Source organism: Tenrec ecaudatus, chromosome 1 (genome assembly GCF_050624435.1).
Source record: "Tenrec ecaudatus isolate mTenEca1 chromosome 1, mTenEca1.hap1, whole genome shotgun sequence".
Lineage (NCBI taxonomy): Eukaryota > Metazoa > Chordata > Mammalia > Afrosoricida > Tenrecidae > Tenrec > Tenrec ecaudatus.
This window is the reverse complement of record NC_134530.1, coordinates 315,798,252-315,870,340: the sequence shown is the minus strand read 5'-3', so window position 1 is coordinate 315,870,340 and position 72,089 is coordinate 315,798,252.

The following is a 72,089-nucleotide window of genomic DNA, read 5'->3' as shown; positions in this document are numbered from 1 at the left end:
TTTAAGTAAGTCCCTAGGTATAATCCAATCCAAGGAGTGGATGGCTAGCTTATTTTAAAAGTAGTGTTCTCAGAAACAGAGTTGAATGTCAAGGCCCCTCATGGAAATCAGGGGAAAACATAAAACAATAATGAAATTGATGGGAAAATGATGTGTCCTGCTTTGTGTGTAAGCTACAAGTACTTAGCATTACAAACATGTGTCTAGCAAACACAAACAATATACCCCCAAACAACTGTGATTCTTTTTAAATTGTAAAAGCAATTTCATCATGGTACAATATGAATTACATGAACTTTGCTGCCTTAACTATTTTTTAAGGTAACAACATTTACCATATGATGCAACCATCGCTATGATTTTTTAAGTTTCTCACAATTTCAAAAGGAAGCTCAAAGCTCCTTACCCAAAAAAACACTTCAGTCTATCCTTCTCATTAGCTCCTGTTAGCTACAAACTTTCTCTCCATATATTTGCTTATTCTAAATATTTTGTCAAATGAGATCATTCATTAGTTGTCTTTTTGTGCATGAATAATTCCACTTAGTAGATTGGCTTCAACTACAACAGGGTTCATCCATGTTATACATGAGAAATGTAATTCTTTTCATGGCTGAATAATATTTCATCATATGCATGAGGGGACTTTAAACCTTAATGGAAAAACAGAATTGAAGGACAATGCAGTCTATGAACTGTCTGATGTCCCTCGTATATGAAGCATACTCCCCAAACAGAAAAATGCTCCTCTAGGTGAAGCTTTCATAGTACACATTTTCCATCACTAGGTGAGCATCAAAAAACTTGCTCTCAGTTAGTGCACCCAGTGGCATTGCCTTGGAAGGTTCTCTCTGGCCACAGTGAATGTTTTAGTAAAAGCAGTTTGGCTCAAATCTCATTGTTTTGTGATGGCTGATTTAAGAGAACAGAATAAAGCTGTGAATTTTTTTTCCTCCTTAGGAAAAATGTTGTACAAACTGTTGTGATGTTGAACACAGCTTACAATGACAATATTATGGGAAACACTCAAGTGTATGAGTGGTTTTCTCATTTCAAAAACTGAAATGTTGATAATAAATCTCATTCTTGACATCTGTCAACTTCCCAAATGGACAAAAATGTGGACAAAATATGTGCACTTGTGCTCAAAGACCTGCAGTGCCATTTAAGAGATGGGGAAGTTATCTGGACTATTTTGAAACTTGGTACAGTGAATTTTGATTGAATATTTGGTAATGAGAAGGGTCACTGGGACATTTGTGCCTGGGACTCTGACTGACCAGGAAAAACAGTGTCAATTGGAAACATGCTGTGCTTTGAAAGAACAGCTCTGAAGTGACCCACAATTTTTTTCCCAAGGCCATTACTGGCAAGGAGACCTGGTGCTATTCTTATAACCTTATGTTAGACAAAATCCAGATAAGCAAAATCAGAACATGAATTATATTTATTTATTTATATATACATATAAATATGTATATATTCATATATATCTATATATAACATAAGAAATAAAAAGTTAATTAATCTATAAAACAGTAGAAATGACTCCGTGCAACTCACTTCCGTGAGACAGCTAATACACTGGCCGTCCTTCAAGTCTTGAGGGCTGCTGGGTAGTCCTCTGTAGAACAATCCAGGCTATCCTGGCACAGGCAACAAACAGCAAGGCAGGTCATCAACAGTCAGCCAGATGACAGTGTCCAACAGTGTCTAACTCAATCAATGTATACTCTAGTAGCGTGGCAAGGCAGATCTTGAAGGAACCTTAAACTACAGCCGTGTAGTCCACGGGTTAGGTGTCCCACAGGTAGTGTAGCTTGAAAATTGAGGCAGCAAACAAGCAAAGGCAGGAGCACACTGGTCTGATCATCAAAGAGCAAGAGACAAGAAAGGTGAGGCTCTCAGAGCCATTCTACTCTCTGCCCTTCCATTAATCCCACACGTGTTCATTGGCCAGATTGGCACAATAAACCTACCTATCACAGATCCAGAAAACAAACATCAATCAAGCCAGTGGAAGACACTATTATCACCTAGCCCCCCAAAAAGTTTGTCAAGGGAGATAAAAGATCAGACAATACTATTTTTTCTAATTTTATGTGAGAGGGATACTGCATTTGGAATTCATTCCACCAAGTCAGACTGTTGTTCAAGCTTTTTTTTTTAGAGGTTGTGAAAAGATTGCATAACAGTGTGTGGCAAAAAGGGCCAGATATGTGGCATATCGGGGACTGGTTTTGCCACCGACAATGCACCTGCTCATGCAGCCATCTCAGTGCACCAGTTTTTGGCAAAAAAACAGCATGCCCTCTCTTGCCCCACACACCTGAGTCACCTGACCTCAGTCCAGGCAACTTCTTTTTGTTTCCACCAGTGAAGAAGGACATAAAAAGACAACAATTTGATGGTGTAGAAAAGGTGAAGAAAAAAAGGAGGGAGGTGTTGTCAGCCATACAAACAGATCAGTTTGCAATTAAAAAGTGTTTCCAAGAATGGAATCACAGATTTGACAAATATATTACGTGTAATGAAGAGTAATTTGAATGTGATAAGATTGTTTTGTAAAAAATAATAATATTTTTTTAAATTACATACATAGCTTTGAAAAAAATCTTCTGGTTTCCTTGGGGCAGCCCCTTGCATACCATGTATACTTAATCCTTTTTGCTAAAAATGTATGTTCATGATTTGAAAGTTTTAGTTGGAAAGATGTGTGAATGAGAGAGAAATAGAGAGCAGGAGAGTGTATTTCTGTTTTATTAATATATATTAATCACTTTGCATTAGTAAAACATTCTACTTTTGAGTCACAGAGAAACAACTTGGCTACTCATCCTCTTCTGGAAGAAAGCTTCTTTGTGTTTAAGAACAAAGGATATGTGTCTTCCAGGAAAGAAATAACTTATTCATCAGCTTTCTTACATTGCATCTTGTTTTATTAAATCCATACACACATACACATACAAGTATACATATATGCGTCTGCTGTAATTGTTGTATGCCTAGAGTCAATTCCAACTCATAGAGACCATGCAGTATAGAGTGAAACTGCCACAAAAATTCTGTGTTAGTCCAGGTTGACTAGAGAAATTAATTCAGAGAGATTCATGTGTATAAGTAAGAACTATATATAAAGAGTAATTGTATAGTAAGAGCAGCATCTCAGCACTGGCGTGGGTCTCTATATGGCTCCTCCAGCTCCAGGGCTCTGGCTGCATCAGCATAGCTCCAGCAGGCTTTTCAACAGGAAGAAAGCAGAGTGTCTCCTACCACCTGGGAGGAAGATAGGAATTCCCAGAATCCTCAAGAGTAGGCCATGCCCAGAAGCCCCATTGGCTCTGACTTGATTGACAGACTACACTCCACCCCCTCACTAGTTGACTGGAGATTATGTAACCACCACAGACTACCCCTTATCAACTTGCCACTCTTAAACAAGTCTTTAGCCATATGTAACTTTTAAACAAATAGGATAAAATTATAATGCATGCAATTAAAAAATGTGCCACCATCTTTAAGCATAACCTTCTATATGTGAACAAGACAAAAATATTCTATATTTATGTGAACAACCACACCACAATCTTGTGGATATGTTCCCACGCCTATGGAAGTTTGTAAGCCACCCACTTGATGCCTTTATCCCTCCATTTTTGGTTATCCAATTTCTATATTTCTCTCCTAAGTCCAGTCCTTTGTGGAAGCAATACTAATCTTTTAGATAAAGAACCGTCATTCCAGTTGGAACCATATGAAGTCTGCACCCATAAGCCAAGTCAAATTAGGACAGGCCTTCCAGAAAGTCAGCAGCAACCTGCACTAGTTTACAGGCTCAAATATCTTCTCTTCATCTGATCAGGTTCTGTTGGTCGACTCAACATGGGTCAGCTTGTTTAGCTTCACCAGGGTGCCCATTGGTTGCCCCATCTTTAATCTATGGGCCCCATCACAAATTCTCAAAACCCTAGACCCCTTGTGTTAGGTCATGAACTTCAGACCAGTCAACCTGCTCTCATCTTCTCCACTAGTCACTGAGGACCAGGTCCAAGGGGGTTAGTGGCCAGACTCAACCCATCTATTTATTGCTGCATTTTTCTCACTTCCACTCAACAAGTGGATCCAGGTGGTCCCCTAGCAAGCATTTCATTCTGCCCACAGGCTCCCTTTAATATTCAGTGTTAGAGAGCAGTTTCTTCAGGGCTCCAGATTTCTCCCAGCTACTGCCACAAACCACTAGTTCAAAATTCACAAAGCAGAATTCCTTTTTCCTTCAGTCTCTCAACAGCCCTGTACGAAAAACTCTTCACCTTCTAATGCCCTGCAGTGTTCAGTAGGGATTACAAACAAACGGAAAGAAAACTAAAACCTTCATTACTGTATCAATAGACATCATGATAAACTCTAAAAAGATTGAAGTCATCAAGGGTTTCAATTTCCTTGGATCCGCAACCAATTCTCATGGAAGCAGCAGCCAGAAAGCCAAACAATATGGTGTTATTGATCAAGCCTGTGGCTAAAAACCTCTTTTAAAGTGTTGACGAACAATGATGTCACTTTGTGGACTAAGGTGTGCATCCCCCAACCGGGCATTTTTAATTGTCTCATATGCATACGAAAACCGGACAATGTACAAGGAAGGTCAACGTAAGATCGATGCGTTCGAATTATGGTATTAGTGGAAAATATTGACTACATCATGTAATAATAATAAAACAAGAATCAGTCAGTCTTGATGGATGTACCGCCAGGATGCTCCTTACAGGACAGGATGGTGAGACTTTGTTTCACACACGTTGAACATTTTTATCAAGAGGAAAACCGCAAAAGATGGGGACACTCAAGAGGAGTTGATTCAGTGGTTGTTACCAAAGGGCTGAAGTGAAATAGTGATCCTGAGGTTGTACAGAACCTGGCAATGTTTCATTCTTCTATAGGGTGGGTCTCTATGACTTAGAAAGGCCTCAAGGGAACCCAACAACAACATTAAAACAACTTAATTGAAGTCATGATAACAGATCACAACGTACACTGAGTGATCACATAGACCCACAGTCACAAGTGAATGGACAAGTCCCGCTTCAATCCTTGTACCTATCTCTTCCTTGCAAGCACTGAACATCTCAAAGTGCAGTTTCCAATTTTTACACCGTGTTTTCATTTGCTTATCTGTCGATCATTTTATTTGAAAACTAAAATGAAAAGTTTGGCTCCCTGAAGCATCAGAATTTCATGAGGTATTGAAAACTCACTGTAATCCTAAATTATTTGGAAACCTCATTGACCAACTGAGCCTTCCCATATGGGTACCGCCTGTATATGTTAACATTGTCTCTATCTGCTGGAGATTAACTGTTGCTGCTATAGAATCTGGGCATCCTTTAAAATTCCACATGGTCTGTCACGAGTGACATTTATAGTGGTATACTATAATTGGAAATCCAGAATTTGTGGATAGTAGAGGCTGATTAAGCAGTCCTTAGTAACATCTTTTTCTGAGATATCATGGCTGTTCTAACTTAAAGCAAAACTCAAATATAGCTACAGGTCAATGACCCTCAAAGTAGGTCGCCATTTGCATGGCCACTGGGAATGGGATTCTCCACACAGAGTGAAAATGAAAGCTGCGGCTAAATGCCCTTCCAGGGATTATTCCGATTTCTTTACCTTTCCTCATGATGAGGGCTCTCTCGCTGTCATGGGCACATATTATTATAATGTAGTTTGGCGGGATTGGGGGCGTGTATACCACTTGGGAGCTAAATGTACATGTTCAGGACATTTGGATTTGAGACCTGACTTTGTGATACCGTTTCTGTGTGACATTTGGAGAGTTGTTTTACCTGCCTCTGCTTCATTTCTTCAGCCTGTAAAAAAAAATGATGAAAGCATTTACTGTGGCTGTTACCTCGAACTGGGCTGGTGCGAGTTGATGCTGAACAGTGGCTGCAACAAAGGGCTCACACATAAGGAACAATGTGACGGTGACCCGGACCAGGCAGTAGATTATCTGTGGCTTAGACGATGGCTATGAGTCAGAGCTGACTTGACAGCACCTAATAACAGCAGGCAAAAAGAGTCATTAACATTTTGTAAGGACAATTATGATTCGAAGAAAATATAACAGTTTCACGACCAAAAGCGACCCGGGCCAAAATCCTCAGCGTTGAGGTGGGTGCAGGTCTGTACTTACAAACCAAACCCTAAGTCCCTCTCAACAGAAGGAAACTATCAAGAGAGATAGTTTTGGCTCTGTATCAAATACCATGACTACACCTGCTTCATTATCTAGGCAGAGTCATAGGGATGTGATTGATTTACTAGAATTTCCTAACAAAATATGCATTAATTACATGTATAAATCAGCACACTATACTGTGTACGCAGTTGACACACGAAAAAAAATCATATGCGGGGTTCTTATTCTTAATGTTTACATTGGTCTTGACATAAACTAAATGAAAATAAGGGATTCTGAAGGTCAGATTTGTGTTGTTTTAAATGTCAAGGTAAAGCCATCTACACTAGTCTGAAGTAAAATAGTAGTTCCTCCCATAGTGCTTTTTTGGCACAAGGACACAGTCAATGTCCACTATGCTGCATTAATTACACATACGATATTCGCTTGTAATTTGGTTCATGAGACATTTCCATATTATATTTTGTGGTTCTTAGTTGACTATTTTGAGGAAAATGTTATTTCAGGTGTAGTTTATTTTAACCATTCTTGTCACACGAGACACAGTTTGTGCCTAGAAAAATGTATTAGTTTTGTAACAATAGCAAGCAAAAGTCAAAATCACCAGGAACACTAAGAACGTCCCTCTCCATAGTTGAAATGTGTCGAGAACAAGTGCCTTGCCTTCTTTTTGATCCCTCTGTAAGTGAGTCCATACAGTAGGCTCATCACCCGGTAAACCCAGCTGGCTGCTAAAGGAAATGTAGAGGAAAGAATGCAGTTTTATTCCTAGTAAGGTGACCTTTGCCCTTAGCTCAGGGGGGCGGGTAGGGGGCCAACAAATCCATGACTTCTGAGTTATGCACTCTCCTTTCCTTCTGAGAAAATCTGGAGGATATTTTGATAGGAGTGGGCTACCTTCCTGCCTTCTATCCTGATGGCTCATACGGGCCAGTATAGACAGAACCCCAGCCTCTGACTCACTGTGCTGGGACGCAAGAGAGAGAATGCCGGCACGGCAGGGAGGATACCAGGGTCAAGAAGGTCACTTTACAAACAGAATGTGATCAAACCAGGTACTAACACAGGGAATCCAGGACAGAGGAACCCCACAGGACCAGTGGTAAGAGTGAAGCTATCAGGAGGGTGGAGGGAAGGTGAGGGACAAAGGGGGAACAGATTACAAGGATCTACATATAACCTTCTCCCAGAGAAGTGGGTGAGGGGAGATATTGGATGGTGTAAGATATGACAAAATAATAATAATTTATAAATTATTAATGGTTCATGGAGGAGGGGAGAGTGGGAAGGGGGGGGAAACAATGAGAAGCTGATACCAAGAGCTCAAGTAGAAAGCAAATGTTTTAAGAATGATGATGGCAACATATGCACAAATATGCCTGACACAATGGATGGATATATGGATTGTGATAAGAGTTGTACAAGCCCCCAATAAAATGATATTTTTCAAAAAGAGAGAGACCTTGGGAAATGGGGTCAGTTGATGTTCTGCTAAAGAAAGTGACACCCCCAACTTCTTGACTCCCAAGTGGACTTTTGCTCAATACCTGGAGAAAGATTCAATCACCTGCTGCTAAATCTAAGATTATATTGGAATCCTTCTCCTGCTTCTTTTCATTTTTTCCCACCCAAACCAAACCTTTTACTGACTTTAACACAGGACACTCGGAAGTTTGATCCGTACTCACCCTAGAAACCCTGTTATTTTAACCACTTCTGAAATAGCCAGTCTGTGATTTGAGTACATAACCCACAATCCAACAAGGTTTCACTGGATTTGCTGGCTTCTGAATTCTCTCCATGTGCGCCAATTGGCTTTGTAGATACACGGACTAACGTGAACCCCAAGCTAATCTGAGATAAGTCAGCACAATCTGACTGACGTGAAGGAAGATTCTGAGAGGGACCCCAAACTAAAGGGTGTCTACGGTAAATGCCATAATTATATGGAAAATCTTGTAACAACAACTATAACAAGCAATAGACTGAGTAGATACATAGGTGGAAGCATACACTAAATATAGGAGGGAGGTCTCACGGGAGAATATCTAGCTATGTAGATAGATATTGTTGTGGATATTTCTACACAGGCATTTGTAAATGCTGTGTGTATGCTAATATATATGTAATAGAGCTGTTTTTAGATCCCATCGAGCCAGTTCCAACCCACAGTAACATTAGGTTTGACAGCCCAGTCTTGTGCCATCCTTACAAATTATTGTGATGCATACTTCAGCTTATTGTGGTGACCACTATGTTAGTCCATCGCCTCTTTTGTGAGGACCTTCCATTTACTAAGCACGGCCTCTTCTTTCAGGGAATGGTCTTTCCTGACGGCATGTACCACGGAGTCTTGCTATCCTCTCTCTGGCTCCCGGTGTGGCAGTACATCTTCTGAGGCAGGGTTGTTTGTTCGTCAGTATTCTTCTCCGAGAGCACCATAATTCAGACGCTTGAATTATTCTTTAGTCTTCCTTAATCAGTGTTCAACTTTCACATCCACGTGAGACAGTTGGTTGTCCCAAAAGAGAGATGAGCTAAGAAGAGGCTTTTAAAGGGAGGTGGAAAAAAAGCTGCATCTATTTGATTATGGTGGGAGTGTGTGTGTCAAGATTCACAAGGCTGTAGTGACGTTCCTGCGTCTAACTATACCTCATGCAAAGATTAGGAGTAACAACAATAAAAAATCTATGGAAATTTCATGATTAAAAAAATACCTGATTATCACTCTAAAATACTCCACTGGTTAGTTCTGTCTTCTCCTTACCTAATTTTTCAGCAGCATTTGACAATCAACACCTTCCTTTAGTTTAAGAACTCCTTAAAAAAAGAAAAACCTTCTGGCATCACAAAAGGAGCTCTGAGATATATCAGCCTGCTAACTGAAAGATCAGAAGTTTGGACCCCCTAATCATTCCAAGAGAGAAAAGTCAGGCTATCACTTCCAATAAAAATTTAGAGCCTTGGAAAACCGAGGGATACGTTCTACCCTGATTTAGAAGATCACAAGAGTCAGGATTGACTCTTCATTTGGTTTGTCTTCATGAATAAGATATTCTTGTCTTCCTTCTCTTTTGCCGACTGCTTCTCCTCAGTCCCACTTGGGCCTATTCTGCCTCCTCTTAACCAGTTGGATGCTTTGGGCCTATCTTTTTTTTTTTTTTTTTAACATTTTATTAGGGGCTCATACAGCTCTTATCACCATCCATACATACATCAATTGTGTAAAGCACATCTGTACATTCATTGCCCTCATCATTCTCAAAACATTTGCTCTCCACTTAAACCCCTGGCATCAGGTCCTCTTTTTCCCCCTCCCTCCCTGCTTCTCTCTCTCCCTCATGAGCCCTTCCTTGATAATTTATAAATTATTACTTTGCCTATCTTTCCTTGTCCTACATCTCTCTATACCCACTTTTCTGTTGTCTGTCCCCCAGGGAGGAGGTCACATTTAGATCCTTGGAATCGGTTCCCTCTTTCCAGCCCACTCTCCCTCCACCCTCCCAGTATCGCCACTCACACCGCTGGTCCTGAAGGTGTCATCCCCCCTGGATTCCCTGTGTTTCCAGATCCTATCTGTACCAGTGTACATCTTCTGGTCTAGCCAGACTTGCAAGGTAGAATTCGGAACATAATAATGGGGTGTGTGTGTGGAACATTTAGAAACTAGAGGAAAGTTGTATTTTTCATCGGTGCTACACTGCACCCTGACTGGCTCATCTCCTCCCCTAGAGATTTGGGCCTATCGTTGCTGTCTTCTTTGGTCCTGTTACATTGATCACAAGACCCAGTGAAAATTAAAAAAAAAAAGAATTGCACTTGTTGTTCACAAAGTTACTAAGAATTCCAAAATGGCTCCTGCAGAGCTTTGGCAGGAGTGTGGGGCCCTCTGATCAGAGAACCCAGTAGGACTGACGGTCGGACTCACAACTCGTCCTTAGCAAATCCGTCTTTCTCTTCCACTGCTTCCTAACACGTGCCCTCCTGATGGCCACTAGACCCACTGTTAGGCCTCTTTGGACAACTCCACAGCCTTTGTAACTGATCGCCATGTTCCTGCTCTAGTTTCCTTGGGGAGCAGTCATTCAGGGGTCAGAGAAATCATTTTAATATATATCAAGTCATCACCCTTCACCATTTTGTACTTTCAGTGGCTTTCCATCTTTATCAATATAAAACCCCATGTCCTTACCATGGCCACAAGACCCACCTCATCCACCCAGTGATATTCTGACCATTTTGGCCACTTCTTTACAAGATGTATTTTCTCTTTCCTGCCCCCCACCCAGGTTTGTGTTTAATCCTCATCTCCTAGAGGAGACCTTTCTGGGCTACCCTGTCTAAAACATCTGTTCCTCCCACACTCCAGGTCATTGTCTATTCCCTTTCACTGAAAACTCTTTTCCCACAGCACTTACCTGGAGTTACTCATCAGTCCATTCATTGTCTGTCTCCCTTAGAGTCAAGCAACCTCCATGAGCAGCAGTTACTGTGGAGCTGAACCTGACTCACGGTGACTTCCTGGGGCCACAATAGAACTACACTCCGGGGCGTTCAAAGGTTGGTTTTTCAGTTGTATATTTCGTGAGGGACCTTTGTTCAGACTCAAGTCTGCTGCCTTTGAAGTAGCCACTAAGTGTGTTAACAATCGACACCACCCAGGGATCCTATGTTCACCACAGTGGAGACTAAATCTTGTTCCTTTAGTGCAAAGAACAGTGTCCAGATCCTACTAGACTCCCAATAAACACACACACACACACACACACACCACACACACACACACACACACAATCTTCTTGTTCTAATGCTTACTGTAACAGTTTCTCTTGCCTTCTTCCCAAAACCAAAAACCAAGCTCACTGCCATCAAGTCGATGCTGACTCATAGTGACCTTATACCAGGGTAGACTGCTCCTGTGAGTTTCTGAGACAGTATAGCTCTCTTTTTTTTTAAACAGTGTTATGTATTCATAATTCATATATAATACAATTCAATAGTCAAATCACATCAAGAAGAGTGCAAGCATCACCATAATTAGTTTTATAACGTTTTCTTTTTTCTTATACTCATAGATACTAGATCCCTATTTCCTCCCTAGCTCCCCATTGATATAACCCCAAGGGACCATTAATCCAATTACTGTCTCCATAGATTTGCCTATCATGGATTTCATACACAGAAAAAACTTTTTTTAAGTGAACAGTAATGACAAAGTATAACAGACTAAAAATTTAAATAAAAAAAGCAGAAAACATTAAAACTAGAAACTATTTAAAATGGATAAAAAGGGAGAGCAAATGATAAGATGTGGGGCTAGCAAGCTCCCTCTTTCTCCCTCTGAGTGGCGGGTAGTTTTCGACTGCTGACCATTAGGCCATCAGGACTCCTTTCTCTCAATAGATTAAGAGTGTGGTGAACAGCAGGAGATTTCCAATATGTGACCATTGGGGATATAGAATGGCAACCTCGTATGGTTAGATTGGACAATTTTGTATTATAAACAAAATGAAAATACAGACACATCTATGACACCTTGATTCAAGCAACCACAGTGCATGAGGGGAGAGAGACACCATCATGAACAGCACATGATTACACAAAAAGAACACCTGGCACCTATTGTCTCTGTCTCTTTGAGGGGGGTTGTGAGCCACCCCAGAGTGGAAGGCATGCCTGTCTTCTGTGTGATAAGACGAAATGAATGGATTTCACATCGGCAGATTTTTAACCCATTCCTTGGCAATCACAGTTCTGGAGATCAATCCCTCATTGCCCAACTCTGTCCTTTCTTAAAGTCTGACTGAAGAAATATCTCTGCAATCCATGGATGAAGCCAAAGCAGAGTCACGCATAATAATAATTATAATGACATTTTCTGACAGACTTTAGCTGTTTCTCGGCTAATCTGGGAAAAGCATTTTTTAAAATTTTTCTCTATAGCACATCAACTATTATTATACTTCCATCAACTATTATTACACTTCATAGGTGCCAAAAACTAAGACTTGTTTTTCAATTTCTCGTAACTGTAACATATAATCCCATAGCATTGCAAACTACACTCAAGTGCAAATGATTATTGACAGCAGAGCTCGTGCAGTAGTACGCTAGCTTCAGTGAAATCTATTTGTAATTCCAATCTTTACCACTACAGAGGGTCTAATGCTGAATAATTTTCATTTTTTAATCTTCCCAGTTTCTTTTAACAGTATAGGTTTTTTGTCCTTAAAAGAACAGTTTCCTCAGGAACTTTGAAAATATAATAAATCTATCAAGGTCTCGATACTGTTTACTAGGGATCTGATGGGGTTGCTATTCTTAAATAAATTCGTCGACTGAACAGAAGACTAGAGAAGTCTTTTCTTTCTTCTTTTCTTCCATTGACTAATGTTATTTGCAAACATGTTCTTCCCTTGTGCATACTCAAAACCCAATGGTTATGCTTTAGAAACAAAATGGAAATGATCAAGTTTAACCTTCTACATAGCTCAGTTTATACACACAATCATTAAACCCTGCTGGCTTAGTCAATGCTACAAATGGCCCTCCTATCAGTAAGAGATGCAAAAGCTCTTGGTTATTAATTAGCCAGACACTGAGTCAAAAAAAATTATTAATAGCCAGAGAATCAATTCAGCTAAAGGGGAGTGACCTATTTACCTGGGAAAGAACATCATGATTCCTAGAACAAATCAGGAAGTAAACTTTCATTTCATGAGGCTCTTTTTATTAGACAGTTTGGCAAACTTCATACAAAGTGAATGAATTGCGTAAAAATTTAAATATTGAGGTATTGGTGAAAACTCATGGACAAATGAACTACATAGCATATTTTCAAATGAACGTAGCGATGTTAATCTGTTAGTGCTTCTATCAAACATTTTACAAAGATGTGGAGATAATACATATGTGTTTGCATGTGTGTGTATCAGTGAGGAATGATGGAAATGGGAGGGTTGTCAGCTAAAAATTGGCTGGCCCATCTTGGGCTAGATCTCATTTCATGGGCAGTGCTTGGATTAGAGGACAACACTCTGGGCTCTCCTTTCCCAGATGCCTGATGATGGACCATTACATTTAATTGTTTTTAACAATTTTTTTTCATATAAGCACTTAAATAAAATGATTCTACTTACATGTTTGACCCTTCAGCTTCAGCTTGCTCAATTAAAAGACAAGCGTATGTCAATATCCTTATTCTTAGGAATAAGATTGTTGACCCAACTAGATGGTCATCTGATGCCATGTCACAAAGCAAGGGCTACCTCACACACGACTTTTATACAGAATGTTTGCGTCAGGTCTCTCTCAGTCTGTTCATCACTGGACGGAGGAGTACAGGAGTTACTTAATATGATAGTTTAAGTTACTTCATCCAGGAGGTCACCGTTAACACCCTTCCAGGTTAGTAGACCGTTTAGTCACTAGATTTGTTTTTTCAATCCAATAATTCTGGGGTGATCAGACCTTAAGAAAATGATTTCACTAATTGCACACAAGAGAAATAAACACATGCTTAGTGAAACAGCAATGTGAATGAAATATGTAATGTGCATACAAGGCGCCATTGTCAGTAACAAAATTGTTGCTCCTTGTTGGCGGGTAGTCAGCTCTGACTCATGGACACCTATGTGTACATATTAGACAGTTCATTGGGTTCATTCAAGTTGTGACCCTCAGAAGCATATTGCCAGTCCTTTTTCCAGAGAAAGATGACACGTTCTGCTCGCGTGAAGATTCATAATCTCAGAAACTCACAGGGGCAATTCTACTCTGTCTTCTAGGGTGGCTACGAGTCAGAATTGGCTGGATGACATTGAGTTTGCCAGCTTTTTCCTTCTGAGGACCTTCGGGGTCGATTGGAATTTAAAACTTTGGGGCTGGTAATCTGATGCTAACAGCTCGCACCACAAAAGGGTTCCTCCTGTAACCCTAAAATGTATGGATTAGGAGCTTTGGTGCCACTGTGAGGTTAAGTGTTCAGCTGTAGCTTCAAGATCAATGGTTCTAACCCACCAGTCACACCTATGGATAAGGATGAGGTTGTCTGCTCCCACAAAGATGTGAAAGGCCTTGGAAGGGCTATGCACAGGGTCACTGTAAGCTGGAATTGAATCAATGGCAGTGGGTGGATTTGTTAACAATTTAGCAAGGTGAACACACATATACCTTTTGGAAAACTTTAACAGTCAGAAGTCATATTAATTGACCAGGAACCTTCACTACTGTGTGGGCTTGATTTACCCAAAGCATTGAGACAGACCCTGACACATGTCCACTCCATGTATAGTTGAAGGAAAGTCACTGCCCAGTCCTGGTTCATCCCAATGACTGATGGAGTATCAGACTATTGTGATCCATACAACTTCCTTTCATGGGCTGATTGTCCCAGTTTAGTGAAGCTGAACTCATACAATGTTAATTCAATGCATCAATTGTTTAGTACTTTCAGGCCCAGATAGTCTGATACAACTATGCGCACATTGCCCCTGGGAACACAAATATTCACAGTTGCCTTTTTACTTGTGTTCTTTCTTCATCTATGCAAATGCAATCAGCCAGGTTTAAATCACCTCCCCGGGACCTCAGTGACATCTTGCTCGCATAAAGTTGTCGTGTTGTTTGTCTCTTGGATGGTAATGCGTTCTGGACTCATTTCTGAGTTGCTAGCTATCACTTCCCTATCGCTTACAGGTATTGACGACACTATCAGACAAGTACTGTAACATTTTGATTACCTTCACTTAGCATAAATATTGGCCCCTAGTAAATGTATGGGTTTCTGGTTGGTGTTTTAATTCTGTATTTTTTATTTCCTTACACATTTAACTGCAAGACCTCTAAATTCCACAGAGTCTGATGACAACAAGCCCCTCATGTCCCATGTGACATCTTTCTAATCTTATAGTTGGCTACAGTATGCCCCTAATGAGCAAATTCATTATGGTTAAATCCAGGCAACTGGTTAATGCCTATTAGAAATCAAATAGGCACATTTTTATTTTGGATTGAAGCAGTCTCTAAGCTGGGTTTAGTTAAGGAAAATAGAAACACTAATTGATTAAAGACTAAAAACAATGCAGACCTAGTCTTAGCCCCTTAATACTTGATTATTAAAGATGTTTTCCAAAGCTTGCATCTGCACATGTGGCAAATCGGGAAGAATGGAGACATTTTAACTTGAGAATATATTTCCCTTTATATTTCTAAGATTTTTGTAAATAAGAGTACTCTAAAAGGTAGGATGATTCAATAACAATGGACAAAGATACTGTTTTAACTTCTTTGAATTGGCTGCACCCTGATTCAGACTTTGGCTTTGGGAGGATCTTCTTCGGTTTGCTATTAAACACCTCTTTCTTGTTTATACAATCCAGGATTTGTCTCTACTCTAGCAATGGCCTTCTCTTCTGTCAGTATATTTGCATTGCCTGAGGAGCTTTTAAAGTACATTGATGTTTGGACTAGTCCATTAGAAACCAGAAACAACAAACTCCTCGCTGTCATCTGGCCAATGCCAACTCATGGCAAACTTGTAGGACAGGGTAGAGCTGCCCCTGTGGGTTTCCAAGACTTTAGGAGAAAATCCCATCTTTCTCCCATGGAGTGGCTGGTTCTTTCGTATTGTTGACCTTGAAGTTGACAGCCCAACGTGCTCCACCTTATGCCAAGGGGCTTCTTTTGGACTAATCCTTAGAGCTATCATATAGACACGTGAGGGATGCTTCTTAATTTACATTTCAGTTGAAGCAAAGTAGGCACACAGAAGAGTACACTCATTGTAGTCCTTCCAGTTAGTCATTGATTTTGTTATTAGATGCTTGCATGGCTGCTCTGCCTCAAGGCAACCCTATGCATAAAGCACAGAAGTTACCCTGTCCTGCCATCTTCCTGACACCTGGTATTTTTCAGTTCACTGTGGTGGCCACTGTGCATTTTGATTGTTCACTGGGCTTATCTCATAGCACCAAATAAGATAATATTCTACTGTGACTCAAAGAGCCTCTATTGGCTAATTTGCAGAAGTACAGAGCTAGGACTTTCTTCACAGCCTATCTTATTTTGGAGCTCTGCTGAAAGCTGATCACCATGAGTGACACTCAGTATTTGAAATGCTGGTGGCCTGGTTTCCTCTTATAAGACCAGGCAAATCCCCCCACAGTGTGATGAAATGTGACATAAGCGGTAAAATCAAGTTATACTATGGTCAAGCAGTTCCTCAGTAGATTGTTATCTATATCCAGATGTGCAAATCTCTGTATCCACTGCTAATTATCTTCTATATAAATTTATCTGTTTGGATTGAATCTAATTTTTAAGTTGTGAGGAAGGGGTAATAAAATGTATTGAGATATATTCATGTTGAGGATTTCACAAGTTTTATTTTGGATGTATAATAATTATTTATAATAATTGCTATTTCAACCTTTGGGATGAGCAAGAAAGCTGACATTAAAGGAAATTACACTTTAGAGAAGCGATACCAGAATAGTTGGTGTGATAGTTAAGGTTTTGTGTCAACTTGGCTGGCCGGTCTTTTTAGTGGTTTGGCCGTTAAGACTTAGTAATCCATCCTGACGACATCTCCTTGAGGGTGTGGGCTGTTTCCCACATAAGGAGACTCTGTGGTAAACTTGCTTACTTTTTAGTGGGTCTGAGGCCTGTGCCTGGCCCATCAATCTATGTTTTTTGAACTTGAGCCCACAGACTGCTGACTCTAGGAGTTGCTAGTGTAGTAACTTGCCAACTTACTTACTAACCTGGGATGCATTGCTCTGTGCAACCAGAAGTCTGCTCTCTTCTTGCGGATGCTGCGTGAATCGGACCCTCCAATTACGAAAGGAAAAGAGAGCCTCTGGCCTCATATTTGACCCATGGACTTGGAATTGCCAGCTTCTACAGCTATTTCAGTCATTTCCTTGAAACAGAAAACTCTCTATAAGAAGGTCTCCATCATTTGTGTGTCCATTTTTTTCATACCATGGTAGCTTGTGTGTTGCTGTGCTGCTGAGAGCCATGTTACTGGTATTAGAAACACAGGCAGGCTTACTCAATGGTTCAGTGGTGATGCTTTGGGCCTGGATACACATGGTTGGAAGTTAGAAACCACCAGAGGGAAACAGACTAGCCTTTCTACTCCAGTTAACAGTCTCAGAAACCCATAGGGTTAGCTATGAGACTGCATTGACTCAATCACAGCAAGAGGGCTACTCAGAATGAACAGGTCTCTGTAGAGTATTTAGAATAAGAACAGCCTAAGAAAGACTAGGCTGTCCACTGCATAAGAATTATCCACTGAGTAATTTTGGAGCAGAATTCAAACATTATCAGACAGTGAAAACCTCATGACAAATGGCGGAACAATGTCAGAGATATTTCAAGAAGTTGAGCCTCATAGGTCAAAAGATACTCAAAATATGGCTCAAGAAGAGGTGTCTGCTCAAAGTACAGCAGATCATAATGATGTGGGAGGAGCCAAACCTGTGGGGGTAAATACTTCAGGACCTTCGTTTGCTGAGGAGGTATGACTCAATATAAAAAGAAACAGTTACCAACATGTATTAATTATTGGAACTTGGAATGCACAAATTATGAATCTAGGAAGACTGAAAGTTGTCAAAATTAAATGGAACACATAAAGATGGATATATTAGGTGTTCGTGATCTGAAATGCACAAGACAGCCTTGTGTATAAGCCTATAAGGCAGTACTTGTAGAGCGCTGGTTGCATAGTGCTTACCGGGTGGAAGGAAAATGTAGCTTTCTACTTCCATGAAGAGTTAGAGTTCTAAGAACCTACAGGGTCATCTCTACTCTGACCTACAGCAGCGTCATGAGTCAGAATAGACTTGAGGGCAGAGAGATTAGTTAGTTGTTTTATGGTTTACTATTCTGGGATTGACAGGTGCATGAGGAATGGTGGCACATACATTTCAATAAGCAATTTACACATCTATTTTCAAGCATACTGTTGTCTGTGGCATAATATCTATTTGCATACAAAGACATCCCATCACTACAAATGATTATTCAAAGTTTTGCACCAACCAATAAAACCAGTGATGCATAAGTGGAGGAGTTTACCAATATATTATATCTGAAATTGGCCAAAATGCATTGAAGGTGCATTGATAATTATTGGCAATCAGAGTGCAAAAGTTAGAAACAAAGAGGAAGGACTGGTAACGGGAAAATATGACCTTGGTGATAGAAACAAAGCTGGAGATCACATGACAGAATTTATCAAAGCCAATGACTTCATCTGAAATACCTTTAAAAATAAATAAAAGACAACCATGAGCTTCTTTAGCTGGAATTCACAAAACCAAATTGACTACATCTGTGAGAAGAGAAAATGGAGAAGCTCAATATAAAAGATGTTAAAATGAGACCAGGGGCCCACTGAAGACCGGAGCATCAATTGTTCATATACATTTAGGTTAACACTGAAGACAATTAAATCAAGATGATGAGAAGCAAAATTGAACTTTGTGTATGTCTCACCTCGCTTTTGAGAACATCTCAGGGAAAAATTCGAGACATTGAACATTAATGACAGAAGACCTGTTGAGCTGTGTGGTGATGGCAAGAACATCATACATAAAGAAAGAAAAGGGCTATTTAAAAGACAGGAAATGGGGGAGCTGGGAGAGGGGGAACTGTGGAGCTCATGCCAGGGGCTTAAGTGGAGAGTAAATGTTTTGAGAATGATGAGGGCAATGAATGTACAAATGTGCTTTGTACAATTGAAGTATGTATGGATTGTGATAAAAGTCGTGTGAGCCCTTAATAAAATGATTTTTTTAAAAGACAGGAAAGAGAAAAAAGCACATCCAAATGAATGTCGGAAGAGATTACAAAGCTTGCTTGTAAGCACAGAGTAGCGAAAATAAATGGAGGAAACGATGAACAAAAGGAACTGAATAGAAAATGTTAAAGGCAGCCCAAGACAACCAAGTGTGAAAAGACCTACAATTAGAAAACAAAGAGAAAAGAAGAGCATATTTAGCATATCTTAAAGGAAGATAACTGAAGAAAAAATTCAAATTTTAGTTGCAATATAGAAAAAAATTATGTGCAAATGTTGAATGATGCAGGAAGCATCATACGAAGACAGAAGACTACAGAGTCAATGTATGAACTAGTTGACATGCAACCACTTCAAGAGTTACCCCAAGCTGCACCGAAGCCATGAAGCAACAACAGCAAAAATGGCTCCCAGATTAACAGACTACCAATTGAAATGGTTCAACAAGCTGATAAAATACTGGAAGCACTCACTTATTTAATCTAAGAAATTTGGAAACTGCTACCTGCTCAGCTGATGTGTATTTCCAACTATTCCAAAGAAAGATGACCCCAAAAGAATTAGCAAATTATGGAACAATATCATTAATAGCACATGAAAGCAAACTTTTGCTGGAGCTTGTCCAAACACAGTTGCATGAGTACATTTAAAGGGAGCCTCTAGAAATTCAGCCCAGATTTAGAAGAGGATATGAGACAAAGGATGTCCTTGCTGATGTCAGATGGAGCTTTGCTGAAAGTGGAGAATACCAGAAAGATATTTACTTCTTTTTTATTGACTATACAAAGGCAGTTGACTGTGTGGACCATAATGAAATATAGTGTTCATAGATAACCTCAGGATGAATGGGAGTTCCATAACACATCACTGTGCTTCTGCAGAACATGTACATGATCAAGAGGCAATTGTATGAACAGAACAAAAAAATACTGTATGGTTTAAAATCAAGAATAATGCGAGTCAGAGTTGGATCCTTTCACCATACTTATTTAATCTGTATGCAGAGCAAATAATCTGGGAGGCTTTCTTATTTGAAGAAATATGTGGCATTGTGATTGGATAAAGTTTTAATAACATGCAGATGGCACAGCCTGGTTTGTTGAAAGTGAGGAAGACTTGAAGCACTTGCTGAGGCAGATCAAGGATTACAGTTTTCAATGTGGATTATAACTCAAGGTCAAGTAAACCAAAGTCCTCACAACTGGACCAATAGTTGACATCATGATAAGCAGAGAAAAGATGGAAGTTGTCAAGGATTTCATATTGTTTGGATCCACAATCAATGTTACGGAAGCAGCAGTCAAGAGATCAAACAACGCACTGCTGTACAAGACATCTTTATAGTGTTGAAAAGCAAATATGTTGCTTTGATGACTACGCCACACCTGACCCAAACCATGGTGTTTTCCATCACCTCATATGCATATAAAACATGGACATTGAATAAGGTAGAGTGAAGAATCAAAGCGGTTGAATTATGGTACTAGCAAAGAACCTGGAATGTACCATGGGCTGCAAAATGAGCCAACATATCTGCCTTGAAAGAAGGGCATCCAGAAGGCTTGTTAGAAGCAAGCTGACAAGAAGTCTCTTACATATTTTGAACCTGTTATCAGGATAGGTTATTCCTCAGGAAGGGATATCATACTTGGTAAAGTACAGGGACAGGGAAATAGAGGAAGACCTTCAATAAGCCGACTATATAGTGGCTGAAAAATGGGCTCAACTATAATCGTAATTGTGAGGTTGGCGCACCATCAGGCAGTGCTTCGGCCTGTTGTGCATCGTTTACTATAAATCTGAGCCGGCTTGACAACACTAACAACAACACAAGAAGCTCTGTAATTAGGTTGATTCCATCCACAGTGAAAGCACAGGGCAGGGTAGAACAGCCCCTGTGGGTTTCTGAGACTCTAAGTCCAGAAGAGTGGCCAGTGATATGGAATTGCTTATTTTGATGTCAGCATAACTAAACCATGAAGGAGAAAAAATGAGACTTTTGACTTCTGATAAGATTTGCGGTCTTGGAAACCCCTCAAAGTCATTTCTACTCAATCCTACCGGGTCACTAGAAGTCAGAATAGACTTGGTGGCAGTGAGTTCTTTGGTTTTATACGTTTCCCTGGTGACTTACTCGGGTAAGCGCTGGGCCAGTGACCGCAAAGTGTGCAGTTAGAATATACCAGCCATTCCACAGGCAGCTGATGAGTATTTACTGTCTTTGAAACCCACAAGGGGCAGTTCTACTGTGTCCAATAGGACATGGCCATAATATTAAAGGGATGTGTGTGTATACAAACTAGCGAATATATGTATACAATCACTAGTTTTGCTTTGCTAGGGCACTCAGCCTAAGGCAATGGGAAAGTTGAAATGCAAACTTTTGTCAGGTTAGAGAATGTTATAGATTGAATTGTGCCGCCCCCCACCCTAAATGCACGGGTGCTATAAAAACTAACCAAATTGCCTGCAGTTATAATCTCATTTGGAAATGGGTTGTCTGTTATGTCAACCGTGTCAGTCATTCCCTTCCCATCAAATCCCAATGGCTATGAGTCGTTCCAATGTATAGTGGCCCTATATAGGGTTCCCAAGGCTGTACATCTTGGTGGGAACAGACAGCCTTGCCTTTACCTACACAGTAGTTCCTGAGTTTGAACTAGCCACCTTTTGATCAGCAGTCTGATGTTTCTCCAATTCTTACTAGATATATAAGGAGCAGGCAGAGATGGAAAGAAAATGGATACCATGCCCCTGTAAAGGTCAACGAGGAGTCAAATAATCCAGTCCAGAGCTGACAGAGAATGAAAATTGCCTTATCTAATGCCCTGAATGTTGAGGTCTGGCCCCCTCCAAAAAACCAAACCCTCTGTGGGTTTACTGTGATATTTGTGCGACAACTCTATTGGATAGCTTAAAACTGTGACACTATGCTCAAGCTGTAAGTGCACAGTCTTAGGTTGGAACCCTGGCTTCACACAAATATCACTACTAAATAACTATGTGACTGTGAGCCTTCTAGTCCAGTTTTCTTATCCGTTAAATGAGAGCAAGCATACTGGTATATAACTCAACACCTGCGGTAACGATTCAATGTAAATAACGTGGCACAGGATCAGCTAAACATCATTATGGCAAGTTTTCAACTTATTTCAGACTCCAGAGCCAGATGTCCCCGTTCCCCAGATCAATTCTCTCAAAAGGTCACAAGGGAAAACACAGCAACCGGTAACTTAGAGCCACACATTCTTCGTGGGGTGGTTATTTGTGACTGTTGAGTGATATGGGATGAACGTCACAGTCAAGGTAGTTGCAATGTGGACATTGCATACCATTTAAAAAGCCTAAAACCACAGGGAAAAAGTACATTCACTGTGCTCTGCCCCACCCCACCCCCACCTGATTAACCATTAGACACTTCGCCTTAAACTAAGAAACTTTAGAGGAACTTCCTCTGGAAAGTTAATAACGCAAAACACATTAGAATATCCACTAAGAAGAAACTAATGCAGTCTTTTGTAAATTTGAGCCTATATTTGCTGCCTTAAAAATTACTATGTCTTTATCTAAATTCCAAAAATAATTTTTAAAATCCTCATGCTTAGAACTGAGAAATAGGAGAGGTAAGCTAATGAAAAGAAATTGTGGGGATTTCCTCTCCCAGGCCCCCTGAGACGTAGCCTACCAACACACAGATGCTTTAGAAAGTCAAGTGATACTCTGGGTGAGGGAAATAACATGACATCACTGTTGTCCTTTCGGGTTAGCAAACAAAAGCTGGACACAGCAAACTGTGAAGTGTGAGCCAGCTACCTTTGCCTTACTCCATGACAATATTGGGGGATTTCCAAGAGGACCTGTTGCCTCATTTAACCTGCCCTTACTGCTAACCATGTCGTTCTTCTGGGGGCGGTAGGAGAATAAGTTGAGAGTGTTCTTGCCTGGAATGGATTTACCTTTCTCGTATGGAAAATGGAGAAGCAGAGAATAGGAGCTATATTATAAAATGAACCCGTGTGAGTCATCTTAGACTCTGAGTGTCCCATTACCGAGTTGAGAGATTTGAAGAAGGGGAGCACTTGAAGTCCCAGAAGCCCCGTGTGTACAGTTTCCTGTAACCTCAGTTTCCCCATGGGAACAGAATTTGAAAGAACCAGGACAAAAGCTGAGGGACACTAACAAGTCTGTTGCTGGCCTAGCTTGTATCTTCAGTGTGTGTGTGTGTTTTCAAACTTTAACTTTACATGCATGTTAAAATAAGGGACTTCCTAAATGAACCTGTTAGAGAATGTCAAATGTCTTATTTTCCCATGGCTGTTGAAACAAATAGCACAAACAAAATGCGTGGCTTACAAGAACCAGAAATTTTTGGTCTCATAGCTCTGGAGGTAAAAGTCCCAATCCATGGGCCATATAAAAATCTCTGAAATCTGTAGGTCTTTCTTCACGGCTGCTACTTTACAGATGTCTCCTTAGATGGCGGTCCTTCCTGTCTTTCTGTCTTGTTACACAGATACCACCACACTCAGATTGAATTAGAACCACCTCACCCCCCATGAAAATTCTGACTCAACAGAATTCACAAGTTGCAGAACATGATCATTGATATTAATAACACAAAATAACCAAACTCACTGCCATCTTGTTGATGTTGACTCATAGCGGCCTTATAAGGCAAGATGGAACTGCCCCTGTGCATGTCCAAGACTGTTTACAGGGAGTAGAAAGCCCAGCCTTCTCTTGTGGAGCTGCTGGAGGTTTTGAACTGCCGACCTTGGGGATTGAGAAACCACTACACCACCCAGCTCCATTGATATCACCTACCTGTAAAATTGTTCAACATCACCAAACAACGCTTGCAGCAGTACATTGAAAGGGAGCTGCCAGAAGTTCAGGCTCGCTTCAGAAGAGGCTATGAAACAGACGTTGTCATTGCGGACATCACACAGATCTTGGCTGAAAGTAGGCAATACCCTGTCCCCATAGTTGATTAGCCCCAAAGTCAGCTGCTCAATCACAATCAGCTCCTGTGCTCCCTCCCTCTCCACCCTTCATTATTGGCTCCCCAATTCCCCCTCCCCTCCCTACCTTCATCCCCCTCCCTGGCACCCCCCGTAACACCTTGCATTAGTTATTATCATTGTACATCCATGCCTCCTGAGGTTCGCAGCTGGGAAATCCCACAGAAAACAATGAAAGTCAAATTGCACTAAGGTAGTAAGGATAAAATCACATTAGTATAAAGACAGAAATACAAGTAATCCATGAGAGGAGAAGATCCACAGCAACATGCAAGAAGCCAGGGGAGAAGTTTCTGTCATGGAGCCTCTAGGAGATACCACAACCTGTGGGAAGACTTCATGGATCAAGAGGCAATTGTGCAAGCAGAATAAGAGGAAACCTTCATTCAAGATCAGGAAGGTGTGCATCTGTATATGTATCACTGTACTTCTCACCATCATCATTCGATCTGTCTGCTGAGCGAATAATCAGAGACGCTGGATTACATGGAGAAGAAAAAAGCATCAGGATCGGAGGAGTGTTTATTATCAAGCTGCAATATGCAAATGATGGGATCTTTCTTGAAGAAATTGAGGTGAACCTAAAGTACTTGCTGATGAAAATCGAGGTTTGCAGCCTTCAGTTAGGATCACAACTCAGTGTAAACAAACAAACAAAAATATTCCCACAACCGGACCATTAGGTCACATTATGATAAATGGAGGAAAGATGAAAGTTGTCAGGATTTTGTCTTGCTTGGATTCACAATCAGTGCCATGGAAACAGCAGGTATGAAATCAAATGATGCTGTGCATAAGGTCAATGTCCTGCATAGGACCTCATTAGAGTGTTGAAAAGAGAGGATGGTACTTTGAGGATTCTGAGGTGCTTGATGCAAACTGTGGTATTTTCTTTTCGTATTTTAATAGACCATTTTATTGGGGGATCTTGCAGCACTTACAATAATCCACACACCAATTGTATCAAGCATATTTGTCGATATGTTGCCATCATCATTTCGAAAACATTTTCTTTCTACTTGAGCTCTTGGTATCAGCTCCTCTCTTTTCCCCTCCCTCCCTCACCTTCCCACTCTCATGAACCCTTGATAATTTATAAATTATTTTTATTTTCATATTTAACACTGTCTGCTGTCTCCTTTCACCCATGTTTCTGTTGTTCATCCCCCTGGTTGGGGGGATTATAAGTCAATCATTGTGATCGGTGCCCCCCATTTCCCCTTTCTCAATGCCTTTTATTTTTTTATTAATAAAGCCTTTCATTGGGGCCTCTTACAACTCTTATAATAATACATGCATCAATTGTTTTCAATTGCCTCATATGCATATGAAAGTTGGACATTGAACAAGGAAGACTGAATAAAAATTAATGTATAGGAACTACAGTTCTAGTAAAGAAATTGAAAGTCCCTTGGACTGCCAAAAGAACAAACAAGTATGTCTCGGAAGATGTACAGCCAGAATGTGCTTACAGTTAAGAATGTAGAGACTTCATGGCCCATACTTTAGAACATGTTGTCAGGAAAGGCCAGTCCCTAGAGAAGGAAGCCCTGCTTGGTGAAGCCAAGGTGCAGTGATATAAGAAGGCTCTAGATGAAATGAATTGCCACAGCGGCTGCAATAACGGGCTCACATATAGGAATACTTGTGAAGATAGTATGGGGATTTGTGAGTTTTGGTTCTGCTTCACAGGATGCCTGTGAGTCGCAAACACCTAGATAGCACCTGAGGACAATCAGTCATGATATCTTTAATGACACTTTTTTCCAAAAGTGTCCCAAAGGTTAAGATCAAAACATAGATTTAAGGAGAATGTAATTGAGACCAGAACACCAATAAATCACATACCTGTTATAATGCTACATGTCAGTACATCTTAAAAGTCAATGGCACTCATTTATAGAGTCCTCAGTAAATTTGAATGCTGATTAAACACCCCAGAATTTATCTACTTCTCTGTATCTTAAACTTGGTTAATCACGGGTAATCTGAGTAGATGTCAGAAGCTTCTGTTTGAACACAAACTATTCATTGTTAGGCAATGTTAATATCATTAAATGTACTATTAAATAATATGTATCATTCAATACAGACAAAAGTCTCATACAAGAATCTTCCACAAACCCTTACAGACATTTATAGGACTATTATAGGAGTGTATAGGATGTTTGAAATGCTTCATTTGTATTAGTTCTACCAGATTTTCATTGCATAGCCTCCTGGTACTAACCTGCTAAAAGAAGTCCTTTTCAAAAATCAAGATAATTTTATTCAGTCACCTCAAAGATGTGAGGAAGAAACTAAGAGCAGAATTCATTTTTTAAAAATGATCAGATGTTCCTCATGTGCAAAGTGTTAATATGTAGTTGTATTCTTAGAGCAGAGGTGGGGGATGACTAACATTCAGGCCATGTAAGTCCTGCCAAATCATCAGGACCAGTTAGCATCACATGCTTCACACACAAAGAAGCCATTGCATGAGAGGTGAGTTAATTGTATGTTTGACCAAACAGAGCAAGCTCCTTTTTAGAGGGATACTTTTGCATGGCCCTGGTTGACTGTTATAAATATCCAAAAGACCCTGCGCAGAAAAAAGCTTCCCCATCCCTGTATCTATAGCTGTCACTTGAGCATTTCAACATAAAGGGGGATGAGGAGTAACTACTGAGGGGTTTTTGAAGAGTAATGAAAATTTCCATCAGCTTAATGCCATTTGTTATAGGAACTCTATTGTGCATATTTTGGACAAAATTTAGGGTTTAACCTTGCAAAGACTTGGCAAATTTTATTTCCCAATGTAGGAACCCTCAAAAGGAATTGTGGGTGATGCAAATGTTCGATGTACTTAATTGCTGATCTAAAATAGGAGGTTTGAGACTACCAAGAAGAACTTCAGAAGGAAAATCTTACTTCCCCCCAAATCGGTCCAGGACAATCTCTTAGAACACCATTTTACTGTGAGATACAGGTTTCCTAGGAGCTAGAATTGACTGAACAGCCACCTGTTTCCTTTTATTTGGGGGGAGTTGTACCCTTACCTGCACACTATCTGCACTGAAAATGACCAGGTTGATCTAAGCAAATTCAAATCCAGCTGATCACACTATTGCTGGGATTTGTTAGGAAATAAATCCGTTCTTCTCAGCATGAATTTCATATAATTTTAGCCTAAAATATGCTTATATCAAACGTGATACTATTGACATTTTTGGACAGAAGGATTCCTAGATGGGGTGATGGCTCAGTGCCCTGTGCAGTGCATGTTCAGCAGCACCGCCGGTCTCTGCCCACTACATGCCAAGAGAAGGCACATACAGTCACTCCGTTTGTGGCAACATCATTTCCAGAGATGGTCAAGCATCCCTCAGGGGACAAAGTCCCTATAGTTGAGAACAACCTATCCAAGTATTTCATCCAAATGATAGTATGATGAAAAATTTAGGACAAATGTTGTGATTTATTATTAGCCCTGCTGAAATATTCAGACTGAATATTAGCATATTAAATATGCTGAAAAGTCTTCTTGCTAGGAAACCAATTTACTTTTGTTTAGTTTAACATTTCCCAAATATTTTGACTATAGAATCATCTGATTCTTACTAATAGTGGTTTTAATTTTTATCATTTTTGCTACAAAACGCATTGGGAAATATTGACGCACATGGCTGTTTACACGAGGGTTTGGTTCGCTTAAACTACCATTTGACACGTTCAGTGACCCGATATTTTCAGTATTGTTTTGTCCATAGTGTGTGTTGCATTTCTATTAATTATGGTAGGAATAATTTTACTGGTATACCTAAAAGGGAAATAATAATAAATGCCATGTCTTCACAAACTGAGGTATCATAGTAACTATAATAAATTTGAAGAATTGCCCCCATTCAGATATATGCCTAAGATAGATGACGCGTGTGCTACAGAGTAGAAATGCTCCACAGGATTGTCTTTCCAGAGGTCTTAACAAAAGCAAGTCTCTCAGACTTTTCTTTCCTGGTACCATTTTGTGGATTTGAACTGCCAACCTCTAAGTTAGCAGTTGAACACAAACTGTAGGCACCACCTAGAAACCTTGCTTTCAAGTTAGATTGCAATTCACCGCAAACTCTCAACCACAGTAAAGACAGATTTTCATTTCTACACCTAGGTCTATACCCAGAAGACTTTAAATCGATTAAATCACTCAGATTAATTTAGAATAGTAGGTAACCCAGGACACTTCTTCAAATAGGTAACATCAACTCAGTCCCGGAGTCTTGGTGTTTGAGGAGCCATGAAGTAAGAGTGATTAAATCAATCAGTAAGAAAGGATTCTAGAGAATTGTGAATTCATGATCTTTTTTACGGCCCTGAATTGGATTCCCACTCAAAGTGCCCCTTTAAGGCAGAATAGCACGGCCCCTGTCAGTTTCCAAGATTGCAACTCTTTTCGGGAGTAGAAAGTCTTGGTGTGTCCACAGAGCCTGTGGTTGCTTCAAACTGCTGACCTTGAGGCTAGCAGCCAAGCTCTTAAGCACTATTCCATGAGGACTCCTGGTTTCTGTCTTCATAACTTTATTTACCAGCCAACAACAACAGAAAACTCAAGGAGAAGGAAGGGAAGCTATTGTTATGGTCATATTTTTACTATAACCACAAAGTGAAAGGTGGGGCTTAGTTCACGGAGCTTTTAGAGACCTTGTGGGCATTCCTTTGGGGTCTCTGTTGTGCGCCCTCCTGGGATAACAATGCGACCGGAGCATTCTCCACATGCCTGCTTTTAATATCCCGTGTAAAACTCGTTTTCATAGCCTTGACATCTTTTCCCCACCTAATTGCTCTGCTGACTCAGAGTTTCTGTTACTTCATAACTTTGGCTCTTTCCAAACTGTTTTCTACAATCTTGAGCTTTGGTTCCCTGCTGTTTAAATGAGTCATTCGTTTACAATTTCTCAGTCTTGCTCCTCCAGAGAATCTCACTGAGCTCATGTTTTGTGGACCAGCCACATCACAGTTTACTCATCGGAGTTTGCATTAGCTATCCAGTATCCATCCCGCAGCCCGGTTAGACTGTGGATTGCTTACTGAAAGGTGGACAGGTCAAAACTGCCAGCTGTTCTGCAGGAGAGAGCAGCACTAGATTGCCTCTACAGGGGCTCTGGGAATCACAATGGAATCCACAACAGTAAGATGGTGAAAACCTATGCAATATGTTTTTGCAAGGCGATTTATCCTTGAAAGGATTGTGCCTGTGGTGAAAAGGATACTTGATGTGTCTAATACCATTTAAACATAGCAAAAATCCCTGCTGGTGTTGTGGGTTAGATGCTGGGCTGCTAATCAAAGGTCGATGGTTCTAATCTACCAGCCACTCCACAGGAGAGAGATGAGGCTGTCTGCTTCCATAAAGATGTCGAGGTCCAGGGAACCCTACACAATGTTGTTGAGAACTGGAAACAACCGGATGGGAGTGTCTTTTGCCTATTTGTTTTTATAACCAGAGCATGCTCCCTATTTGCCATATGCTTACCTCTGGTCTAACATTTCAAGTTCATCTACCCTTGACTAATAAAACCAAACAAACTCACTGATATCACTCATGGCAACTCTGGAGGACAGGGTAGAACTGTCCCTATGCAATTCTGAGACAGTGAATGCTTACAGGAGTAGAAAGTCCCATCTTTGCTCTGTGGAGAGTCTGGAGGGTTAGAACCACGTACCTTGCGGATCGCAACCAAACTCATCACCACTATGCCACCAGGATCCATCCTATCTACTTCTTCCAGAGAGAATATCAAGAGATTACATAAAACAGCACTTGATCTTGGGGACTACCTATAAGGCAAAGGTCAAAATCATGGGTCTGACCTTCTCACTATGCAGGCTGGATTTGATAATCACTACCTTGGCCACAGTATACTCTTTTTTTTTTTCTTCAGCCCCTTTAATTTACAAATTTAGTATGCTATACTCTCAAGGAATCCATGGGTAATATAAAAGATTAATGTGCATTCACCTGTCAATGCAAGTTCAGAGGTTTGAGTCCATCCATAGCTGCTTGCCTAGACAGACCTGATGACCTGTATCAGAAACAGCAATAACAAACAAACAAATAGCAACAACAAACAGCCCTTGAAACCTTAGGGAATATGGTGGTACTCAGTCACACAGAGGTATCTGTGAGTTAGAATTGGCTGAGAACCTCTGGTGTAGCTCTCTTAACTAGTCAGCTATTGAAAAGATCAACTGAATGAACACATGCAAGGTCCTTACAGGAATATTTAGTCCATGGAACGTTACCTGTTATTTGAGTTAGTCCCTTTGCGATGCATCCAGTTTTAAATTGTCTTTGGTACTTGATCTGTGGATTTATTGTTTCACTTCCAAAATAACTGATTTACACTAGTGGAAGAGAGATACGTTGCTGAAATGGCTAGCTTTTAGGGAGCTTTGGAAGACAACGTCTCTTCTCGGTAGTTGGAGTCATGTACATGTAGTCATGTACATACCAAAGGAATGTACAATTTCTTTACTACTGGCATTCAAAGCACTTCTATGCTTACTTCTCTGACACAGTTCACTAACTTTCACCATACACTGTTTCCGTGACTGGTAGCATATCATCATTTGTGTTTGAATGGGAATGCATATACCAGATGACTGACTTTGAAGATGATGGTTGTCTTGTTACTTCACTCTAGCTTTGGGGAGAATCCTGATAACTCCTCTCTCTAGAGATCACGGATAATGACATTATTAGCTGCTATATTTTCTGGAATCAAAATTATCGCAATGTCCTACATGATTCCAATTATAGTTCACTTAGTTATTTTTTATTTCTTTGGTTTATTTCACATAAAAGATGCTGAATCAAGTTGCCGGAATAAAATGAGCAATGTCTAGGATATATGTGCCTCAGTCTAGAACAATATATATCTATATTTTCTTTGAAGCTATTCATGAAACTAACTCTTCTGTATCTGGCTTTCAAGGACAAATGATTCTTGTTTCTTAATAACTGTTTCCCCCCCCCCCCGAGTTTCTATTCTTTCACGACTTCTGCGTGCTATGTTCTATGCTTTGAGATCTAAACGTTTCCTCATGGTTTCTTTCTTTGTGCACCCTCGGACCATAATTCTCCTCCGCTAGGAGGAGAGGGGCCACTCAGGGTGCAGGGTAGCAACGATGAAACATACAACTTTCCTCTAGTTCTTTAATTCCCCCCCCCCCCACTATCATGACCCCAAATCTACCTCACAAATCCCGCTAGACCAGAGGGTGGATGTACACTGGTACAGATAGGAACTGTAAACACAGGGAATCCAAGACAGATAACTCCCTCAGGACCAATAATAAGAGTAGCAACACCAGGAGAGTAAGCAGGAGGTGGGATAGAAAGGGAGAACTGATCACAAGAATCTACATACATATAACCCCCCTCGCTGGGGGATGGACAACAGAAAAGTGGGTGAAGGAAGACATCAGACAGTGTAAGAAATGACAAAATAATAGTAATTTATAAAAGATCAAGGGTTATGGTGGGAAGGAGGGGAGGGAGGGGGACAAATGAGGCGCTGATACCCAGGGCTCAAGTAGAAAGCAAATGTTTTGAGATTGATCATGGCAACAAATGTACAAATGTGCCTGACACAATGGCTCTATATGTCTGGATTGTGATAAGAGTTGTATGAGCAAGCAATAAAATGATTTTAAAAAGAAAAAGAAAAAAATTCTCCTTTGGAGGCAAATGCAAATGTGAGAGTCAGTTGACATAAAAGCAAACAAACAAACAAACAAAAACAAATAGAAAACATCCCTACCAAGAGGGGGAAAACCTAAATTCAAATAATATAATATCTTGTTGCCTTTTATTTGTCACAATTGATGCTGTTGTTGCCAAGACACACGGAATTTACAAGATTTTTCTTTTATGGGATACATCTTTATATGTTCTGAAAACATTGAAACCATAAATAGACTCCAGTAGAATTGGTTATAAACATGTCAAAAAGAACATTTCTGTTTCTATTATATTCCATATCCTTGGAATCCCCATCATAAATAAAATTTCTTTATTTAATTCATGGTAATGCCAGATTCAGAAGAAAACAAGAAGGTGTAATGTTCCCTGATTTTGTTTTATACATCTGACGCTGAAAGTGTACCTATACCGGGCATGTCTTTATTCTTTCTGTATATTCCAATAAAAATATGGCGTATGGAAACAAAGTCATCTCTGGTGACATGTGAGACATTAAATAATCATCCAACATCTCTTTGAAGATTGCTGAAGATGACTACTTAGGAAAAGCGATGAAGGTCTCCACCCCACATGGCAATAAAAATCCTGCAGCACGGCTGAATTGAAGAGCAGAAAATTCAAGCTCACCTGCTCAGTCCTGATTGCGGACATCTCACAGGAAAAGCCATTGAAGCAACCTTTTCGCTCTCTGGGCTGAAGGGGCTTCAATAGAGCCCCATTCATTCCCACCGAGGAATGAGCAACCTCCTCCTGTGGAGGTTGAGACTGACATGAGGTCTCCCTCTTTAGCTAAGAAGATTCTTGTTCAAAAGAAAGGTCATGAAAACTACATTCCAAGCCTTTCCATCCTGGCACCAGTGGAAGCCTGGATTAATGAGACTGGTAAACGCTGATCTGCCCTTTAAACAGTTAGAGAAAAGCACCCACGGGGATGATATAAGGCCAGCCAGACAAGCCATCGCCAAGTCACAGCGTTCTTAACTGGTTATTGTCCCACAGACCCTTTGCATTCTAAGAGGCAAGGGCAAATGTGCAAAATTTCTTTTCTTTCCCTTTCCCCAGGTGAGAAGAGGATAGAGATCAAGGTTTCATGAATGAATTGATATATGAAAAAGGAATCAGAATGTTATGCTAGCTGGCATTTAATATCAATAATGTGTCTTTATCCACAGCACTGTTATAAAGATTTAACATACATATTTCCTTTTGTGATATGCCGATATTTCTAAGTACTTTTATTTTTTCAAATAAAGATGAAAGGATTATCAGTTATAAAACATTTAGAGCATTGGAGGAAACTGTCAATTTGACAAAAAGCACTAGATGCATGTTTCTTGCTCAAGATGAGAATAGCAAAAATTGACATAGAAATAGTCATTGAATTAAGGCATCTACACAGGATTGAGAGATGTATTTGAGTTACATATCTGAATAATTGGAGTGAGTTTAACTTCAATAAATTTGTACATTATTCTTATGTGTTATATTTTCACTTCAGCATAATTTTCTTAATGTGCATGGAAGTTTTAGTTTGGGCACTGTATTAGTCTGGGTATTTTAGAGAAACAAAACCACAGAAACTCACATATGAGAGTTTTTTATTAAGGTTAAGTGTGCATCAAGCAAACATCCCAACCCGGTGCTACCGAAACCCACAAGCCCAACATTAACCCATTAACCCATATGTCCAACACCAATCCACAAAGTCCTCCTCCATCTCACAGAACACATACAATGATGTCAAATGCAGGAGGAAAGCCAAGTCGGTGAATGTGTCAGCATCTCAGAGCTGGCAGGGGTCTCCACACAGCTGCTCCAGCACCCAGGGCTGCATCAGGATAGGTCCATGGGGCTTCTTTGGGGGTATGTCTTGCAGAAATTCAGCCTTGCAAGCTGAAGCAGGGAACTGGCTAAGGCAGTTGCACCCTGTTGTGACCATCACAAAGCAAGAGACCAGAGAACTAGAAAGGAGAGGCTCACTGAGCCTTTTATCCCCTGCCCTTCAATTAACCCACATGTGTTTTTTGGCCAGGTTGGCACAATAAACTACCTAACTCAGGCACTCATTAGTCATCTGTAATATGCTGTGGTAAGCAGAACAATGATCCCTAAATACAACTGTCCTAGTTCTTGGAACCTAAAGATATGTAACCTGACGTGGCATAAAGTTTCATGAAGACATGGCGAAATTAAGGATCTTGAGATAGGGAGAGTATCCCGCATCATCTCTGTTGCGTGGCTGTAAGAATCAGAGCCACTGTCAGATGAGACAGGGTAGCCAAAAAGATGAAGTGAAAACCATGTGGTAGCTCAAGGAGTTTGGAAAATCAAACAAACGGACCCTTCTCCGGAGCCTCCAGAAGAAAAGTACCACTACCAATAGCTTGATTTTAGGCATCCTGACATCAATTTCAGACTTTTGATGCCCAGAATGGTAGAGAAATATTTACTTCATAAAATATGAAGTCACTTGTTGCAGCCTCAATATGAAGTTAATACATATTTTGTTGGATCGCTGTGCAGACTCTTAAAGAAAACACACACACACACACACTCAAAAGGACCTTTGAAATGTTCATGTGACAACTCCATTATCTTTTCATTTTATTTCCCCATGAGGGTCTTCAAAAAAAAAAAAAGCCCATTTCATTATGATGAGTCAGGTGGTGGTCTATATTTCAGTTCATCTTTTTTTGTATTCAGATATTTGTTCCATGCACTTATTTCAATAAGTTTATGGGACATGCATATTAAAACATAAAATAAATGTACCATGACGTTCTTGAAGCACCTCATAGTGCAAAAAAAATCCACTGCTATCAAATCAATTCTGACTCATACTGAACCTAAAGGACATTTACCAATTAATTGATTGTGTGTTGCTAAATTGATTATCAACAAGCACTAATTGACCATTTTTTAATTAGCCAATGGATCAGACTAGCTTTTGTCCCAGTGATTCCTCCTGACTAAAATATTAAGATATTTATTTACCATATATATGTAACAATATCTCTGCCTCAAACATATTTAGAAACTTGCCAGGTTTTTACACATCTACTGAGGTAAAATAACCTTTGTATTACCTAAAATATTGCCTAACAAATTATTGGCAAAACCTCTATATTAATGGAAAATCAAGAACCTGGTTGGATTCTGATTTTACTTTTTTCAGAGAAACTACATGAAACTTGTAGAGCAGCCCCATGGTATAGTGGTTACAAGTTGGCCTCTTAACTGCCAGGTCAGAACTTTGAAACTACCAACTGCTCCATGGAAATAAGCCTGGCTTTCTACTCCTTCCCATAAAGAGTTACACACTTGAACCCACCAGAGGCAGTTCTATGCTGCCTTGTAATGCCAAAATCAATCAACAGCAGCTTGATACCAGGGAGTTCGGCTTATAGGTACATGAATCTTCTAGTCCTTTACAGAGTCCAAGAGCCAAAACTAGCATAGCGAGTCCACAATTAAAATGAATTCAGTAACATTTTATGTCTCCAAATTAAATGGGTTGCTTACAATTTGAGATGTGGTCAAATGAAATGCCCAAATAAATGTACCTACATTTGTTTTATTTATTTAAAAAATGTAGCAAGGATAAATTGTTGCATTTTTCATTAAAAATGGAACATTTCAAACATTGTTTTCAACGTCAGATACAGGAACTCCTAAATGCTATTATTGTTAATTATCATTAGTTTATAGGGACAAAGAGGTTTGATGCCTTTATCATGGAAGAGAATACTTTAGATTGTTTTGCATTCATTTAAGAAAATTTGCAATATTAGATTACATCTGCTTTTTGATATAAAGAGTAGTATTCTAATCAGCAAAAATAAAAGCAAAATTTTCACCACAAAAGTAAACAGAATTATAAAAAATAAAATCAAAACAAATGTGGAATGTTTCAGATAAATTAGGAGATAGAACATTGCATTTGTAAACTATGGTATGTTAATTGACCTCAGTATCCCCAGAGGCTTTGGTCGTGAAACTCTAGACCCAACAGTGCACTCCCTCAAGGCGTTTGGTTAGTCTAAGAAGTTTTATAACGTTCTCTCATAGGCTTGACCACAATCTTGGGTATATTTTCAGCAAAGGTAATTACATATATATAAATATCCTCTGTCAAATATATATATATATCCATGGGTATATTTCTGACCTCCCCAACCCCACTCCACAAACACACCTGTGTTAAAGAGGGTTTTCTAGAGAAAACAACACCAGGACACTTATGATTAGATATATAGATAAATGATAGATAGGTAGATAGATGATAGATAGATAGATAGATAGATAGATAGATAGATAGATAGATAGATAGATAGATAGATAGATAGATAGATGCAGCATGAAGTAATATAAAAGCTAATTAGTCCACATAGCAGTACAGAGGGCTCAGTTCAACTCACTTCCACGGAACAGCCAACTCACAAGGGCTGCTGGGTCCAAGGTCAAAGAAGCAGACAACTGAGTCTTCCCTAGTACAATGCAGGCAGTCCGGCCACAGGCAGCAAACAGCAGGGCAGGTCACCAACAATGAGTAGCTCAGGAGCTTAGTGAAGCCGCTAGGATGGGATATCACACTCAAGCGGTGGAAGTCCACAGGATCCAACAGCCTCAAGCTCAACTGATGGATCCACCAGGAGCACGGTGAAGCAGGTCTCAGAGGAACCCCAAGCTCTAGCAACATGAGCCGTGGGTTAGCTGTCCCACAGTTAGTGTAGCTCACAAGGTGAGGCAGAGAACTAGCTAAAGCATCTCCATGCTGGTCAGATCACCAGAGAACAAGAGAGAGAAGGGTGAGGTTTGCTGAGCCATTTATCTCTTTGCACTCCAATCAAACTGTGACTTGACTAATACCCCATGTTCCAATTGGCCAGGTTGGTACAATAAACCGAGCTATTACACACCTGCTTAGCCTGTATATATAGCCAAGTAACTTCAGGTGAATCAGTATTATTCCAGGACTTTATATGTAACAGTATTTGTCTCTGTTGCCTGTAACTCATGCTAACCCAGTATCTGACCCTGCCTTTCATCGTTGTATGTAGACTTCCCTCTTACTAAACACTATCTTCTCTTCACCCAAGGCAGCAGTTAATTACTCTCTACTTGGTGAGTACCTATTCCACCATTTCTCTGCTACCTTTAGTAGTCATCAAACATTTCTTTTCGTGTGAAAACCTTTTCTTGACATTGAATGCTATTGACCTCATACCTTTGCAATCTCTGGCAGGTTCATCCATGTTATCAAACATTTTACAGATGCATCATTACTCTTAATTTTGTGTAGTATTCCATTGTGGGTATGTACCAATGTATGTTTCCATTTCCCACTCATGGGCATTATTCACTGTTGTGAATAGTGCTGAGATGAGTATTGCTGTGCATTAATTAACTTACATTGTGGCTATTATTTCTCTATATATAGTCCATGTACATAACTTTTCAGGGAAATACCATACTATGACCTCTTCTTTTTAATTTATTCTTCTTGATATCTCAAGTAACACATTGATTACCACAAAATAATCTTGGCTTATATCCTTTCACCTTAAAATATTAACTTTAAAAAATATATATGCATTAAAATTACATTTTGTACCTAAATATAATGTAGTGAAGGCTTATTTTACTGAATTTAGAAATATGAGGTGACCACGAGGAGGATGGTAAATTGTGCAGGTGTGTCTCTGCATGGTGTTTCCAATGTACACATGTTCTTCATTAGGATTTTAACTATGGTCTTCTCGTGTTCCAGTTGCTCTTACAAATTACAGCCCAGAGAAACATTCTAAGTCAATATTTTGTCATTGTACTTGGTTGTCTAATAGATGCCAGCTGTTGGTGACCCTATGTATATGGATTTGATCTGCTTTTTAGGGATCACCTTTGCAAGTAGATCATTAGACCTACTTCTAACTGCATTGGTAGGGTTAGAGCTGTCTAACGGGCACTTAGGAGTCAAGGGCTTGCACCATTCAGACTGCCTTTACATGAAATATACATAAGCTTCAAGTTTATCCAAACATGATAGATCGTTTTTATTCAATATTCTGTGAGAAGAGACTTCCATAGATTAAACTGCCTTTGCCTAAAACTGTTGAGGAATTTCTTCTCATCGCACGCTCGTTTTCGTGTGCATGTGTGCTGCATTTGCTTTTCATCATAAATTCCTTGCTATTTTAAAAGAGGGAGGAGGGAAGAGGAATTGTCTTAAAAGCGATATAGCTTTTTGAGAGCTTTTAGCAGAAAAAAAAGTTGCTCACTGATGAGCCTCTCTGTGAGAGAGACCCTACAGTATAGGTTTAAACAATGGCCTCCTGACAGGACCTCCACTTCATTTGTGGAAACATGATGATACTCAATCGATGCGCAATTACAATGGTAAGGAAATGCTATCACAGCTATCTAGAGGAACTTTTCTTGAGCAATGTAACAAGTACTTCCAACATTAAAAATATTATAACTTTATGCTAAATAAATTCTACTTCTGGGAACTTACAAAAAGCATTAGAAATATGTGTATGTGTAGATGATGATTGTTGTTTTTCATATATTGTATAAAATATAATAGAAAAACCATTAGAAGTGTGTATGATAATTACTGTTTTTAATATAAAGTATCATTTGAAAACAATTTACATGTCTAAAATATATGGAGATTTGAAAAATATATGGAGATTTGTTATGTAACTTACGGTACATCCATATGCTAGAACAATTCAAAGCTATTAGAAACACATTTTACATAAGAATTAATTTTATGTGAAAATGCACTTGACTTATTAAGTTAAAATCAATCTCTATTAAAAAAATTATCCCCTGAATATAGATTTCTTCTTAGGAAAATTAAAACATATTACTTTGATTTTTTTTACCAGCATGAAATTAATAGTTTCTCCTTAATTGTTTTCTGTACCAGGTAGGAATTAAAATACAAGGTTCCCAAAATATGAAAATTAAATTAAAATTGTTAGAAAGGGAGAGTGTCTCTGGAGCATTTCAAAGGGGAAATTTAACCGAATGAGTCCGTTGAAAGTTTGTCATCTATTCCAAGTACTCGTCGGCGAACGTTATCTTTAAGCAGCGATGAAAAGTACTCACTTCTGATTCACTCTCGACTCTTGCACTTTGGCGAGCTGTGCTGTTTTAAAATATCTGGGCTTTCTAAATATCTTGCGGTCATGGACTTTGTATTTGTTTTTATTGTTTTCTTCTCTGAAGTACTATTCTTAGAATTTACTGAACACAATTTTCATTTGTTTTTTTCAAAGGTTGCCATATTACCTTGTCCATGTGAACCTAACCCTGAGGTGGACCAGCCTGTGGATTAGTGGGAAGAGCTGCTTTCACAGCCTTCTTATATATTTAGTGATGAAAATATTTCACCATACATTTTTTTTCTTTGCAAAAATAAATATCCATGGAACTCATTACATAATTATAAAGAGGCAGCTGTGCTAGTGGATGCAGACAATATGTTTTGAGATCACAAACTTAGGACTAGTAGAAATAGACCAAAAATGACAAACAATGTCGAGCTCTCTTTTGGTTTAATAGTTTAATTCACATTTAAACAAATTAGAAGGTACGGTTTCAATTACTCAGTTTGCAGCTTTTTGCAAATGAGAATGCAATAAATTCCATGGTGATATTTCTTTAGCCCAAAGTTTACAATTCTCTTATTACTTTTTTTGCTGGAGGCAAAATCATAAAGTAGGTAAAGTGCACATTTGACCTTCTTTCTCAACCACCTTTCACCTTTTAAAATGAGTTTATTACCCGATATTTTGAGCTAACTTAGACTCTCTTAGATATCTTTTTCCTTATTATTAAAAAAAGAAATTCTATTTTGAAGGATTCAGGGCTCAGACAGTCAAATGAGTTGTCATGGAGTCCATTGCGGCTCCCAGCAGCCCCGCGGGTGCTCCAGAGGCACTGTGCTCCACAATGCTCTCAACAGAAACAGCTTGCCAGTCCATTCTTCCAAGGCACTTTGATGTGAGCTAGAAATTCCAACCTTGCAGTTAGCAAACAGGAGGCTTAATCATTTGCATGACCCCAGGATTCGCGGATATCCTGATTTAAAAGTCAATCGCCCCATCTGAGTTCTAGCCACTGTTCTTTGTTATGTATTGGGTCAATCACATACTGAGTGATTGCTCTTCCCTATCAACCATGAAAAATGCATGATGCACACAGTCCCTTAGTATTTGCACACTTCATACAGAACCGACTTGAGGGCAAAGAACTAACCATATAAGGTTTCCAAAGCTGTGCTCCTTATGAACGCAATGTGTCAGATCTTGCACCTCCAGAGTAAAGGGTTGATTAGATTCTGAGTTCTGAATGTCTGCTCCACCAGTGCTCAAAGGCAATAGCACTATCAGAGATTGATTCAACTGATAGTGTGTTATCCTTTGAAACGTAGCTCTCACCACCCAAGATCTCACAAATATCATATTCGTTTTCCTCCAAGTCATCACCACTGTTTCTTTTCCTCCCTTCTCTACTATTCTTAAGGCAGAGTGCAATGATAAGAGTGTGCCCTTGTTGAAATGCATCTTTAGGTATCTTTTGCACTTAAAAAATATATATATACATGTACACATCATATATATATATGTATATATATTGCACTTTCCTTTTTGTCTATTCTTATATTCAGTGTGGTTTAGAGAGAGGAGAAATAGGAGATGTTTTCCAGCTATTTCATTTATTTTATTGCTGAGAGCATACACAGCAGAACATCCCTGTCAACAGTTTCTACATATGCACTGTCTATATGGCATCCATTATATTCTTCCAGTAGTGCAACCGTTTGCACTCTCTGTGTTAGGCTAGGTTCCCTATAAGCACAGAACTTGTGTTACTTATATACAGGGAAAGAAAGAAATTTATATCACGAAACTGACTCATTTAAAAGTTGTTTCAATGAAAAAAGAAACACCAAAAAGGAAAAGGAAACGCACGTGGATTAAGCCTTTGGTGAACCCCTTCTGACCATAGACCAGGGATCTAAATACTCTTGCTATCATACAGAGTGCTTTGGAAAGTTAGTTGTGGTAGACTTACTCAGGATAAAAGTCAACACCTTATCAGTTGGTCTCATTTGTACCCATTTTAAAATTGTTCTAGTTTTTCATATTGTCTACCTTCTTTTCAATTGAGGTTTTACTGTTTTAGTTTGTTATTGTTGTTAGCCTTTTTTCTAGATTTTTTAGTTCTGTGTATCTTTTGGGTGGATATGCAATGCAGGACTGGTATGATTTACAGAGCTAGTGACTGGATTAATGGTTTTTGAGGGGAATGGCAGGGAGGATGGGGATAAAATCTGGGGAGAAGGCATAAGATCAATAGCCCTGGAAGACAGAGGGGGAAGAAGGAGGTGTGGAGAAGGGTGTGGTGAGCAGACAGCATCCTGGACAGGAGAACAACTAGGGAAGCAGAATCAGCATCTAGGAGAGGGCAGAGATCCTGTGAGTATTAGAGCAACACCAAGCTAGTGGAGAGGAAGCACTAAGAGGTAGGAGAAGGGGTAAAGTGATGTTGGGGCAGGAGAAGGCAACAGGAAACAGAGGCAAACTCAACGAAGCAAAGGCGTGGATAGGGAGACTAACAGAGGTGTCCACTTATATAGGTACATTAATCCATAACAATAGTGGTATTAGCCTTTGTTCATATATTTATAAGGCAATACACTAAAGCTGATGACAGGCCTTGAGCCTTGGATGAAACCTTCCCTCAATACAAGAACATTTTGTTCTAACAAATTGACATTCTGTGATGCTCCCTCACCCCTCCCCATGATCACTGAAGACAAAATGGGTGCATAATAAGATGTGGTGAAGACTGAGAATGGTACCCAACTATTAAAAGATAAACTGGTTGGAGTCTTAAAGGCTTGATGTAAAACAAGTGACCATCCAATAGTGAAGCAACAAGCCCACTTGGAAGAAACACACCAGCCAGTGAGATCATGAGGTGTCATTGAGACCATGCAATGGGCATCAGAAGATTCACAAAAACTGTATAAAAACAAAAAAAAATTGCTTTGATGAGAATTGAGGGTGGTTGGAGCATTGACCCAAAGCCCATCTATGGACAATGGAACATCCCCCCACCGAAGGGTCTCAATAAAGCACTAATGGGTCACGGAATATACCTCTGATCCCTTGCCCCCCTCCCCCCCATTATCATGACCCCAGTGCCGTTTCCCAATCTAGACTAGACAGGAGCCTGTTCATAGGCATAGGCAAGAGATAAAACTCGTAACACATGGAATCCAGGAACAGGAATGGGAATAGTGATACCAAAAGGGTAGGGGGGAGAAGGGGAGAGGTAGGGAAGAAGGGGAGGGTTGGGGAAGAAGGGGAGAGGTGTGGAAGGATGGGAGCACCTATTGCAATGAATGGCACATAGCCATACCCCACCCCCTTCCAGGGGGAAGAAACCAGAAACCAGAGGGGAAGGGAGACAGTGGTGTGTGAGATTTGAAAATAATTAACAATCTACAAGAGGCCACGGGGGTGGTGACGGGGGTGCGAAGAGGAGCTGATCCCAAGGGCTCAATGGAAAGTAAACATCTAGAAAAGAATGATGGGATAGATAGACGGATACGTTGGATACAGTCGATGTATGGATTGTAACAAGACTTGTAAGAGCCCCCAATAAAATGATTTAGAAAAAAGAAAATTTTCTAAAATTGATTGTGATAATGATTGTACAAATCGCCTTGAGCTGATTGAACTCCTGAATTGCATGATATGTAGATTACGTCCAAACAAAACTGCTCAAGAAAGGGGGAAAAAAAAAACGTGACTCATACAGTTGCAGAAGTGGGAAATTCCAGTCCACTCAGGTCAGTTCGTGGGTCAGATGTTCTGTTAGAAGCTTTTCCTGATTTATGCAACTGCTGGGGCTCATGAATTAGGCAGTAGGAAGAGCATGGCTGGTAGATGCAGAGATGGACAAATCCAAGGTCAGTAGCTCAGATGACAAACTGAAGGCTCCCAAGGTTGGTAGGCAATCCTAATGTTGGTAGGTCGTTGGCTCAAATCCAAAGAACTGGGGGCGGGGGTGGGGTGGGCTGATGAGCCAGATGTGGGATCCAGACCAGCAAAAATTAAAGAAGCTTGTACGTGAAGGAGATCACCCTCCTGAGGAAACATTAGGGTTGTGAGCTGAAGAAAGGGTTGCACTACACGCTAATCTTCCCACAACTACTGCACTGATCACAGCAGATCCCAGTCATGGGTATGATTACTTTATGTCAGATCACATCATGGGGGATGCTTCAGCTCCCAAACTACTGAGAACCCTAGTCGAGCCAAGTTGATAGAACACCCTCTTTGTATGAGTTGTTCATCCACCATGATCATAAGCCCAGAGTCCTCTAAGTTTCCCATATGATCCATAGAGCTGCTCTTGCCAGTTTGATCCCACGTGGATAGATCTGGAATGATCTTAGGCAGATGGTCTTTATGCCTTAGGCTAACCAATGTGGCTGGAAGAGGACTTCAGTGGGTATTTGTGGTGACGGCTTAGAGGTTCTCTCAGGTCAGTAGTTCTAGGGTTTCATGCAGTTGCCAAGGGCTTTAGAAAGTCTGTAATCCACAAGGATTTGAACTCTGCTTTGCAGTTTCCCCTTTGGCTAATTTTACAGAGCTAACATGATTGTATAAAATTAATTTTGAACAGAATACAGTGTTGGGAGGAAGGATTATAAATCGAGATATTATAGGCTCTGATTTGTAGCATGACTTTAGTATCTAGTTCAAAAGCAGAAAAATTCCTGTAATACTTATTTAGTAGCGTCTGTCTTCTTTGCCCCCCTCTTAATATACTGTTTGGATCATTGTGTAAATGAAATCTGACCAATGGAACATGGATTGAAGTGACTCATGAGAGCTCTACAAGGAAAAAAAAGAGAGTTTCCTAATTTATGATTTGAGCCCATCAGGTTTCTCTGTGGAAATCTTGAGGTCAGGTTCTAAGAGAAAGCACAAGCATATATGAAAGAGCACTCCAGCTTCCAAAGAATACTCAAAGGCATATGGCTGATAATAGGATAAAAGAATAATTCCTCTCTCGTTTCAAATAATCTCATTAGGACTAGATCACCATGTCCCTGGCTTCCAAGATATATATTGTGGTTGTGGGGTTAGGTGCCATGTTCCAGTTGAGATAAAGTTACAATGACATGCAGAAAAGACAAGAGATTTGCTGTGCTGTGGGGTAATGTTGGGGCAGCTACCCACAACGGTGATTCAAAACCACCATTCACTTCCACAAGAGAAAATGAGGCTGTCTGCTGGTGTAAAGGTGGGTTTGGTTTACCAGTGACCTGGTAAATAAATCAGTGGGGGAAAGAAAGCCATCCTATTACAGGCCCACATTCAGGTCCTTAGTGGACACTCTGACAAGCCACAGGTCTGACATTTGAAGTGAGCATAAATGCACATCCATAAACCAAAATGCATACTTAAACATAAAACGCGCTCTCCTCGATCAGTGCATATTTTTACCCTTTTATTTTGAAGTGGTTGTACATAGATGGACAAGTTTGGCATCTATGTTAATCCCTAGAAATCTGCAGAATCCAAGAATTTCAAGCAAGCCAATATATCTTCAAAATTCATGCTGCTGTTAATACTTGAATCAGGAAATATTTTTTCTTCACAATCCTGTCCAGTGACAAAATGCTATTAGACAATACAATGATACAATGCAAATAAAATTCCCTCCATACTCATACGCATAAACATTTCTTTTTTTGCGTTGTTTTAATTTTTTTATTATTTGGGGGCTCATACAACTCTCATCACAATGCATACAGATATCAATTGTGTAAAGCACATTTGTACATTCATTGCCCTCATCACTCTCAAAACATTTGCTCTCCATTTAAGCCCCTAGCATCAGGTCCTCATTCTATCCCCTCCCTTCCCACTACCCCCTCTGATATGAACCCTTAATCATTTATAAATTATTATTTTGTCATATCGTGCCCTGTCTGATATCTCCCTTCACCCACTTTTCTGATGTCCATCGCCCAGGAAGGAAGTCACATGCAGATCCTTGTAATCGCTTCCCCCTTTCCAACCCATCCTCCCTCCACCCTCCCAGTATCACCATTCTCACCACTGGTCCTCAAGGGATCATCTGCCCTGGATTCCCTGTGTTTCCAGTTCCTATCTGTACCAGTGTACATCCTCTGGTCTAACCAGAATTGCAAGATAGAATTGGGATCATGATAGTGGAGGACGGGGGGGAGGAGAAGCATTTAGGAACTAGAGGAAAGTTGTATTTTTCATTGTTGCTACATCACACCCTGACTGGCTCATCTCCTCCCCAAGACCCTTCTGTAAGGGGGTGTCCAGTGGCCTACAAATGGGCTTTCGGTCTCCACTCCACACTCCCTGCATCAGTCATTATGGTAAGATATTTTGTTTGATGATGCCTGATACCTGATCCCTTCAAAACTTCATGATCACACAGGCTGGTGTGCTTCATCCATGAGGGCTTTCTTGCTTCTGAACTGGATGGTTGCTTGTTTACCTTCAACCCTTTAAGACCCCTGATGCTATATCTTTTGATAGCGGGGCACCATCAGCTTTCTTCCCCACATTTGCTCATGCATCCATTGGTCTTCAGTGATTACATCATGGAGGTGAGCACACAATGATATGATTTTGTTGTTGTTGTTCTTTGATGCCTGATAACTGATCTCCTGAAGGGCACCTCGTGATCGCACAGGCTGGTGTGCATCTTTCATGTGGGCTTTCTTGCTTCTGAGCTAGATGGCCACTTGTTTACCTTCAAGCCTTTAAGATGCCCAGAAGCTATATCTTTTGATATCTGGGAACCATCAACTTTCTTCACCACATTTGCTTATTCACCTGCTATGTCTTCAGAGGTTGTGTCGGGAAGGTGAGCATCATAGAATTCCAATTTAATAGAAGAAAGTATTCTTGCATTGAGGGAGTACTTGAGTGGAGACGCAATGTGCTTCTGCTACCTTAACACTAAACCTATAAATATCTGTACATAGATCCATTTCCCATCCTAATATATAAATATATTCACATATGTACATGTCTTTGTCTAGACCTCTATAAATGCCCTTTGCCTCCTAGCTCTTTTCTCTATTTCCTTTGACTTCCCTCCTGTCCCACTATCACGCTCAGTCCCCACCAGGGTTTCAGCAATTCCTCTTGGTTACATTACCCTTGATCATGCCCTACCAGACATTTCCACACCCTCCTCACCACCGATTTGGGTTACTTGTTGTACCCTTGTCCCTGGGTTTGTTACCTTTCCCCCCACCTCCCCAACTCCCATGTCCCCCTGGAACTGTCGGTCCCGTTGTTCTCTCCTCAAGATTGTTCATCCAGCCTATTTTATTTAGTCAGACCTGCGGAGATAATAACATGCACAAAAAAACATTTCTTATATTAATTTTCTTATAATCATATAATTGCCTTTCTACATCTTGTAGGCCATTGCTCCGCTTGCAACAAAAATGATAGCAAATCAATGGACATGAATTTATCCCAAGGGTTTTTTTAATAGTTGACTTTGTGAAATGGGATTTATTTTTATCCTTGACAGCTTTCATGCTCAATCTCATAGTTACCTCTAGTCATTGGCATTGTCTAAATTCATGCTTTGAAGTACGACACAACTGACTAGCATTAGTTCAAGGCTACGAGTTTAATGCAAAAATATAAGCAGAACCAGGTTCTCAATCAGCTTCAATCACTATTTAAAAAATAGAATGTCTCACTCTATGGCATTTAATCCTACAAGGAGTGACCATATTATATATGGGAGGATGGTGGAGACTGAGTCTTCTCTCTGGACCATGTGGTGCGATTTTAAAGAAATTGTGCAACCACTCTGATCTCTATGTTAGGAGAATTCTTGGTCAGGGCAGGCTGAAAGTTGACAGAACGTTTACCACCCCCAACTCCTGTTATAAAAGGTCACCATCAACATCCTTTTAACTAGACACCAATATCCCCACCCTTACATTTTCAGTGACTCTGAAGAGACTTTAGGTAAGAGGGGTGGAGGAAGGGGTGGCTACCAGTCCAGTTGAGAATCCCTATTCCTTAACGAGTATGTTCCATCTTTTATTTAGAACTGAGAGTTTGCACACAGGAGTGAATTTGTTTTCCTCTACATTGAATGTCTTGAATCCCCTACCGCTCATAGAATATACTGAAAGCATAAAGAAACCCCCGTTAAGCCATCCGATTGGTTCTTTAATTTGATGTTGAAGGTGCATTTAAAGGTTTTTCTTGTCTCATGAGGATGATCATTTTGAAGAATGTATTCTTTGTCAAGCTATGAGAAGGAGGGATGAGCAAGGCACATGGCAGGAGAAGGAATCATTGGAGATGAACCTTCTGTGCCTGTCCATCATCAAACTCATGCTCATCTGTCAAAGTCCGATTCAACATGTAAGTCTGAATTATCTTACTTCATCCTCTCTCCTTTCCACCCCTTAATTTAAAGAACTCATCTTATGAGAATTGTAAGAAACAAAGAAAACAAATGCATTGTTTAACTTAGCACTGGTCTCAGACAACAGTTGGTTTTAATCAATACAAAGACCAAATCTTATGCAAACATGAGTAGGGAGGTCTGGCGGTGCAGTGATTAAGAGTTTGAAGATTGGTAGTTTGAGCCCACCAATTTCACATAGGAAAATGACCGAACAATTTGCTCCCGTAGCAATGATAAATTAGGAAACACCATGCGGAAATTCTACTCGGTCCTACGGGGTTGTTCTTAGTCCACTAGACAGACTACAGCCACAGTAACTATATGCACCTGAAATGGTAACTGCTCAGGTAGAGAGTAATGGTAAGAAAACCATGGAGCACACACGAAACATCTACAATGCTGTTTGTATAGTTAAGTACTTTCTTACTTGCTGAAAGCTTGGTGGTTCAAGTCTACCTAGATGTATCTTGGAAGAAAGGCCTGGAAATCTACTTTGGAGAGGTCACAGCCTTGAAAACCACATGGAGTCCAGTTCTACTCTGACACACCTCACCTGGTTTCTCCATGAGTCAGAATCTTCCCAATGGCAGTAGGGGTGTTTTTACTCTGAATATAGGTGATTAGAGAAAAACAACAGAGATAGAAACAAACCAGAGAACTCAAGAGAATTAAGGTTACTCCTCTTCTCTCTTAAACCTAGGTTCCCCAAATCATTTGGCCTACAGCACCTTTTCAGGGAAACAATAACTTAGTTTCTCATGGACAATTAAAAAATTTTGCACTTGGTCCATGATTCAGGATAAAATGGAACTCACTGCCATTGAATTGATTCTGACTCATAGATACCCTATAGACCAGGGTACTCCGGGCCCTTTGCGTTTCCAAGACTGTAAAGTTTCATATGTATAGCTCATTGTATCACTAGGTGTCTGCTTATACAGCCCTACTCCTCACCCCCATCTTCCCAGTGTCCCCCAGTGGGCACTATGGTCCTAAAATCAGAAGGGCAGGCAGGTAGCCTCCAGGGTACCCTGCTGTTCCCTTCTCCTGTTGCCTTGAGGGTGTCTGCAGGCCTAGGAGACCACATACCTATGCAAATAGCAAGGTAGTAACTGCTATGAGGAAAATGTAGAGTAAGCTAAACCCAGCTTGGAGATGGTTACCTTTCATCTCTCTCTGTCTCTCTGCCTCTCTCTCTCTCTCTCTCTCTCTCTCTCTCTCTCTCTCTCTCTCTCTCTCATTTCTCAGTTATACAAGTACTAGGTTTATGGTTTAGCAATTGGTTTCATCTGTGAAATTTAATTTGGTCATATTCCAGGCCATTCACATTTGTTTGTGATTGAGCTCTCTTCTTAAAGGGAAAGCGGGTTGGGTTGAATACATAAGGGCAGCTGACCTTTCCTGAATGACACCATCAGCACAGAGACTGATGGTCTCAAACGGCCTCATGTCCACTCCGACGGCAAACCTCAGTATCAGCCTCTGCCACTGCTGATTTCTTATGTCACATCGCTCCACTGGGGCATTCCATCCTCGTCATCTTCCATACGCTTCAATGGACAGGAACAGCCACCAATGAAATGCGCACTAAAGGTGAAGTGAAATGCTTTTCTCCTTGAAGGTCTGAATTTAGGAACGTGTCTTTCCTCCTAACAGCTGATGGCAACTCTGGTGTGGAGGAACAAAGGGGAGAATCCATCTGTTGGCAAGAAGAGAAGGAAGAGTAGACACAATGTGCCATATATTTGTCATTTATTTCAAACACTACAGCTGGGAAGTGTTGGGATTAAAATGGAAAAGATGAAAATCTAGGTGCATGTACTTTATTGTTACACACACAATTTGCATTTAGAGGGAATGTAGGACTTCATTTGGATGGTTTCATTTTTACCCCCAAATAACTTTTTAAAAAACCAATTAAGTAGCATCTATAGTATACAGGTTGGTAGCATGTTGTATAAAATAAGGTGCACTTTAAAAATAGCACCACCACTTGGAGTGTTTCCACTGTTGTTTTAGAGTCTTTGATGCAGATGGAAATATACATAGAAATATATCCCCTCAATGGGATTCTTGCGCTGTGTGTGTGTATTTTTCTTTATACTTCAAGTCATTTTAAAGTTATTAGTTGTGTCTTTTGAGAAATATATGTGCTCACAAAGAACCAAGATGCTAAATCAGCAGACTCGTCTTGTCTCTGACATCTGTGCATCACAAGTTCAACATCACCTTAAAAAAAACATTTGGCTCTAGTGAGATGCCTGTGGTGGATCACTTTAATGATGTGTTACAAAATAGATCTGAGCTGCTATAAACAATCTCCTCTTTGTTTAAAGGTAAGAAAAAGACACAGAGCAAGAGAGAGTAAAATGTTTCCTCTTGCAAAATGATCACGCTACAAACAATCCATATACTTTCCCAATGTTCTTGGACTTTTTACCAGCAGCACCGTGCACTCGTGGATGAGGATTGGAGCCTGTATAAACACGCATACACTTGTCCGAGTCCTCAGAAATGCTATTGAAGTCATCAGTCACAGTCCACGGGAGGACCAAAGAAAGCCCTGGTGGCGTAAGGGGTTCTGAATTCAGGCTGCTAACTGCAAGGTCAGCAGTTTGGAAACCGCTGGCTGCTCTGTGGGAGAAAGATGAGGCTCGCTGCTCGAGTGCGCAAGCTCAGACCCTGAAAGCGGCCATTGACTCTGTCCTATAGGCTCGCTGTGAGTAAGAATCAACTTCATGGCAGTGGGTCTGGAGAAGTCCAAAGCAAGATCGTTCCTCAGTAACAGCTCCACCTGATAGTATCATCAGAGAAAACACAAATGGACTGACTTATACAGACTGGAGACGCCTTGCTAGGTCAGGGTTACTGTCATGGAAAAAGACACTAAACTGATTGAATAGATTACAAACTATCTAAACTTTGGTATTTGTTGTTGTTTGAAAGGAAATTGAATGTTACTGAAGAATCCAAGTCTGTGTCTGTTTTACTTTTCCTCCTTTTGTAGCCCCTCAGACCAATGTTTAGATCAGATAGCAAGGGAATCTGGAGGGGTTTTAAGCCTGTGACCCTTCTGTCTCTTCTGAAATTTTTACTTTATTTTTTTTATATTTTAGTTTTTATTTATATATACTTTTAATTTTTTCCTTTTTGTTTGTGGAATATCATATTTACAAAGAAAAAACACATTGTACATAGGTACACATCCCATCTGGTCAAATCAAATCGGTAACAATATCCCATAATCCTTTCTATAGGTGGTTACTTTCTTTCCCACCTTCCCCTCCCTCCATAGTTTCCTGTCCCTTCCTTTTCCCAGTACCCCAAACCTCCCCACTTCTCCCCAGTCATCAAAGTCATCCTTCTGTGTGAAAGCCATTTTTCTTTTTCTTTATTTTCCTTAATAATAATGCTGTCCTAAAATATTTATCTTTGTGAACTTGACTAACTTTGCTAAGCATACTGTTCTCTAATTTTGTCAATGTCTTAAGATGTTGGATAAATGAATTTTCTTTTTCTTTTTTTAAAAATCCATGCCCAAGATTGAAAATCATCCAAGCATCACACAATTATATCTATCACTTAGTTTTTGTGAAGGTTGAAGTGAATGCATCCAGAAGGTTATAAGAACTTTATAACCTTCGTTTGGGTTTCAGTAATTCCTCTCGATCACATTATCCTTACAGAAATTCAAATGAAGGCTGAGCATAATAGTGGGATAAGAGGAAGTAGAAGAAAGAACTAGGAGGCAAGGGGCATTTATAGAGGTCTAAATACAGGCCTGTACATTTGTAAATATACTTATATATGGTGATGGGGAAATAGATTTATGTGCACATATTTATAGGTTTAGTATTAAGGTAGCAGATAAACATTGGCCACCACTCAAGTACTCCCTCAATGCCAGAACACTTTCTTCTAATAAATTGGCACTCCATGATGCTCACCTCCCTGATATGATCACTGAAGACAAAGCGGGTTTATAAGAAAATGAGATGAAGAAAGCTGATGGAGCCTGGCTATCAAAAGATATAGTGTCTAGGGTCATAAAGGCTTGAAGGTAAACAAGCAGCCATCTAGCTCAGAAGCAACAAAGCCCACATGGAAGAAGCACACCAGCCTGTGTGATTACCAGGTGTCGAAGGGGTCAATTATCAAGTATCAAAGAACCAAAAATCAAATCATTGTAAATGAGGGGGGGTGCAGAGTGGGGACCCAAGACCCATCTGTAGGTAACAGGACATCCATCCCCTTACTGAAGGGTAGTGGGCAGGAGATGAGCCATTCAGGGTGCAGTGTAGCAATGATAAAACGTACTACTTTCCTCTAGTTCTTTAATGCTTCCCCCCTCCCCACACTATCATGACGCCAATTCTACTTTATAAATCAAGCTAGACCAGAGCATGTACACTGGTACAGATAAAAGATTGAAACACAGGGAATCCAGGAGAGATAACCCCTTCATGACCAATAATAAGAGTAGCGATACCAGAAGGATATGGGGAAGGTATAGGGAAGAAATGGAGAACTGATCACAATGATTAACAGACAGCACCCTCCCACAGGGTCGGATAACAGAAAAGTGGGTGAAGGGAGATGTCTGACAGTGTAAAATATAACAAAATAATAATAATTTGTAAATTATCAAGGGTTCATGAGGGAGGGGGAAAGAGGGAGGGAGGGGGAAAATGATGAGCTGATACCAAGGGTTCAAGCAGAAAGCAAATGTTTTGAGAATGATGATGGCAACAAATGTACAGATGTGCTTGACACAATGGATTTATGGATGGATTGTGATAAGAGTTGTACAAGCATCCAATAAAAAGATTTAACACAAAGGAAGTGTATAAAACAAGGCTCTATGAATCTGAACCTGAATTTAACTTATGATTTACTCTGAGAATCAAAACAATAAATAGAGCTACAGCTCATATTTCTAAACCAATATAAAGCAAAACATTACAAAATACAGAAACACATAAATGCACATGTATACAAACACATATATGTGTTTATATATAAGGGGACTTAAAAATTCATGGAAAAGTTCCATCATCTTTCAACTCTATTTTTCTACAAAATTTTGAAGTTTCTTTATATATGTAATACACATGCACACACACATAAATATGAAGTATTAAAAAAATAAAACAACTAAAGCAAGGAGTTCAACTTTTTTTTGAGACTTACAAAAATAAGAGTAAATTGAAAGTATTACTCAGGTCAACCACGGAGGTCCCCGCAGTATATTCTAATATAATAGTGTGAAGTCTTGAACTTGATTTATCTTTGTAGAGTTCCCCTTGAGTGGAATGAGTCAATAGGTTAAGGCTTAAACTTTGCTCTGTTGGGTTAATCTTTAGGCTACTAACTGCAAAGTCAACAGTTCCAACCCACTAGCAGAGCCTCAACAGGATGAAAGAAGAGGCTGTCTGTTCCTGCCCAGATTTGCAGCATTGAAAACCCGCAGGGGCAGCTCTGCTCTGTCCTAAAGGGTGACTATGAGTTGGAAAGGACTCAAGACAGTGAGTCTGATCTGCTCTGGCTTATAACGTGGGGTCAGGGGGTGTAGTCAACAAAAAACTGTATGATTTGCTTAGGGCTTGGACTTATGCTATATGGGGCTAAGAGCAGCTTCCTATTCAGAGACAATACATGGAGTAGTTTTACTGCTAATAGCAGTTTTGCATTTCACTTGCTTTCATGCAAATAAGAATGAACCCCCATGATTCCACTGTAAGTAATCCTCTGTTAACCAATAGATCAATGGTTCAAACTCACCAACTACTCATGGAAGGATGTGGCAGTTGGCTTTTGTGAAAAAATGACAGCCTTGGGAATCCTATGGCGCAGTTTTTCTCTGTCCCATCGTGTCTATGATTTGGAATCAACTCTGCAGCAAGCAATGTCATTGAGAGGAAAGTGGGGAGTGCTAGTGTTCTTTTTTTATTATACCTGGAACTTTTGTCAGATGCCATTCTTCCTGAATAGGCATCATTATGACAAAGGTTCCAACTTAACAAAAAAAATCATTTACATCATGTTGCTAAATGGAGAAAGAAGTAAATATGGGAATCTGTACTTTCTGCACATTTTTTCAAAAAGCATAAAACTGTTCTAAATTATAAAATCTCGTTCCATATCCCTGTGTTTGTATTGGTTTGTTGTGGGGAGAAGGCAGCTCAAAGAAGAATTATGCAAGAGGTTTTGCCTCAGTATCGAGAAGTCTAGGTGAGACTTTCTCCAGTATTAACCTAGGCTAGTTTCAGTGTAAGATAAGATGTCTTAGAAACACAGACTATGGGATCTCTCTCTCTCTCTCTCTCTCTCTCTCTCTCTCTCTCTCTCTCTCTCTCTCTCTCTCTCTCTCTCACACACACACACACACACACACACCCTAAGAGTTGATGAGTCTGTTCTTATAGATGTCTAAGGCCAACGATTTAAAGAACGTACACACAGAAGAAACCCTGTGGAAAGCGGCCTCTCCGTTTCCCTGCACTCCATGCATCCAGACGTCCTCAGGCCCCAATTTTAGCAGAAACATAAACAGCAGCTAAAATTCAGCCCATAGAAATCTAGAACTCCCCCTAGAGGCTCTGATCTCCACTGTCAGAGAAACTCTCTAGAGTATGGAAAAGCTGGAAAGACATAGTGGGTGCGGAAGAATAGGGGTGCAAGTGGGGAGGTGAAGTCAACCAATGCATCTCTTTTCTATACATGAAACTCCTACCAACAAAACCAAATAATATAGACAAAGAGTTGTAGAACTGACAAAGAGCCCCGGTGGTGTTGTGTTGCGTGCGGTGGTTCAAGCCTGCACCGCAGCCTCACGGGGAAAGTTGGGGCTGTGTGCTTCTGAAAAGCCGCTGTGAGTCCAAATGGACTAGGTGGGAATAGGCTTGGATTTGGGTTTGGAGTTGAGTTGATGGAGGACTCCATGGTGTTGGAGTTCGACTGGTTTTCAACAGCTGTGTTTTTAGAAGTAGTTCAAGAGGCCTGTCTTCCTTGGTGCCTCTGGGTAGACTTGACCTGTCAAACTGTGGATTATCAGCTATGCAGCTTAATCTTTCGCAATGTGCCCTAAGCACTCTAACTCATACATATTGCATGTCAACCAGACAAAGACAGACTCCCAGCTGGGTAGCCATGGGCTCTCGGGAACTTGTTTTTGTCAACGGTGGCTGAATAGTTAGTGTGTGCTGGGAACTGGGCTATTGGGGTGGGGGTGGAGGAGGGGAGACAGAAAAAAAACCTCTAAAAGACTAAAACTCCCAATAAGAGTGGGCCTTGGCAATTACTTTGTAAAACAGTACTCCTCAAAGTTAATGTACTTAGGAAGCGCCTGGGGATCTTGTTTAAAGAAAACAAAAACAAACAGATTCGGGTGCATTATGTCTTTAAAGAGAGGCTGAGGTGGTGCATTATTAAAACGAACTCCATGGTGATGTTACTGCTGCTGCGCCTCCGCTCGTGATATGAGACCGGCCTTGGGAAAAGGCAGCACTGCCTCTACGCTGTGTGCCCTCCCGTCGACTCTGACCCGTAGTGACTCCAGGGGACAGAGGAAAACTGCCCTATAGGGTTTCCCCGGCAGAAATCTTTATGGGAGCAGGTTGTCAAGTCCTCTTTCCCAGCTTGGTTCATGGGTTCAAAGTGCTGACCTTTGAGTTAGCAGCCAACATTTTGCCACCAGGCCTCTTAACCCCTTGGTAAACCTAAAAAGCAAACCATTGCAATTGAGTTCATCCCAAGTCATAGTAACGCTATATTGGGTTTCTAAGGTTTCCGGAGGAGCGCTTGGTGAGATGGAATCCAAACCTTATAGTTAGCATTTTTTTTCTATATGATGACTGTATTCTCCAGCCCTGTTGAAGGCAGGTTACAAAGTCAAAGCTCGCATTCTTGCAATAACAATATCTTCTCTGAGCTAACTCTCAACGCATCTTCCTGCCGATTGAATCCTCGATCAGAGCTACTTGCCCTCTACCCTCATCAATCGCATCTACTGACTTGTAGGTCTCTCCTGCTCATTCATTTCAGACTTGGGCTCCGGGCTTACAGATTTTGGTATCCCATATACTGATATAACCTGGAGCCAATTTAGTGACAAGGCTCCATCACACATCCTAAATATTAGTCCCAGTATTTTAGTTTTGCTATCCTTCCCCAAGTAACTTTTAAAAAATTCAATTTTAACAGTTTCATGGAAATATTATTCACATACCAAACAATTCAATGGTTTATATATCTTGAGATGAGATGTGAAATTCAGACCACAATCAAATTTATAACTATTTTTCATTCTTCTATTCATTATTATTAACTCCCCCCTCCTAACCTCTTCTTCCATAACCCTAAGAAACTATTAATCCGGTTATTGTCTCTATAGACTTACCTGTCCTGGATTTTATATAAAGAAGATCATATAACTTCTGCCTCAACAACAAAATAAAACACCGGGAAAAAAATCCAAAAGAAAGCAGAAATAATAAAACACTAGAATAAATTTAAAATGGATCAAAAGGGAGAACAAGTAATAAGATGTTTCATTTTAACCTAATAATATCTGCATGAATCCACTCTCCAGTGCACTCTGTCTGAAATCAAGGGTAGTCCCATCCCTGGACAAGGGGCAGAGGGGAGTCACAAGAGGCTTAATATAAGTGGAGACCCTGCAAATTGATTTTGGGATTGCACTATCATTCTTTGACCTTCTTTCTGCTCAGGACTGAAAACATTAATACAATCCCCTTCTCTGCCGTGCGATTTTACCATTTAGAATGCTTGCATCACGCATGTGTGAGCTTCCTCCATGTGACCTTAGCTCGCATGTGACCTTAGCTCATCTAGATGGCTGTTTCTTTTAAAACACGTCTTTACAACCCTACACACTCTTATTCCTGCTACCCAGGACCAATCTGATTACTTCACCGCACTTGGTTATAGCGCCCATATTTCAGTGATCAGCTCCTGAAGGTAAGTTTCAAGTAGGACCATGCTTTACAGAGTAATGTTCATAGATTGTGGTTTATGATTAAATGTGTGTTAAAAATCCATTCAGATATTTGTGGTTTATATATGTCCCTGGTTCACTTTAGATAAACAATTTTCCTTCTATGGAGGAATATCACAAATAATCCCTATGAGACGTATGGTAATTATATTAGTAATACCATTAATGTTGCCAATGTTTTAAAATTTAAAATACTGTTGAGAAAAGGAACGCAGACTGATGTTTAGATGGGTGCATATTAAAAACAAGTGACTGGAGACTATTCATACAAACAATGAGGATTGAAGATAGGGCAAAATATCTCTCCAGAGTAACTTTCAAAGGTCCATTCATTTTTTTGATTCCTTAACCTCCTACTTCTCTGTTACGTGCCATCAAAAATCCTACTCTCCAATGTCATGGAGAATTCCATGGTTTCTGGTTTCTTCATCACCTGCCTGTCTGCTTGTCATGCTGCTGCTTTGATGGGAGAAGCGCTGTCACTCATATTTTAAATACCAGCTTGAGCCACCTGACACCGACAGCTTTCAGTGCTTTCATATGAATAGTGACTGAGATGGAAGACCTTCCGCCCATTTTCAACAATTAACCATCAGAAACCTGATGGGTTAAAACGGAATATGACCAGAGAGTCCTGGAAAGGAGCTCTGGCGGAGCAGGGGTAAGAAGGTTGACTGCGAAGCAAACATTCGCACCCACCAGCCACTCCACCGGAGAAAGATGTGGGAGCCTTCTCCTAAGGATTAAACCCTTGGGAGTATGACAGCGCAGATAGATACGCTCTGACCTATCGGGTCACCATTAGGAGACCTGGTGACACCGTGGTTATGAGTTGGGCTGCTCACTGCAAAGCCATGTGTTTGAAACCCCCAGCTGCTCCATGGATAAAAGAAATAAGGAATTACACACTTGAAAACCCACAGGGGTCGTTCTACCCTGTCCTAGAGGGTTGCTATGAGTCGGCATTGAGTTTGGTTCCTGGGGAGGGTGGCTATTAGTTGGAATTGACTCAGTGAAAATGGGTTGGGTTTCAAGTTGGTTTTTATAGTATTAGAAGATAGGCTTCTAGGTTGGTAGGCAAAAATGAACTCACTAAGGTCAGTGGTGCCCCAGAGGAGGTGGGGGAATGCGCCGAATTTCATATGGTTGTAGATCATGAATGGTCATGAGTTGGAGCCAACTGGATGGCAATCAACAACATGAACAATGAAGATGCTTCCCAAATCCCATTAATGCATCTGCTTCTGCCTGTATCCTTTTCTCTTCAGTACAACCTCAAAATATGAGTTTCCTCTGTGAAAAAATATTAATAGCTTCACTTGAATGCAAATGACATCACTGTCTCATTGACTAATCCATTCAGTACTACATCATCTAAGGATCTTCTTTCTTTTTCTCTTGTTTATTTAATTCAATACATAAACTAGTACAAAAGACTGAAGATTTTGCTCCAACTTTTCAATGATCACTATCATTTTCTCTTCCACTACTAGTAAAACTCTTAAGAATGAGTAACTAGCACTTGGTGCTTCCAATTCATTTGCTTTCCTTCAATGCCTTCAATGCAGGATGGTCTCTACTTCCAACACCCTACGAGTCAGTTCTTCTTGATATTAGCTAAGACTCTCAATATTCATGCAATTAGTACTCTTCCTTAAAATATGTAAGGGTTGAGCTGTGTGTTAGTCTAGGTACTTTAAAGAAACAAATCCACAGAAATTCATGTATAAGAGAGAATTTTATATAAAGGTTAAGTGCACATCAAGAAAGCATCCCCACCCAGTGCTGGCCAAGCCTACAAGTCTAACATTAACCCATTAACCCATATGTCCAACACCAATCCATAAAGTCCTACTCCATCTCACAAAACAGTTGCCATGATGCCGACTGCAGGAGGAAAGCTGAGTCAGTGAATGTGTAAGCATCTCAGTGCTGGCAGGGGTCACCACACAGATTCTCCAGTGCCAGGGCTGCATTGGGGTAGGTCCACGTGGCTTCTCCTCAGGGATGTCTTGCAGGAAGTGAGCCTTGCAAGCTGAAGCAGGGAACTGGCTAAGGCAGCTGCACCCTGGTCCAACCATCAGAAAGCAAGAGATCCAAGAACTAGAAAGACAATGCTCACTGAGTCATTTATCCCTCCACCCTTCAATTAACCCCACTGTTTATAGGGCAGGTTGGCACAATAAACTGATTACCTCAAGCTTGCAACTTCAAATTTGGAAGCCCAAGCCTAACAGTTGATCACAGAGAGAAAGGCGAGGCAACCTGCTCCCAGAAAGCTTTACACTATCGGAAACTCTAGGTAGCCGTTCTACTCTGTCCTACAAGGGTGTTTTGAGTTGGAATCCATTGGCAAGCATGGGCTTTGGATTTAGCTTGGTAAATTTACTTACTGCAGTTTTGATTGACCACGTTTAATGGAACTTGTCATAATAGGAGCACCTAGAACTCTTGGCACTGTTGTGTCTATATATCAAATCGCAACATAATATAGGGACAACATATTAGCCATTCAGCCACAATATAGACATTCTATATTATGGAATAGTACTAGCACTGCCCCATAGGATTTCCTACAGTAAGAAATATAATGACCATTAAAAGGAAAGTTCTATGTTAGAACTATACATACATATATATGTGATTTCTTCCATATGAATCTGCTGCACAAGATATTTTTAAACTGTTGAAAAACAAGGTTGTCACTTTGAGGACTAAGATGAGGGTGAACCAAGCCTTATATGCTTGTAAAAGTGGCCATTTCACAAGAAAATCCATAGATGCACTTGAATCACGATGTTGGTGAGGAATAATCAATATACTACGGGCTACTAGAAGGGCACACAAATCTATTATAGAAGTAGTACAGCCAGAAAGTTACTTGGAAGTAAGGATGGCAAGACTTTGTCTCATGTACTTTGGACATAATATCAGGAGCTGGCAGTCCATAGAGGAGGACATCGTGATTGGTTAAATAGCGGGGGGAGTAAGAAGGAGGAAGCCCCTCTACTAAGTGGACTGCCACAGTGGGTGCAACAATGGACTCACATAGAACAACAAAAAAGTAAGAATGGTGCAACATTGGGCAGGATTTTATTCTGTTGTATACCGGTTGTTTTGCATTGAAAAACCAACAATATAATATCAGTCACTCTGAATTTCAATTGTCTATTTACTTTTATAACTTTTCTGTCATGTTGGGAGGCCCTTGATAGAAGGAGCCATGTCCAATTTATCTTTAGATACCTCGCCTTTACCACGCTATCAAAAATAACATCTTAAAGAAATAAATGGTTTGCACCTACAAACCTTAGAATTGATCAATACTTGGGACCTTTTCTTCCATAATTTTGTCATAACAAAAATTGACATTATTTCCTTGTAAAATGCAGAAGATAGCACTAACATCTTCCTTATGGGACTTAATCAACAATTAAATGAGTAGCTCTAAAAGGGGCTTGAAGAAGCCATGGAAAAATTTCATTATCTTTTAATTACATTTTCCCACACATTTCTTGAAGTCCCATATGTGTAAACTGCATATATATATATATATACTCTAGTTCTTATCATCTGTACTCATGGCACGTAAGAAGGGGCATTCGCCCCAGAATCCTGGTCTAAGAGATTTTATCTCTTGCATCTAATTATTGTTTCCCTAGAAGAGACTTTTCATTGTCAGATGCCTTCACACTCTAGCAGACATTACTATATTTGGCCTAGGGACAAGAGTTTTTCCCTTCAGTGTGAATATCTGATATTTGCTAAGTACAGGGGGTAGGGGTGGAGCAGGAGCTTATATAATTCATTTTCAATAAATATTTCTTTCCTAAATACTACTCAGTAATAAGCTCTTTCATTTGGCAAAATTGACAGAAAAAAATTCATAAAATTTCAGAGAATTTGTAATAACACATCATTTACATTATAAAAGAAACATTTGCTTTTCAATATTTCTTTAATCCAAACTTATTTCTTTAATAAAAATATGTTGCAGTAGGTGGCAAAGGACATTTAGAGAGGTATAAGTATAGGCATGCAAACATATAATATATTTATATATAATGTTAGGGACATAGATCTATGTACATATATTTATATGTTATGTTTTAAGGTAAAGACGGACAGTGGGGCTCTACACAAGGACACCCTCAACGCAAGAACGCTTTGTTCAAATAACTTGGAATTCTGTGATGCTCATCTTCCCAACACAATCACTGAAGAGAAAATACGTACCTCAGCAAATGTGATGAAGGAAGCTGACAGTGCCTGGTTATTGAACGTTATAGTATCTGGAGTCTTAAATGTTTCAAATAAGCAAGCAGCCATCTAGGTGGGAAGCAACAAAACCCACGTGGAAGAAGCACACCAGCCTGTGTGATCATGAGGTGTCAATGGGATCAGGTATCAGGCATCATAAGACCCAAAACAAGCAAACATATCAATGCGAATAAGGTAAGGGATGGGTGGAGGGGGGTGGAGTGTAAACCCAAAGCCCATATAGAGATCTAGACAAAGACATGTACACATGCAAATATATATATAGGAGGATGGGGAAATAGATCTAAGTTCATATATGTATAGGTTTATTATTAAAGTGGCAGAAGACATTGGGCCTCTATTCAAGTACTCCCTCAATGCAAGAATACTTTCTTCTATTAAATTGGCATTCTATGATCCTCACAACCACTGAAGACAAAGAGGGTGAACAAGCAAATATGGTAAAGAAAGCTGATGGTGCCCGGCTATCAAAAGATATAGCGTCAGGGGTCTTAAAGGCTTGAAGATAACAAGCAGCCATCTAGCTCAGAAGCAACAAAGCCCACATGGAAGAACACATCAGCCTGTGTGATCACGTGGTTCCGAAGGGATCAGTTATCAGGCATCAAAGAACAAAAAATCATATCATTGGGTGCACACCTCCATGATCCGGTCACTGAGGACAAAGGGGCGCATAATGTGTTGAAGAAAGCTGATGGTACCTGGCTATCAAAAGAGATAGCATCTGGAGTTTTGAAGGCTTGAAAGCGGCCATCTAGCTCAGAAGCAACAAAGCCCTGGTGGAAGAAGCACACAGGCCTGTGTGATCATGAGGCATTGAAGGTTTCGGGTATAAGGCATCATCAGAACAAAAAAAAATCTTACCATAGTGAATGCAAGGGAAAGTGCAGAGTGGAGACCCAAAGCCCATTTGTCGGCCACTGGAGATCCCCTTGCAGAGGGGTCTAGAGGAGGAAATGAGTCATTCAGGGTGCCATGAAGAATACAGCTTTCCTCCAGTTCCTAAGTGCTTCCCCCCGCCCCTCACCCCAAGTATCATGATCCGAATTCTACCTTGTAAGTCTGGATAGAGCAGAGGATGCACACTGGTGCAGATAGGAGCTGGAGGCACAGGGAATATAGGGAAGATGATACCTTCAGGGCCAGGGGTGTGAGTGGTGATACTGGGAGGGTAGAGGGAGAGTGGGTTGGAAAGAGGGAACCGACTACAAGCATCTACATGTGACCTCCTCCGTGGGTGACAGACAACAGAAAAGTGGGTAAAGGGAGACATCGGACAGGGAAAGATATGACAAAATAATAATTTATAAATTATCAATGGCTCATGAGGGAGGGGGAAGTAAGGAGGGAGGGGATAAAAGAGGACCTGATGCCAAGGGCTTAAGTGGAGAGCAAATGCTTTGAAAATTATGAGGGCAAAGATGTACCGATGTACTTTACACAATGGGTGGATGTATGGATTGTGATAAGAGTTGTGTGAGCCCCTAATAAAATGTTATTTTTTTAAAAAGATACTAAGAAAAATGTTTTAAATTCTATTCCATCGATTAAAATAATAATACTAATGATATAAGTACCTTATATCCCATTGAGATGGTTTATAATGCACTCCAATAAAATGACCATAATGTCTCTAAACTGAACAAGGAGCCTATTGAGACCATTGTTATATGAATGAATTTTGAATACTCACTTGATCACAGCTCAAAAATAAAAATAATTGATTCTTGTGACATGGCTCTGCTCAGTACTTGCTCTCATGAGGAGATCAATGAATGCCTGGTATTGCAAAATGTGGGGAAGAAATGAGTTGGCTCCAGATACCAGAAAGAATAGCATCTGGAGTCAAAATAACATATCTCAAAACAAGTAGTAATCTAAGTGCACAAAAGCCTGTATGATCCAAATATTGTTATTACTAAAGCCCAAAGCCAGAGGAGGGGATGCTGTCAGAGTTTAAATTCTACGTATGAAAGCAGGAACCCAAAATCTGTTTTTCAGGGACCATACATTGATTGAGTCTCTGGTGCAGTCCCTCTGATCTCATTAACCTTAGTATTAGCTAAAGAGCATTTCATAAATGTTTTCTCCACAAAAATAATAAAAGAAATTCAGATAATGTACCTGATGGCATGAACACCTGAATCATCAAGCATATGTGCTTTTTTAGAGACGTAGTTTTCAAGGGAGAACTATTCTGTTTCTGAAAGCATTCCCCAAACATTGAGCAAATGGTAATAAGGACAATGACAACAATGCTATAATAGATAACTTCACTTTACTGTGAGGAAGTGGAGAAAGTACCCTAAACGTGTTCTACTCTTCTTTATCTAAAACTTAGAAAAATTACTGATGAAAGTGGAAATACATCCTTATTAACAAGACGAATGAGTATGCACTTTCTTTTTACCTTTATTTAATACAAAGATCTAGTGAGTAGTGAAGACCAGAGGTTGTCACTAGATCAGGAGGTGGTGAATTGGCACTCTTGGCATGTTGAAGCGGGCTATTGAGGACAGCAGGTCCAGGAAGATTTGCTGCCTGGCTCTTCTTCACTAAGTGCCAGCAACATCTCTTCCCTACATATGCAAACCCTCCTGAACTGTAATCCTTATGGAAGAAGAACGCTATATCTTGCTCTCTTGGAGCAGTTTATGGGATTGACCCACTGACCTTTTGGATTAACTGTCAAGTGTCAATTCAGTGTCGCTAGGAATTTTCATTCCTTACATTCTTGCTATTATTCCTTATGGATCAACCAGCATTGATCTAGATCTTGAATATAAACAAATCAACAAATTTATTTTCTTAAAGTAGGAAAAGCAATTCTCTAGAAGAGTCCCCATCCTCTCTCTCTCTCTCTCTCTCTCTCTCTCTCTCTCTCTCTCTCTCTCTCTCTCTCTCTCACACACACACACACACACACACACACACACACACAACTTTAAGTCCTTCTCTTTTCCCTTATTCCAGACAAGCTTAGAAAAATCCATCCTAATCCAGTCATTTGGGCAGAGTGAGAAAATTGGTGCCCAGGGAAGGTATTCAAGGAGCACTGTCATCCCCAATCTTCACCCCTTTTCCAAGAAAAGGAAACAAAATTAGGCAACATTATCTGACTGAAAAGGAATTTCGTGTGGCAATATTTGAGTTACAACAGTATTGCTCACTTGCAAAAGATAATCCCTTTTCTTATCTGTTTGCTTATCAAAAGCAGACCATCCTCTCTTGCTTTGTCACCATGATGTACACGGTATAATTCATTTCACATTGGAGCACAGGACCAGTTTTTTCCAACCAAGTTGCAGGCAAATCTCAACTGTGGGGATTATCAACTATTAAAAGAGGCTGTGTACAAGGCACTAGCACTTTGCTCACTGATGGAGGCTGCTATTTTATTTTTGGAAAGTAGCCTACAGCTATTATGGCTCTGCATTTTTGACAGGCATTATATGTAGCTATTTCAGAAGGAAATTTAACTTTAGAAATCAAGTAGCCTACGGGTTTGAAAACATACTTAAATTTTTAATAAGTTGTCAACAAATACTTTGCACTATTCACTTAGAACTGGACTGAACACACGGTGAAAATATCCATGGTCCTAACCCTTTGCAAAGTCTGGTATATACACATATTAAAAGGGTCAGGTATCAAGTTTACATGAAGAGAAGTAGGAAGGGCTACTTAATAATTATTCTCTTTTTAGTAGAGATAAAATATCTGAAGTATATTTCTGTCTTGCACTTCACTAAGATAGACCTTCCTTTTTCTATTTGACAGTTCACATGAGTTCTCAGAATAGATCCATAAAAACTTAGAAGCATCCACGAGTTACTAAAAATATATTCATTATAGATGATAGATAGATATATAGAATTGCTAAAAATCTATTTACCATAGATGCTAGTTGGGTATATAGAATTCCTTGGTTGCGGATGAAGTGTTGACACCAACTTGGTCATCTCCAAAGCTACTTCTGAGCTGATTATGTAATTGCTGCATTTGTCATCTGCTCAATTACATGTACCAAGGAAAACTACTGATTATTTGATTGACACTGATTGATCTTGCCCTCAGAAGCAGATGAGTTGGAGATAGGATGCAGGGACCATGGTAATTTGGATCAAGATGTATAGTGTGATGGAATCCTTGGGGGCTCATTGCTGTGTAGTGACACAACCAAGATTTGCAATCAGATGAAATTTGTTTTAAGCCCACTTCGACCTCTTCAACATTATGTAACATTGTCTAAATTTTTTCCTTCTGAGAGTGTGTCTGTGTTTCTTGTAAACATTTTCTACTAATGATGTTGATAATTTATAATAATTAATAAATTATTATAATGATGACAAAGATAATAAGGGGTGTTCCAAACGTTTGTGGAAAATTTTCATTATTCTTCAAATCTATTCCCCACAAACTTCTTGAAGCTCTCCTATCTATTACTATGTTGTTATAAGAATTAAGAGAAATATATAAATATCAAATGGTTGCTTCATTGAATGAATATTATTTCTTTACTTGTTTCCTCAAATTAGAAACTAATGACAACGGAATAGCTCCAGTAAACCTTTAAAACTTACTGGGAATAACAGTGTATGGGAATAACATGCAAGAAATATTACACAGGGACAAGGGACAACATGGGACCCAAAATGGTAGTGAGGGGGGAGTGGCAGGCCTGGTAGGGAATGATCAAGGGTAAGGTTGCGTAGAGAGAGGTATAGCTGTAGCCCAGATGAGGATGGAGCATGGTAGTAGGGCAGGAGGAAAGTCAAGGGAGATGGAGGAAAGAGCTAGGAGTCAAGGGGCATTTATGGAGGTCTAGACAAAGACATGTGATGCAAATATATATATGAGGATGGGGAAATAGATCTATGTGTCTTTATTTATAGGTTTAGTATTAAGGTGGCGGAAGAACCTTGGGTCTCTACTCAAGCACTCCCTCAATGCATGAATATTTTCTTTTATTAAATTGGCACTCTACGATGCTCACCCTCCCTACACAACTGCTGAAGCCAAAGCGGGTGAACAAGTAAATGTGCTGAAGAAAGCTGATGGTGCCCGGCTATCAAAAGAGATAGTGTCTGGGTCTTAAAGACTTGAAGATAAACAAGCAGCCATCTAGCTTAGAAGCAAAAAAGCCCACATGGAAGAAGCACACCAGCCTGTGCGATCATGAAGTGACAAAGGGACCAGGTATAAGGCATCACTATATATACCATAGTGAATTGAATGAAGGGGGAAGTACAGAGTGGAGACCCGATGCCCATTTGTCGGCCACTGGAGATCCCCTCATAGAGGGGTTTAGGAGAGGAGATGGGTCAGTCACGGTGCAATGTAGTACCGATGAAGAACACAGCTTTCCCCCAGATCCTGGATGCTTCTTCCACCCAACTACCATGATCCGAATTCTACCTTACAGGACTGGGTAGGGCAGAGGTTGTACACTGGTGCATATGGGAGCTGGAGGCAGAGGGAATCCAGGGTGGACAATACCATCAGGACCAGGGGTGTGAGGGGCGATGCTGGGAGAGTGGAGGGTGAGTGGGTTGGAAAGGGGGAACTGATTACAAGGATCCACATGTGACCTCCTCCCTGGGAGATGGAGGACAGAGAAGCGGGGGAAGGGAGACTCCGGATAGGGCAAGATATGACAAAATAACAATCTATAAATTATCAAGGGCTCATGAGGGAGGGGGGAGCGGGGAGGGAGAGGAAAAAAGAGGACCTGATGCAAAGGGCTTAAGTGGAGAGCAAATGCTTTGAAAATGATTAGGGAAAAGAATGTACGGATGTGCTTTATACAATTGATGTATGTATATGTATGGATTGTGATAAGAGTTGTATGAGCCCCTAATAAAATGTAATCTAAAAAGAGAAATATTTGGCTATCATCTATCAGCTTCTCACTTAAAGTTTTCAGGTATGAACACACCCATCTGATCCACTGGAAAAATGTCCAGCCATTTGCTCTGTTAAAGATTACAGCTTAGAAAGCTTAATGGGCTATTTATCATGCATCATAGGGGGTCACTGTGAATCAAAAAGCAACCGGACCACATGGTCAACAAGAGCACACAGGGCTAAGCTCCATAGAACGAGCCAGAAACAAGAAGGGCACGTGAAACACAGAGGCCCTCTGAGTTATTAGAATACATTATCCAAAAATCTGTAGTTATCCAAACTGCCTAAGATCAAACTTTTTGATCTTCAAAAGTTAAACTGTCTCAATGTTTAAAGGTAGTATCTGAAGACACCATAGAAGTGGGATTCCTTAGAGTTCTCAGAGATAGTCACAAGAGGTATAATGACTTTTCTACCTCACATGGTTAAAGGGTGGATAAATTTAGAAGCAGGGAGGTAGAGTGGAGAATTAAGTAATTTTAAGAAGTCATGGGTAATCATAGACCTACACATGCAAATATTTAAAGAGCTATGTCAGGAATGGATCAGGTTGTTTGAAAGGAAAGATTCTAGAGTATTTCTAAAATTGGAAAGTGGAAAGGTTATTTGGAATTGATTTTTGAAAAGCCTGGAATTCTCAGTAGTTCACGTATCTTCAAAGGGTAGTTCTCCAAAAGCATGATGAGGAGAATGGGGGGGGGGGGGGCTACCACAACCCAGATGTCATTATATGAAACAGATGAGATGGCAGAGAAAATAGAGGCATGTACTAACAATCCAGCCTTACCCATTTCTGCATGATTTCCTTTAGAATAACTCCACCCCAAATCTAAACATATTAAGAAACATACTGTTTTTAAAATGACAAACTATTGGCAGTTTTCAAGTTGAGTGCTAAGCTCATCAAGATTCCCTATAATACTATATTTGCATGTGTACTTGACATTTTCCACAATTAAAAAATTGAATTAAAATAATAAATAATATAGGAATAAAGGTATGTCTTAAATTCTTTTTATAACATTGTTTTCATTGTAAATTATGTGGGGGGGGGTTACATTTCAGATTATCTGCTTTTCCCCCCCAGGTAGTTTATTCTACTAACCAATCCACCCCACCTTCTCCCCCTACTAGTATGCCCTTCAATCTCCTTGAATTTCTCTTGCCCCATTTCTGGACTATCACCTTCCGCTTCACCCAAGTTAACCCCCTTCAGCAGTCTAGCCCATTACTTCTTCATTCTTGCCCTTTCCCTAGCCTGCTTAGAAATCTCCAAAGTCTGCTACTTTGGGTATGGAAGACTTTATCTTCCCCACGCCCCCTGACCATTCAGAAGAGCTAATGAAAAGAAATTTAGAGTGTGTCCAGAAACATATATATTAATACCCACTGCTACATATTTGTAGAGAGTCCTAGCTCTCCCTTCTCCCTTTCCCTCACCTTGAGGTTCAGCCATGTAGCTGCTACGTTCAACATACGTTTTTAGATTTTGTGTGAAGTTACCTATAGGAAATCACTCTAATCAAGACTCTTGGAGACTAAATTGGAAGTTTGGATCTTCAAGTTCAATTCACTGCTGTCAGTCCCAGAAGCTTGGCTGGAACTCCCAATCATTTTACTCTCTCCACTTCCCGAACATTTTCTGCTCTATTTCCCACAGAGCATCTCAAAGATGGCAGAGCTTCTTTCAAAGATGGCAGGGCTCTGCTTGCACATAGGCAAAGGGCTAAGATCCACACAAGGAAAAGAAGGGTTGATAAGATCATGCCACGTGACCACTGGATTGTTTATGGGACTAGAATAATATTTTTAGTTCACTCAGATCTAATTGATATTATACATATCTGAACTGATTGTTTCATGAAATCGAGGCTAGATGGGAATAAACTAAGAAATGAAGCAAAACACACATTGGTTAACTACTCAGATTGTGGAGTAGCAAAACTGAAACTCAAACCTCAGGAGCCTCACTAGCTTGGAGATTCTAAGAAAATGTTGAGCAAAATTTTTCTTTTCTGTAAACTATGTGGTAACTTTTTTTTGAGCTATTGAAAAATATTACAAGGATATAGAATGCATAGTGCTTCCAATTGGTGATATTTGAAATCAGGACTTGATGAGTTTTTTAAATTTTATTAAAAGATTATTTTAATGGGGGCTCTTATAACATCCATACATCAATTGTATCCAGCATATTTGTACATATGTTGCCATCATTATTTTCTAAACTTTACCTTCTATTGAGCCCTGGATATGAGCTCCTCTTCCCATCCCTGCCCTCATGACTTCTTGATAAATTATTATTATTTTCATATCTTACATGGACCCCCGGCTCCCTTCCCCCATGGTTTCTGTTTTTAGCCCCCTTTGGGGAGGTGGGGTTGGTGTTGTGTGGATCATTGGGATGGGTTCCCTCTTCCTCTCCTCCTCTCCCCACTTCCTCTACCCTCCTGGTGTCACTACTCCCATTCCTGTTCCTGGAATCCATATGTCCTGAGCTCTCGTCTCTCATCTGTACCTGTGCACATGCTCCGTTGACCAGGTTTTAATGTAACACTCATGACTTTATTTAACCTGAAGAAAGCCTTAAAGCACATCAGCAATATGGCTTCAGGCTTCTTTGATATATTTAGAAAGCACCGCCTTCTTCACAGAACTTGCTTCTCCTTTGTATCACATGATAGCTTCCTTTATGGGCATTTTCAACTCTTTGAATGCACTACAAATATTCCTCAGGTTCCCTTCAATGTTTTCATCCTTGAAAAAGATCCTCCAGAGCTCCTACTCTCTCATCATTCTAATATCCTCCACATCCTCATGAATCTCTGTGATGTAAATATATCTACATAGGCTTTATATTTATGTTTAGATTGGCTTTTCTTTTTTACTGAAATCAAAATGACAGAGTCAATATTTCCAGAATTCAGTTCCTCTTGCTTGCCCTTCCCATCCCTATAATTATTATCATTCTTGTTTTTGTTTGTTTGCTTATTTATCTCAGTTAAGGCTATGCTATCAATTAACTTGGAATGACTGGGAGCTTCTCTTTAACACCACCCAAATTCAAACAGCTTTTGCTAAAAGATCCTCCTAATTGTCTTTTTTTATCCCACCCCTTCCCTTCCTCTCTATCAGCTACTATACTTCCAGATTATTCTAGTCTCTCCTGTCTGCCTAGAGGTCTGAAATTGCCTCCTGGCTAGATTATTCTAATTCCATTTCTCCTCCCTTTTTAATACTAATATGTCTCAAGTCATGGCTTTGCACTGCCCATGAAAAGTCAGTGTGGTGTAAAATGTGGTCTTCAGTGAGGTGGACAGTGGGATGCACAATGGGGTGAACAGGGGGGTGGACAGTGTGGTGGACAGTGGCCACCACAATCGCACTGCTTACCGTTGTCTGTATATTGTATAGTTAAGCATTTTTTAAAAAGTTATCTTCTCAATCCAGGGGGTTGTACATTACCAGGCTTTTCATGAAATAATCCCTTTTACTTGTTTTCCTCAGATGGTAACCCACCCTCATCTTTTGATATTTTCTTTCCCCATCATTTCACAACACCCCCCCCGCCCATTAATTGAAATACTTGCAAAACCTTGTGCCTGCATTATACAAAAGAGCTCTATTATACTTATTGAATCATTTCTTGGCAGATAAAAATAACCAAACATTATACTACTCATCTGGAGAGACTTTCCCTGCTGTTTACTGGGTAAGATATATATGCATGTGCTTTTGTGTATGTATTTATTTATATACACACACACATTAACCATGCCTTGAGAGTCTTAAATATAGAGTTAACTTACATTTTGTGTACATTCTGATTACTGTGAAAACATTTCTTCAAACAAGAAAAAAGAGAAAGGATCCACAAGGAGTATGTCAAGCTATACTAGCTTGTTGATTTGCAGAAATATTGATGCATGGAGAAAGCATGACCGAGCCTTTGAAACCGGGATTTGCATAGAAAACAGAAATATAGCATTGACTGTTTTTTATGCAGAAAACTTCCTTGGTTTATTGGCTAAAACTATTTATTATTTTATTAGTCTTCTTACTGTAATGCAGTTCATCTTCTTAGCATTGAATGATTTCTTAAACTGAGTTAGTGTCTGGAAGTTTAGAAACTAGTGTCAGTGCGTTTAAGCAAGAAGTATATGTAGGATGACTTATACCACATTTATATTTAGTACTTGATCAGATAACTTATGGAAAAAAGAGATCATTTTCATAACAATGAATGGCTTCAAGCCAAACTCTTAATATAATACTACTTTTTATACCTCTTTTCTATATCCTATGAGCCAAAAATATGATTGTGTGTTGAAAAGACATATAACCCTCTTCCCTGCAGTTAAAAGAGTTGAAAACTGTTCAGAAAGTGTATCAGCTGCCATAGCATCCAAGAAAGCAGATGCGTTCCCATCCTCACTGTTGAAAGATGTTAAAACAAAGTCTTCTGAACTCTATGTTTCCTCTCCAGCTCTATCCCCAGTACCTAAGCCAAGGACTATACTATGAAGAACTCTGTTGTTGCTGTTGGTCCTGTTGATGGCCTTCCATGGATTCAGCCCCAACTCAATTATCACACGCACGATGGTTGTATGTAGTCTCCATCATTGGCTAAGGCTCAGATCATTGTGAACATAGAACTCTGGTCAATAAAGTTTGCTGTGCATTATTATTATTAATTATTATTAGATTGCGAGGCGTTCTCCTAAGACACTTCTGATGGGCTCAGACCTTCAACTCTTTGGCTAGTAGCCAATCATGTTGCACCACCTGGAATTCGGCCCCTGAAAGAAGGCATCTCGATTGAGGTTCAGAGTGAAGGGGGATTTGGGGAGTGAGTAGTGAGGGTGGGGTGGGGAGGGAGCACTAGAACTGATATTCATTGCACAGCTCAGTTTGAAGGCAATGTAACCGTGGGGTGGGGGTGTGTGGGAGGGATTTTAGGCTCTAAGACCAATGTGGTGGTGATTGCACAACTCCCCTTAGGTGGTTAAATAATTCACAAAATTGTATCAGAGGTGAATTAAATACTGAGAACTACAGTTTGCAAATGGCTATGGATGGCAGTCACAGCTCAAAAGCCATTTCCAGAGTTACTATGTAGATGAAGTCCTCCTCCCCCTGAATTCTTTTTGATCACTAAATAAGGATGTATATAATCTTGCCCTCAGGCAGAGTGCCTTGGAAAAAGATTACCTCCATCCTTCTCCAGCCAGTCTCTCTTAGAAGTTTTCTTGGCGTGCCTTTGATAGCAGTCACTATATTGGGGAGAGTACTCGCATAGTCATGAGTCATGCCCTATCCGTCTTTCATGACTGCCTTGGTCATAAGGCCCTGAATGAATCTTTTAAAAATCATTTTATTAGGGGCTCATACAGCTTTTATCACAATCCATACATACATCGATTGTGTAAAGCACATCTGTACAATAGCCCTTCTATCTAACATAATTTATGTGTCCAACCCAGTCATGGTCTAGTTCTTGGGCCAGTAGTCCCAACAGTCACTGTGATGTATTGATCTACCACCCATCATGAATTTTTGAGAGTTCACTTTGTGTATTATTATTATTA